Consider the following 71698-nt stretch of genomic DNA (forward strand, 5'->3'; position numbering starts at 1 on the left):
CCTTTAGGGCTGACAGAGAGGAAGCCTCATGTTTCTCACTTTCCTTTGTATTATTGAGTGGGGACCGGGCATCAGGATCAGCTGAGCACAGGTCACAAGAGCAGTGACAGCGAGGCTCACCACAGACCAGTTTGCCAGTTGCGAGCAGCAAAGGCAAAGGCTCACAGAACAACTGCACTTGGGAAGCACCTCTGGAGGTCATCTAGTCCAGCTTCTGGCTCAGGTGGGGTCAACTTCAAAGTTAAGACCGCTGCTAATTAACAACAAAATGAAACACAACAGGAACACTGGAGATGTGCACGTGCTGGATGAGCAGCATCAAATGGAGAATTCAGAAGAATTTCATGAGTTCCCGGTTAACCACTACCTCAACTTAAAAGGCATATTTTAATGTGACACTGATTCATGACCGGCTTTCTCAGATAAATATAGCATACCCAGAAAACAGAAATTATAAGCCACTCAGATTTAGCAACAGATTGACCAAAGGAAACTCAATGCTTTAATCTAAATGCAAACAAAAGCCCTGATATGGTTGTCAAACATAGTATAATCTTGGCTTTTACTTTATTTCAGTCTTTTTTTTTTCTTTCTTTTTTTTTTTTTTTAGGAACTGTAACTTAACCTTGTCAAGTAGAAGTTTCTGTTTTTACAGGGCTTTCTCCAGATCAAAGCGAAGGCATGTTAGGAGAGAATTGAAAGCAAGCGTGTACTCTCGCAGGCTGTGCCGGGCAGCTGAGAGTGATCAAACCTGCTCCTCGCTCACTTCTGTACAGCTGGGTATCTCTGACAGCATTCTGCTTGCTCCGCTCATATTTCCTTTTTACAGGGGAGAAGATTTCATCAGAAAGCTGGAACAAATTGCACCTTTGGTTAAACCATAATGTATGCTAACGGTTGTTTCCTCTTTCCCTGTATCTGACATCAGAGCCATTCTGTTTGAGGAAGTCACAATTACGGCGATTGTTTCTAACCACCGCTCCCTTCTATTTTAGGCTGGGTGAGAATTATCCCATCCCTTTATACTCTGTTTTTGGCTAAATACACTTATATCTGTAACCTGTACGTACAGGAACATTGTTTGAGAAGACTGGAGTACAACAAGATATTTCTGCACAGAACAAAGAGGCAGAAAAGGAAAGTGCGGGTCTTTTTTTATTTTGTATTGATTTTAAATGCTTTAACAACAACAGCGCTTTGATTGATGCGAAGTCACAATGAAGCCACAATAGACTTGGTGGTGGGATGAATGCTCCTTTGACCTTTAGAGATAGTTGGCCTCATTCCCCCACCGCTGTGCACCTAGGGCTGTAATTTATACCTGTGGCAAAGTGGTTACCAAATCAGCATGGTAGCGTTTTACAGTGGCTGGTGCGAATCACAACACAAGGAACCAGGCAGGGGGAAATCAGGCCCAGAGCCTTCTCCCACAAGGCATCAAAGAGAGGATCTTTTATAATTTACTACAATACTGCCTAAGTACCAACCTAAAACGAGGCCCTGCCAGGCACCCTACAAACACAGAATAGAGGACGGCCGCTTGCCACAGCCCGAGGACTTGTCCGCAGGGGGAAGCTACTGCTCATTAAATGAAGGTGTGGGCATGGAAAGCGGTTCTTTGTGCTGGGCCCTTTGCTCCACACGGCATGCCTCCAGGAGGAGCCGGGGCGTTTTGTGAGCTCCCAGCTAACCTGCTGTGCTGTGAGCTCCCGGGCGCTGTGTAAATCTGCATGGCTACACAGCAGCTGGTGGAAGGAAGGGATGGAGTCCCTCTAGCACCCCTCCTGAACCTACCTGGCCTCCCTGCCCAGATAAATCTCTTTAACCCTTTGCAAGTTGCAAAAGCATGGTAAATGGGCTGAAGGATTACCTGGGGAAGAGGTTTCCAGAGTTGTGCACCTAACCCTGATATAAAAGAAGAAAGAAAAGGCGTTGGCCATGTCTACAGTCCCTTGCTAGGTCATTCATAAGACCATCTGACTCAGGGTGCCCCAAAGTAGAGGAACCGATCTCTGTGCACACAGAAGGCCTTCAGGCATCACACAAGCCTCCTCACAACTCAGAGCTCAGTGCTCTCTGGCATGACATTGATCTCCAAACCCCTCCAGGAGGGAACAAGCACCAATGTCACCCCATAACCTCCTCATGAGGCCCTGCAAAGGGGTCCTGCCTTACTGACTGTTATCTAAGACCCCCTGAAAGCAGATCTAGCTGATCACATGCAGGCATATCAGGGTTGGGGCAGGGGGACCTCACTCCATCATCTCTTTGCCACCAAGGGATGAACTGCTCCTCCTCTGAAAGGAAGAGAAATAAGAGAGGTCTTATACAGCAGGTGTTTTGAACACACGAGCTCCTGCATTCTCACAGGGAGCTGGCTTTTCAGATGATTCAGGGCAGTTTTGCAAAGATATCCCATGAAACCTGCTTGCACGGTGATCACACAGGCCTTGGCCCTGGAACAAAACCAGTTCCAGGCCGAAGGCACACAATCCCCCCCAGTTTCTTCTAGAGGTCAAGGACACTTCCCAGGACTATCTTACTCCCTTTCCTCTAGGGGCAAGCATTTTAAGTCAGTGAAACACAGCAGTTTCTGACAGCAGCCCAAGCACATTTCCCAGGACAGAGCAATTTGGGCTGGGAATCACAGACTGCAGTCGCAGGAGATGGTTTATCTTCCCCATTATGAGAACAGTAAAGGAAGCTGGAAAACAAAATCTGACCAAGGCCTACAAAATGAACACACAACCATACAGTCCCTTTTCTGTCTTTTTAAAGTCTTGCAATTCCCCTGTCTATACCCAACATACTAATTCTGAAAGTGCCTGAGAACTGGGAGGTGCCTTATTACACAAGCATTGCTGTGAGAGGCAAGCTTGCAGGAAACTTTCTGTGCACAATGTCACCCCCAGACACCAGCGGCTTCAGGTCTAGAAAAGCTGTGTGGGAGTCCAGGAACGCCTGCAATTTATGCATGCTCTTGCAGAAGGCAGGGCTGGTTAAAGTGACCAACACACCATCGCTTTGTACACACACATCTGCAGAAGCACAGAAAACACAGCAGACAGTGGCTATGCTGGGGGAACCAGCATCAAAAGTTTACCTGGTGCTGATGTCTGTGATGAAAATGATCTTGATGGAGCAGGCAAAATGGCATTCTCAGTATAAGACCATATGTAATATGACCACCCTCCACTCTTCCATCTTGCCAGGCCTGACACCACCACAGAGCTCTCACAGAACTCCGCAGACGTACATCCACAATTTCCTCTATGTACCTCAAGGCTTGCCTGCTTGGTGGCCACCAACACCTCACCTGGGTCCCAGTGCTCCCCTGCCTCAAAGGACTGAAGGCAGGACACAGTAAGGAGATGGAGGTGCAGCAGGCAGGATGCTAACCCCGTGCCTGCCCAGCACCATTTGTCCTTTCTTCTCATTAAACTCCATTTCTAACCATTTGTTGTTTTACTAACTATTCCTCAGGCTCTCTCTGGCTTTGAGAGGCCTTCTTGCTTTTACAGGCACTCAAGGGAGAAGAACTGTTTACTTAGCAAAATCTCTGGAATTAGTTATCTTAAGCCAAGTAGTATTTTTGTGAGCCAGTTATTTGTTCATAGCCCCTATTGCACAGGCAGATATGATGAAGCCTATGAGGTGTCCTGAGCATAAATCAGTGCAGATTTTGTCCTGTGTGGTCCTTGCAAGTGATGGTGCATGAGTCAGCTGGCTAACCACTAGAAAGCAAAACCATATTCCCTGTAAGCTTTCAATTAGAAACAGTAAATTAACAAAGCCACGCTCACTTTTCAAAAGCTTCTTTTTCAAAGCAACTGTTTTCCGCTGTCCTCCCCAATTTCTCTCAGGATCTGAAGATGAGGATTTCAGCTCCACCTTCTGCTGAAAGAATGGAGCAAAGAGCATGGCAGGCTGCAAGGTCCAACTTCAAACAGGAGCAAAGAGCATCAGGAAGATTCCAGGTGGGAAGGGTCTCTGGAGGACTCCATTTCAACTCCAGGCAGGGCTAGTTTCACAGCAGATCAAGTTTTGAATATATCTGTAGACTGAGACACTACATTTTGGAGAAAACTGCTTCAGCATTTGACTAGCCTCCTGGTAAAGGATTTTCTTCCTATGACCCAGTGAGAGCCTCCCTGCTGCATCTTGTGACCGTTGCCTCTTGTCCTTTTGCTGAGCAATTTTGAGAGGAGCTTGGCTCTGCCTTCACTACTGTCCTCCCCTAGGCAGTTGAGAACGGCAATTAGATCTTCCTTGATCCTCTTCTCCTCTGGCCCAAATATACCCAGTTCCCTCAGCCCACTCTCCTATGTTATGCACTCCAGCCCTCTGCACGGGAACGTTTTATTCAAGATTAATAACGTTATTTCATTACTGCAGAGGTCAAAAATAGCAACCTTAGGATGTCGCCCTGTGCATTTTAATGATAAAATGATGGCATTTTAAAATCATTCAACGATTTTTTCCTCATTCTGTATAGGTTAAATGCTCCAATAAATTACACAATAAGTGAGAAATTATATTGAGTTATATCTTATTACTAGTTTCATAAAACACAGCAACAAATCACATCATAGCAGGTGACCAGCCCACTCTGCTAGGTATTAAGCCTGTCGCTTGGCCAGCTGAGCTGCAGATAAAACCTGCAGATTGATTAGACCCAACTGGCACCTGCAGAATTAACACCTGCAATTTTGGTCAGCTAGCTAAGCTAATTGAACCGAGCAGCACAAAGCGATCAGATTGCACTCCTTTTTCTTTTCACACATAACTCTTGACGTCCTTTGCAAGCGGTTGTGAGAAACTGCATGTTTGATTTAGTTTGAAATCTGATCATTTTTGCAGGTGACCACAGCTTTTTTAATGCATTCATGGAGGTATCTCTTTATTCTTGCTGCAAAACAGAGCAGTGTCTTGTTTTATTTTTGTTCAGCTTTAGGAAACTGCCATTGTATATTCAGTGACAAGCAGATTGAATAGATAGATTTAATTCTTCTTACGGCCCTGGTTACAATAACAATCCTTACATCTCCTGTAATTATCATCCAGCATTTCACCCACAAATACATAACAGCCTCTCTTTCTGTATATTTAATCACCCTCTCCTAACCTCCAACTCTCCTAATGGAGCTGCCGGTTGATTAGCAAACAACTAATCACCTGAGTGCCAGATACAGGCAGCTGCACGGTGTGCGTGTCACTCACGACCCATCTGCAGAGCACAGCAAATGCCAGATGCTTGTCTCGGAGTCAGCTCGGCAGCAAACCGCTGGACACGGAGAGCAATGCAGACAGCCGGCTGTGTACGTGTGTGTACGCAGAGAAATGAGAGTGAGGGAACCACAGAAAATGTTACGGAAAGGAAACGTTCTTGTCTGCTGCTCCCTCCGGGCTCATTTGTTTCTTTACACTTGCTCAGTGTCCTGCCTGCCATACCTTCTGCTAAGGAGAAAAGTTTGGTGCAACCCCAGGTAGTCGAAATAGGAGCTGGTTGCTCAGCCTATGCAGTAATAGTGGACTTTGTGAGCGGTCGTGACGAATGTTGTGTGTGTGTGTGTGTCTCATTAGTTTTACAGTTTCTGAATACTGTAAAATGGGATGCAGTTACAACTAATACAGTGTTTGGCAAAATCTACTGACTCAGCCCAAATGCTACATTTGATTCACAAAAGTGCCTGCACAGTTCAGCAAAAGGTGGGCTTGTAATAATTGTCAGCATTATTCATACAAGCATGTTAACATTTTGATATTGCACAAATCATCTTGAAAAGGAGCTAGAGATTCAATGCCAGCTTCATCATATATACACCAGAGTGCTTCTGAAGCATGTCCGAAAATTCCCATTTTAATGATGTGATATTTTATCTTAAAATATACATTCAGGTGTGTGGTGATCATTCAGGAAAGACATAAAACTCACTCCAATCCATTGGCTTCTTTAAGGTTGGATCGGGCTTCATTGTTTGATTTTTCTTGACAAAAATGGCATTAATGTCTTAGTGGAACCTGGGGATTATATCAGAACCTAAGTGAAAAAAATAAAACAAAAGAGAGGCCAAACTTCAGAGAGTAAAGATTTGCTGGGCATCCTGCCATTTGGAAAAGCTAGAGGTAACCTGGCTTTTTAAACTAACTTATACAAAACCCAAACTTGTGCCCAGTGTAGATGCACGCTACTTCTTTTTAGCTCTGAAAGCAGATCCTGACAAAGACACAGTCAACCTGAGGTGAAGAGGTATTAAACCTTTTTCCTTATAAAGTAACTCTGAATGTCAGACTGTATGTTGCAAAACAGGCAAATCAGAGAAAACAGGCAAACGGACGGGAGTAGCAATACAGGAGCAGAAATGTTTTCCCCATCTAATTAAACGATGCATGCCTGATTAGAAGGAGGGAAGGGGAAGGAGGAGGGGAAGAGGAAGGTCCTATCTTCATTACACCTACCTCCTCTGTCTTCACAAGGCTTTACATTCCATTTGTTTAGATTTTTATCCTCCTTCAGAGCAACACAGTGTTTTCTGTGTTTGCCAGAGAAGACACAAGCTCCTTTAAAAATCTCATATTTAGCTGAAATTGCATGCCAAACTATAGAAAGCCTCAGGTGTAAGTGTATGTGAGAAAATGCAAGGATTCTATGCAGATCTCACCCATCTATTTCCCTGGTAGGATAAAACCACTGTGCCGCCAGCTATTTCTGCTTGTGCAAACAAAACTTGACAGCAAATAGCAGTGAACCTGCTGAAACATTTTATCTTAGAAAATGCCCTAAAGTGCTTGATCCACATGATAAATAATTGCTCTGTGGTCTATATCTATACTACTGGATCAAAACTTTGCTTCCACATTTTTCCATCCACACATTAGCATTGAATATTAATTTACTTACCTAGAATGAGCCATAATCACATTTGCCATACGTGAGCTGTTACTAGAACTAGAGGGCATTATTAATTGCCAGGAAAAAATGAACTAAATGTGTTTAACAGGCAGGGGAGAGAAAAGAGTGCAAACGGCATCCTGCTTTTCTGCTCACCTGTGTATTGTTGCAGCACTGACTCCATGAGAATTTGTGTGTGTGTGTGTTGATAAATCACAAGCAATACTAGCCTTCCCAAAGTATGAAGGTGAGGGACGGTCCACACCCCACCTGTATTGGTGGCACACTGGTGCCCACAGGCACCTGCAGAGAGTCAGGCTTCTGTTATCTACAACCTGTTAGATCTCACAAAAGGAACCCAAACCTTTCCCTCACAAAACAGCATTATATGGAAGCAGAGTCATCTCCACTGGAACAAAAAAGCTCAGGGGAGAAATGCCAAGCTATGTATTTTACCATTTACATGTAAAGAAGTGGTATGAGAAGGCTTTGAACAATCCCTTTCTTTGGAGCAAACCAGAGTGAGCTCTGTGCCTGAAGGTCTTACACGTTGGCATTCAGCTACTCAATCACATGGTGATTTGCTGCCTGTCTAATTTATATCAACTTCATCTATGTGATTACACATTTCCTTCCAAATTGTTGATAAAGGTATTGAGCATACCAAGAACAGCTCCTTATGCAACCTCAGTTCAAAGTTTACAGTACTGCAGCTCTTCTAAGCCAGAGACTTCCAATCTGCACTGTGTAAAACCCATTGGCAGCACACCTTCAACCTCAAAGGAGCAGCCAAACACAATTAAAAATCTGTCCTGCTGCTTTCTTCTGGAGGCAGTGAGAGCCTGCTTGAGTAGCTAAGAACTTACCGTCATTTTTGGGCTCCATCTCAAACAGTGAAGGGAGCTTCTACTGCGTGGCTGCTGTCTAACAGCCTCTTCCCCTTCCAACTCTTAGACTACTACAAGGACATCAGAAACTACAAGAAACTCAGTGGCCAGCATTTTTTCCTCTGAATACAGCACAGTTGCTTTGGGTTTCAACGACAGCAATTTTTGTACTGTAGATGAATGATGGAGATGATTATAGGGTCATATTGTTCAGGGATGGTAATAGACTGTGGGGCAGCAGTATCAAAGCAAAACCAAAATGTGCAGCTGAGAGAGCTGAAGGTGGTGCTAAATTCTGAAGTCATTAACAGAAACACGTTCATGAGAGCAATAATCCAGCCAACATCTAGTCAAAAGGAGGTGAAACTGGAGAATAAAAAAGATCAGAAAGGACAGAATCAGCTGGCACCTCATAGAGGAGTAGTCATTGAAATATGAAATAGCACACAGCAAAAGAAAAACCAAGGAAGATAGTGCAGCAATGACACAAAGGAATGGAAACCACCAAATACAACAGTAAAATCTAGGTAATAAGATCCATGATACTAGCACAGTTCTAAGTCAGTCCCAGAAAACTGTACACAGCTTTTGGAAGCTCAGTTTAATGGAAAAGTGTTTATTAACAAAGATAACACTGCGGAGCGTGGGTCAGGTGGAAAGACAGACAACAGCCAAAAACTTCTTTTCCAATGTCACGTCCACTTCATCATGGCATCAGCATCTTCCTCTTCTCTCTCACGCCCCCACACCCCCTCCATTTCTTTCCTTGCTTCACCCTATTGAATCCTGTTGCTCATCAGCTGTCTGGGGGGGTTCTCTGTTTTTCTTTTTTCTTTTTGTGTACTAATAACAAGCACAATGGAACTGGTAGGATTCCTAGTTGTGTAGCTACATACAAAGACCAAGAGAAAGGCAAAATCCAGCTGAAATACATATAAGCAATCACTACACCTCAAGAAGTTACTGTGGGATTAACATCTGAAATGCACAGATCTTTGCATCTCTTGGAGGAGATGCTCTCCATTGCAGTTTCTTTGTTTTCTTCAAAGGTTGATGGACAATGATCTTCCATCATCCAAAGATTTTTGCTACTGTCAGACAATGCTAGTCAGTCAAAAACAACCTTTTGGGGTAAAATAAGGCAGTATCGACAAGGAGAGACACAAATTGTGTTCAAAAATAGACAGGAACCCCAGAAAGTCAGTGATATGCTTGTGAGGAAAATTCATGTGGCATGTGAGAGAACCAGATGCATGTCCCTGCTCTGCCTGATTCACAACAAGAATATGAAGGAAGCCTCGTCAGTCTTTCTGTGGTTCAGTGACTTAATACAAGGCAGAACAGACGCAACAGGAAAGCCTAAGAAAGTCCCACACACACTCCCTTGCAAAAGGCACTGTCTGGAGAGTAAGGAGGCCACAGCCTAGTTTCAGCAGAGCAGGTGCTTGCAATAGCATTGAGCTGCCTCAGGTTTTGGTTGAAATGTGGAGAGAATATTTATAAAGTCTCAGTGAGCTTGATAGGGCTACTCTGCACCTCTCTCCATGCTCCTCCGCTCCCACGGCCCTCAAAAAAAAATATAGACTTGTAGTGTCCTCACTACACCCTGCTCTTCACTGAGGGCTCAGAGGAGCAATATTGGCTGCAGCAAGTTGGTTTCTGCTTAAATATCCAGGGATTCTCAAAGAAGGCTGTGTCCATTACTTACTCTTCACCCTGTCACCTCATGAAAACCCCTGGGCCTCTGCAGGTGTTGTAGACACCTAATGCTTTTCTGCAGCAGGAGGAGTGTACTACGGCATTACTACTGACTTCTTTCATTACTCTAGCCTGCATCTGGCTTCCCCCCCCCCCCCCCCTTTTTTTTTTTCTTTGTGGAAAGGATGGGGACTGTAACTCCCAATATAGAGGAAACTGAACCAGAGTAAAGAAGACCACAAATTAAGCTTTCATACAAGCTCTGCTCATTGCAGTTGTATGATCTACGATAAAGCTTTTTAAAACCAGTAACAGCAACAACAAAACCTAACAAAACCCAGTAGAGACACCCAAGAGTGGAAATCAAGAGGAAGGTTCAGGAGTCATGACTCAAGCACCAAATGATTGTACAAGTGCATAACAAATAAAAGTTCAGCAGAAGTTACTTCAGACTCCCAAACAAGTACGAGAGGAACCTGCAGACAGAGGAACCTGCAGACAGAGGAATCTGCAGACAGATGAGACACATAGACTAATAATGGAAAACAGAATGGAAAAAGAAAAGAGTTCTCTGCTCAGTGGCTATTAGGAAGAATAGTGTTTCAGGAAACATTTACTGGAGGCAGAAAAACATGACCACTCTTTGGTCAGGACAGATGTAAAGGAAAAATGTAACATTATTTTTAAAACGTCTTAGAGATTTTTGCTCTTGTCCTGACCCAGAAGGCTGACTCACCTTGATCATATTGTTCTTGCATCTGTGTGACCATACAGATATCTGCTATTATTTAAAGGCAACATTTATCACAAAGTCATAAAACAATGCTCAAAAGGAACCCGTGGAGATCATAAAGCCCATCCTTCTGCTTGATATGAGTAAGGTGTGGGTTTGTCTAAGAAACTTTTGAAAATTTCCTGGGACGGAGATTGCCTCTGTTACACATGTTCCAGGGCTGCACTACCCCCCTTCATGGGTTTTTCCAACTGTCCAACCCAAACCTCCCAACTGCAGTTCTTGGCTGTTGCTTTGTCACACTGTCTGCTACTACACAGAAGAGTTTGTCTCCATTGTCTTTGCTATTTCTCTTCCAGTTGCTGTAGGCTGTTGCTAGGATCACCCCATAGCCTCCTCTTCACCAGATGAACCCCTCCAGCTTCCTCAACCTCTGCTTGTGCTGTTGGTCCTTCACTAGCTTGGCAGCTCTCTCCTGGATTCCTCCAGTTTCTTTACAGCCTCCTTTGAACTGGGGACAGGAAGGAAGGTCAGTATGGGATGCATTAGCCTACGTATGGCCTCTCCCTTGCCAAGTAAAGGTGTATAAGAGCACCAACTTTGACTGAGCTGCTGGCTATGATCCTTTTAGCCTTCTGCATGGTTTAATTTAACAATGACTTTTGGCTCAACCATACGTTGTTCAGACAGTCCACCAAAACCCTGAGGTCCTCTCCAGGTTATGCTGCTGCTCAGTCAGTTACCACTTTGTACCAATGCTGGGGTTAATCTGCCCCAGGTGCAGAACCTTGGATTTCTTCTTGTTTAATCTCATGAAATTTCTGTTGGTCCAATCTTCAACTTCCCGCAGATTCCTCTGGACTAACGCTCTGCTATTCTCTGTGTCAATCACTCCCCCCCATTTAACACTGTCTGCAAATTTGCTAACGGTGCCATCTGCCTCCTCATACAGGCCACTGCCTTCTTATCTTTGCTATGTTTGAAAATGAATTACAAGATGTTCTTTTTCAGCAACTGAGGTGACGTTAAATGGCATATTAGGATCTTCCTTTTTGCCCTTACGTAAGATAGGCCTTTTAGCCTCTAGCCTTTTTTCAGTCTTCATGAACATCCACAGATCACCCTGACTTTTCACTGATGATAGAAGTCTCAAAGACACATCAGGTATCATTTTCAGTGCCGTCAGATGAAGATCATAAAGCCCTGTGGATCTAAGTGCATCCAGTGGTAGTAATCACTAACCCACTGCTCCTTCACAGTAGGCCACAACAAATTGTGATGGTATGTATAGAGCTGTGAGTAGGTTTTATTTGTGAAAACCAATGCAAAAAAAGACACTGGGGATGTTGTTTTTTATTGTTCGAGCCACTGTGTTGTTTACCCCCATTCATCAGTTGGCCCACTCTCTCTGTTTTTTGTAATTAGTATACCTGTAGAATCCATTCCTGTTATAATGCACTCTCCTTGTCTTAGCTCCAGCTGGGCTTTGACCTTCCTCATTTTTGTTAATAAGTGCTCAGATATCTTTTTATACTCTTCCTTTGTTGTATATTCACCTTTTCAATTCTTGTATGCTGTTTGGTTGCATTACTGGTTCACCACACAGCTCCCTGCTTAGTCACATGAGCCTTCCGCTGAACATCCTTCCTGTACCATCAGATGGATTTCTTTTGCTTGTTTTCATTTATTTATTTATTTATTTTAAATCAGCCTGTCCTCCTGTGCCCCATGCCCCCTTAGCAGCTTCCCCAGGAATTCTGATTATAAATTCCCTAAGTCAAAATCTGTTCCCTGAGGTCCAGAGTCCTAATTCTGCTTTTCTCTTCCCACCCTCCCCCTGTATCTTGAACTCAATCATACCATGGTCACTGTAGCCCAGTTTACCATTTTTGCCATGCTCTTCATCAGTTCTATCCACTTTGTGAGCAGCAGGTTAAGTGCAGTCCCTTTACCATTTGCATTATAACATTGTCACCAGCATAGCCTAGGAACTTCTTGTATTGTTTACACAGTGCAGGCCCAGAACTAATTATTTGAATAGCTGAATCCTCCCATGAAGACAAACACTTGCAATCTGGAGACATCTGCATTGTCTGTAGAAAGCTTCATCCTCTACATCTTCTTGGCCAGGAGGTCTGTTACAGACCCCACCACAGCATCTTCTGTGTCACATCTTGAGCACTGGCAGACCCATCCTTTGTTTTCTACTAGAGCTCTGCAGTGTCAAGGAGCACCTTTACGGAGAGCACAGACCCTCTGCTCATCATCCCTTAACAGCCTGTGATCAGTGGTGACAGCACTCCAATCAGGATATAATACGTACTTTACATATGTTTTAGAAGACCTCCTACCAGAAGACTTCATGCCACGCAGTGTGTGTAAAACAGTGTTCCATGCTACTGCTTTGGTATCACTCTTCGCTCTTTTCCTACATAACCTCTTCCTATCATCCTCTTAACTACTATTTTAGCTTGTCAGGGCCAAGCTTTCCTCCTACATTTGTATTTTACGCACTTGAATCTGTACCCTAACTGGCATTACAGTAACAATTATCTTTTTAAAAGTGTAAAATAACAAAACAGGGGTGAGTGTTGGGGCTGAGGGAACAGGAAAAGAGGAATAACAGACTCCCAGTACTCATAATTTGCAATTCATCAAACTCGAAAAAGATGAATGCACATTAAACCACTCAAAATGATTTAGCATCATTTACTCATGTAAGCAGAACTCTGGGTTCTAGTTATGGTCAGTTACCATTATGAGGAAGAGGAAAAAGTTAATTCTGAATCTGTTCAGAGGAATGGGAGATAAACCTGTAGGTGATCAAGAAAAGTGAATAGACCGCAATTATACTACTTTTACTTGAAAATTCATTGCAAAATTATGCATGATAATTATGCCACTGTTGCACTGAAGTTAAAAATGAATTTTAAAAAAATCCTTTACTTATACTGATTACATTCCACAATCCTTTCTGTGAGACTTGAGAGTACAAAACCGGATGAAGACACTGAAGTTTCTGTGTTAATCTTCTAACAGAATAACATAGTAGTTATCGATGAATAGCAATTAATGCCCCCTAGAGAATATTCAAAGGAATTAACAGCACGGTAGTCTCTGAAGCGTAAAAGCAGATGCTGCACGCTGAATTCTCCCTAGCCCGTGCCTGAGAGCCACATGCCGGGTGTGCTTTTAAAGCTTTGAAAGGCTGCAGGCCGTCAGCATGCCCTCTGGAAGGCCTGCAGGGTTCATGAAGAGACAGGTCTTCTTTAGCCCATCCTCCCGTTCTCGTTTCCACCTTCACCACAAACATTTCTCCTCGGCGCTTCCGAGCCCTTTCACTGCTTTCCAAAACACAGCGGAGGCGTCTCTTTCATGCTGCATCACAGGCCTTGGGCGGCTGCCTTTACAAGACATCTCTGAATGGTTCAAAAACTGGGTGGATGGGATCACAACCTAAAGCCGCTGTGGGTGTCTTCACACGACGTGCAACCACACAGGGACATTTGGCGGGCCACACTCCCCAGTCTCTGGAGCGCCGTGCCAGCAGCCCCTTACCCAGCTCCTACTAAGCCAGGAACAACGCACCGTGGCCAGAAGGAGCCTCTAGTGACAAACTGCCTGAAGTACAGGCTGGTTGGTGTGTGTGTGACTCCTGGCTCGTATCTCCTATCTACCACGGCCTGCTCATGCCAGCAGCCACATCTACTTGTCCTCCTGGCTCTGCGCTGGGTTCAGGTGGTGAGGAAGAAATCACTCCCATGTAGCTCAACCACCACACCACAGGCCATCATATCTACAAAGGGCATTTTTTAGTCCCAACTGTCAATAAAACGATACTTAAGATTTTAATTCACTTTTGACAAGTTTCAACAGTAAGCGCAGCACAGTTCAGATTTGACGCCGCGTTGCAATTGGTATCCCCATGTAAAATGCCTGTTAAAACACAGTTCTTCAAGGAGCAACATTAAAGCAAACCTGGCGACTGAATTCACTGTCACCCACACGGCTGACTCCCATCTGTCTGTCTCAAGCTCTCATCCCTCCCTGTGCTGCCTAAAAGCAGTATCTCTTCACCCCTCTTTCTTCATCATGAGGAAGAATAACCAAGGACGTGGTTCTGGTGGTGTGTGGCTCCTGTGTAGAGCTCTTCTTCATTGCTTTTGCCAAGATGAACAGTGCTCTCCCAGGTGGGGAACCTGGGGCCCCCAAAGGCGATTTACTGAGCTGGCAAATGACATACAGATCCCACTGCCACCATCCAGCACTCGAGCTAGGAGGTGGTTTATTCGCTAGTCTAATCTCTACGATCACTACCAACGTGAGTCATGTTTCCCACGCTGTCACTGATTCCTCACCTATGTGATGCTGCTAAATTGGGGTCTGAAAGGGGATTTTAGACACCAGCTCCGGCCCCAATTACTCACACAGAACTGGTGCTGTTATGCAGAGATGGAGAGAGCAATTAGACTCATGACACACCTCAGTGCTTAAACGTTGCTCCAGCCTTCTCTCATGCAGGATTTAATGAAACTACCTTTGATCTTCTGAAAGTGCAGCACAACCGCGGCACTTAGTTTTGAGGCATTTCAGACACTGAGAGTGATTTTTATTTATTTGGTTGTTTGTTTGTTTGTTTTGTTGATGTTTTTTCAGTGTGTAAGGAGTAGAGCTTCTTTTTGGCAAGTGCATGCAAAAGCAGGAAAGCAGCAGACAGTGACAGCGTGACTCTCGGAGAGACGAGATCTTTACAACACTATTTCCGCCCCTTTTGAGGCTACAGCCTGAGGTTTCATCTGAGGTACCTGTGTGGCAAACTATTCAAATGAGCCCACAGAGACTCTTGTATGTTGAAAGATATGTGAAGGAAAGAGGAATTTCCAGCGGAAAATGTGATTGAATGGAGAAATGTTCACTTGGACAATCTTTTACCGAAGCACAGCAAACGACTAGATGTATCTGCCAGTCTTTTTTTCCATGCCATGAGGCACTGTCTCTTTACTGCTTACATCAATTAGAACTCATAATGTAATTACTGGGCACATCAAAGCATCATGCCTCCCTTCAGAAAGGCTCACAAGCCTGCCCACTCACATTGTGGTCTGCGAGTAACTATGAATCCCCCAGCACTTACTAATGCGTTTCACACCTCGTCTCTGGGCTCTGAGTGACGCTTTTAGGCTCTTCTAGCACTGACAATTACAGACACCATTCCTCAGGAACCTTCAGATTTAGTCAAACATTCTCTCTCTCTTTTTTTTTTTCATATTTCACATTAACAAGAACTCCTTTTAAAATGAAATGCTCGCAATTCAGTATATAATTAAGAAAAGCACCCATCTATTAACTGAATATTTGAAAACTGTGGTAATAGTGCAGACAGTGTATGTACATATTTACAGACTTTGATATCAAGTGTTCTCAAAATTTGGGTGCAGAGTTTTCATAGGCGCTGAGAACTAGTATGTGCATATGCATGTATCAGAATCACAAGGATTTTTGTATGCAGCAAGCTGTTTTCCAGGTACTAATTAAACCGATCAAAGAATTGCCAACATGCCTGCTTTTTTAAATTTATTTATTTTGAAAACTGGAATTATCTCTAATGGAAATGTAAGAGGAGGCAGGGTCAATTTGAAAAGGGCAAAGGGAATGGGATTGTTTTTTTTTTTTTTTTCCAGACAAGTGTTGTATCATTGCTCTTCATCACAGATAGCCCTCTTTGTTTCCGTGACTCTAACTACAAATGCATTTGTTCTATAATGACAATGGTCTCAAGCAGAACAAAGAAATTCTCTACCAGAAATAATACACATTGTGCCCAAAATCTCCAAAAGAAAGTTCGGTCCAGATCCCCAAAACAGCTGCCTAAACAGAAGTTACTAAACCAAATATTTGTGCTGACCTGAGCCTGCCGAGACAGTCCTGCCTCGTCTCACACCACGTGTACCTCACAGTCTCAGCCCTTGCCATATCTCTCGTGTTAATCTGCTTTACTGGTGAACCAAAAGTGTTTGTGTTATTACTTGGTTAGTCTTCCAATCTACTCACTGCAGGGGGGTGCCAGAGACACCACAAAAAAAAAAAAAAAAAAAAAAAAAAAAAGGAATGTATAGCTGGGGAGGGATATTCAGCAGTGGTCCCAACTTAATGTCATTTATCTGCAGCCTGAGACTTTACAGCTTGTGAAATTACCCAGGGAAGTAATAATGGGAACTACTAGAATAACTACTAGAAGTGGGAGGTCAGGGTTCAATGACTTTCACATATTTTCTGGGACTGGGGCACCTCTGCTTGCCTGCATGTGCACCTTCACGCAGAGCAGGGCCAATCCTAAGCACAATAAATGCACCTGCCTTGGGCAGCAGACTAATAAATGCCCACCAGATACCTGTTCTGAATATGCCAGAGCTGCAGAGAGCCTGGTCAGTGAAAATACTGACACCTACAATGGGATGGAGACAGTGGTTTCATCTGGGGTCTTCACTCTCATCCCCTTTAACAACAGTGACCAATTGCATTCCCCAGGCTCTCCCCTCCCTCTCTGAGGTAGCTCCTTTCTCTCCCTACTCCTCTCCTACAATATGAGTCCTACCTCAGCATCTCACTTTGTGGGGGTATCATCACTGAGTTTGGTTTATGGTGCTAAGAAGCCCTGAGCCACCCCCAGCATATGGCTGTGAACAGCCTACCTGCAGAGCTGTGACCACAACAGTTGCCTGCGCTTGTGATCGATACAACGCACAAATCTGTAAAGGCCAGGAGGTACAGATATTCTCACCCTAACTTAAATGTTCAGCTATTACAATCAGCAATTGCCTGAATACCCTTGGAGATGGAGTCATCAGCAGTCAGGTCCCTAGAAGTCCAGCTCCTTGCTGCGCACAGCCACAGACATACTGGCTATCGTGGCTCAGCAGCCACAAGTTTATCATGGTTGGCCATCAACCCAAACAACAGACAAAATGAAAATGTCAAAGTGCTACCAAGAATTATACTGGAACCCAGCCAAATGAATCTGATGTGGTCTACAGAACCCATATTTAGCAAGTGAAGGAAATTTTCTGGAGGTCACCATCTTCTTTGGGATGGTTTCTGCAAAGCTCTAAGCAGCCACGTGGCTTGGAGCTCATCATAGGACAGTGACAATGGGATTGCGTGCTTTATTTATTTAAAGTCAAAACAGCTGAAAGAACAGCAAAAATGAATTTATGTCAAAATGAAGTTTTGCAAAAATGAAGGCAAATGCAGTCCTTGCCCAGCTTAGTATAATAACTATCGTTTCCTCCCATGCCATAGCACAGACTCATCTGAACTGGAAACAGGGGTGATCTTTATAAATGGTATTAAACTGCCTATTTTTCATGGAACTGGAGGGGACGGAAGGAAGGAGCAGAAAGTTAAGACACCTGTTGCAACTCTCCTTCAAAAGAAACCATATAATACTAATTGTAGGCCATCATAAAAGGCTTTATAATGCCTCAAAGGCGTTGGGTCAATATGTTAACAATCTGGTTTGCATACTCAGTGGAAAATAGAGAGGAAAGAACTTCAAGGTATTCTTGTTCCCTGCAAACTAAAAACTTCAACCGTAAAGTTTGATTAGTGACTTTATGTTGCAAATTCCTTCATAGTTCCAGAAAGTGTTGTGTGTGCTGTTGTTGTTTTTTCCCCAATAGTGAAATAGTAACAGTGAAGGAACAAAAGGAAGATTTTGAGAAGCTTCCCAGGGATGGAACAATTATTGCTTTGTAATCAAAGGAGCTGTTTTTCTTCTCTGTGTTCTTGAGACAAAACTTTGGTTCTAGTCTCTCTAAAGAGAACATCTCTGTTTGTCAGGTGGTATGTGCTTCACTCACTGAGCGAAGAACTGTGAGGAAGGACAGCATCTGGGGAGAAAGAAAGCCAAGAGCATATATTGGAAGGTATTAGCTTTATCAGAAATAGTACTTCAGACTGTGTTTTAATTGAAATCAGGAATGTAGCTGGAGAAAAGAAACATTGCCAACATACCCCAGAGAGCAGTTCTGAAATCTGTGCTCCATTGACCACTGACAATCCATAGAGAGCTGGCAGGTCACACAGTGCTGGCTCTTCTCCTTGTTTCCAGCTGCTAAATTACATTAAGTCAGCTTAAAATTCATTAAATGCTTTCCTATTATTACTTTTCCATATAAGCAGTTGTTATAGCTGCTGCAGAGGCTTTGTGTGATGGTGACTGTGAAGAGAGAGGCCTGAGTAAAAATGAATGGGAAAGGAGAGGTGATTTTGACCAGAAAAACGCTTGGGATCCTTTCCTTCAGAATTTAACTGCTTTTCAAAAAATGAAAGCAGCTACATAGCAGATTTCGAATTCAGATGCTTAATTGCTCTGGATACCTTAATACTGAATGTGGAGGTCACATTTTGTTTTGCAGTTTTGTATAAATTTTGAACCACCAAGAGTCACCACTCTGTAAGACTGTCATTGCAATGATGCTGACCCAGTGTCAGTGATAATTACAGGTAATTTCAAGTGCTGCCATTAATTTGCCTTTTTCAATCACTCAGCAAAGCCTTACAGGCTTTGTCCTGCATATAATGATGTTGAAGGTAATAAGATTTCTTCCATCAGGGATTTAAGGAATTGAATTTAGCTTTGATTTTTGTAAAGGTTCTGTATTATTTCTTTCAGGTTTTGGAAAAAAATATTTTTTAACAGTTTTCACCAAATTCTTCCGGAACAGGATACAGAGGACTGAAATTCAGGTGTTGGCAGAAATAGACTCCTACTCAGTTCAGGGCTCACCTCAAGTACTATGTGCAGTTTGGGTGCTCCAATATAAGAAGGGCATAAAACCATTAGGGAGTGCCCAAAGGAGGGCTACGAAGATGGTGAAGGGCCTAGAGGGCAAGACACATGAGGAGCAGCTGAGGTCCCTTGGTTTGCTCAGCCCAGAGCAGAGCAGGCTGAGGGGAGGCCTCATGGCGGCCTGCAGCTCCCTCACAGGGGAGCGGAGGGGCAGGCGCTGAGCTCTGCTCTCTGGGGACAGCGACAGGACCTGAGGGAACGGCATGGGGCTGGGACAGGGGAGGGTCAGGGTGGGTGATAGGGAAAGGCTCTGCAGCCAGAGGGTGGTTGGGCTCCCCTGGGCAGTGGTCATGGCACCGAGCTGCTGGAGTTCAAGAAGCGTTTGGAGAGGTGGTCCTGTGTGCCCACCCAAGGAATTGGTCTCAATGATCCTTGTGGGTACTTTCCAACTTAGGCTATTCTACAATTCTATGGTTCTATGAAGGTTGTGGAGATGGCAGGGGTCCCCAGCCCTGCCCTCGAGTGAGCCTTTTTGCTCATATGTTCATTTTTTATAAAAGATCACAAATATAAAGATTCTTTGCTTGGATTCTGGCCTTTAGTGACATGTTCCATGCAACAAAAAGGAGTCTCCTGGCATGAAATGAATGTGGCTTTGCCAACAGGACAGAAACAACAGTCCAAGCTCAGTATTAAATTGTATTTTAAAGGCAAGCATCAGTCAAGGTGCTGTCCATTCATTACCTTCATCATCTGATATACCTAAGAAAACCAAGCTAAAAGCCTTTAACAACACCTTACAGCTTGACTGAAAGAACAACCCTGTCAGTTTTTCCGGGACAACAAAGTAAGAATCCACTGAAAGAAACTCTTTTTAAATCTAAAAAAGAAGACATAAACCACTTTTTAGTGACTCATACAACTTAGAGCTGTAGAGACTTTTTAAAATAGTATTTGCAATTTCTGCAGGGAAGACTTTCAGAATAGCATCACTAAAAATACCCCAGTGCCTTTAAAGACTTACTGTCCATGCCCAGAATTCTTGAAAAAAAAAACACCAAAATATTAAAATAATATAGATCCTACTAGAAAGCCATGCATCTATACCTCCCACAGCTGAACTGGGAGATGCAGAGGTCCATATACTGGAGACCCCTTCTACCTGCAACGCAGTTCCTCTGTGTATGGAATTCCCATTGGCTTCACAGCTGACCAAGCCTATACAATGACGCTTCCAGCACACAGTAGCCACATTTACTGTTGGCTTATTCTGATCTTCACTAAATATTCAGAGCTGAATTTGGCTTGTTTGATGATTCAGGTGCAGCAGAAGGTATGAAATTTCTCATGATTGCAAGCTTACTATGTCTTGGGTCTACAGTAAGAGCAGCCAAATCAGGTCTTGCAAATATGTAGGAAGACAACATGAACCTGATGAGACTCTTCCTGAACCCAAGGGACTTCTAGCAAACTCAGTTTATCCTGCAGGTTTCCTCAGCGGAGTATCTGCTCCTGTGGAGAGAGGAGCTGCAGAGCCACTGGCTCTCTCTAGGAGTAACTCGTTTCATCTTCCTAGGTGGAGCTGGTCTGCCCCCGCATGGCAGGTAACTAGAAGAGCATGGAGCTAGACCTTGGCTTCTCACAGGAAAAAAAAACATCTCGTGAAAAGCTGGTTGAAGGTTTTATGCCACAAGGAAGAGCCTTGTGTTGGTGCTCAGAGCACTGTATTCTATTATAATGCATGTGCCGGGAAACTGCAGGACCAAGGCAGCTGAAGGGAGTCTCCAACAAATGAATGTCTGACCTCCCAACAAAGAACAATCAGAAGCGAAGATGCAACAGAAGCATGTGAAAGTTGTGAATTATTACAGACTTTGTGATGTGTTCTCGTTTGGAGCATTGATTTATTATTATATAAAAAATAAAAATAAAAATAAGAATTAAAAAAAGGATGAACAAGTGAAGGCAGTTTCTGACAGGATGCAAACTTGGCCGCTGGAAGCAGAGGCCAAAACTGAATACAGGACGAAATTTGGGAAGGGGAGCCCTGATGATGTTAGCTGCCCTGCAGATGCAAAAATGGAGATACAGACACAGATGCTGGAGAGGAATGAAGTAGAAAGCTTCTGTGGAGGAAACCAATTATCTTTTGAGGAAAAGAATAAGACTAGGCAGTAGAGAGAATTAATGCACAATGCATGGGAAGTTCAAAGGAGCATTGGTGAAACATTCTCATGTCCTGTTCCCGACCATCCCCCCAAGAGCTTAGGCAACACCAGAAGTCTCTGGGAGCTAAACAGGGGCTCGGCTGCGTTCAGCTGACTCCTCTGAGAGTGGGAAGAAGATCGTGACTGTTTCCTGATTACATTCAAACAAATGTATAGAGCTTTTATGTGGGCAGGGGCATCTGGTTTTCACACCATATGCTACTCCTTTTGGAGTATAAGTATATAGCTGAGTAAATGCAGGGGGATGTTTATACAATGAGCATGAAACAGTCTGAAAAGAGACTTGAAGCCAGTAGTAATAAATATATTTTGCTTTCCATCATGGGGCTCTGAATTCTCTTGGTAAACTTTACATTTAATCTGCTTGATCTTGAATGAGATAGCAGTTGGACATAGATCGGGGAAAACAGAGTTATTTTTCAAGCTTTGCCTGAAGCACGTTTGTTACTTCACCAACATCCAAAAATGTCAAAATGTCAAACAGAGAAACCAAAGTAAAACACAACAAAACCTCACAAGATACCATCACGCCCCAGTCGATACTCTTTGTAGTGCTTGCCACCAAACACTGTATATACACTGATGTAAGTTCAACACCCAGTTTCAGTGAAATCACCCAGAAACAGAGCTCAGAAGAAATTTCTCCAGCTATACATCACTGCAGGACCTCTCCCAGAAAGGGACTTCGGAAACCTGGCAAGCCACATGAGAACCCCCCACCTCTGGCCATCTGATGTAGGGTAGCTGTGACCAGGTGACTAAATGTTCTTCTTTCAAGAAGCTGATACCATCATTATTGTAAGTGGGGAGTGAAGACGTTAAGGGGGCACCAAGGGCTTCATTATCCCCCAGTTCTGTGAGATGTTAGATGTAGATCTTTAGATGTAGAGCTTAGATGTAGATCTTTAGATGTAGAGCTTAGGGATATGGTTTAGTGGGGACTGTTAGGTCAGAGGTTGGACTTGATGATCTTGAGGTCTCTTCCAACCTAGAAATTCTGTGATTCTGTGATTCTGTGATCTTCTCTGTCTTGAAGAGTATTTCATTAAAAGCCTTCTTGCAGGTAACACCATAAGGAACAGTGCAGTCTAGTAGCACATGATCGGATAACGAATAAATAAGAAATAACTCTGCTGCCTCTGGTGACTGACTCGATTAATTGTAGACTGAGAGGAAAGATGGTCAAAAATAAACTACTCAAGAAAAAGGGAAAGCATCTGCCAGAAAGAGGCTGTATGTCTCAGACTGAAACCTCTGTGTCAGTATGTATATGCAGCATGTGCATGTATTACTTGCTACCAGTTTCTGGTGTTTTCAGTGAATTTCATACTAACTTCACCTCCTATGGAACGCAAGAATTGTTAAAAAACGAGTACTTTCCTGGAAGAATCCTGAGGGAAGAGCTTGAGGTGTATTGATGCACATCCAAACTAGTTCTTTTCTCTTGTTAGGCATATAAATGGTGCCAGGTGATAGTGCCAGCACAGGAAAAGGCACACATGCAACTAGCACAATGAATTTTCTTGATGTGAAATCTTTGAGAAAAGTTGTCCCAGCAGAAAAAGGCAGAAAAGGTGCCAAATATGATGCAAGCATAAAGGCAGGACACGGTGCAATTGTGTATAGAAAGTGATACGAGGGTCTGTTTCTAGACAGGGGAGATGTCTGTGATTAATTAGTAGTTGGCAGATGTTTGCCATTCCAAGCCATGCTAACAATTTTCAATCAGACCTGCATTTCAGAGTTTCCACAGAGAAGCATGTCAATATTGATGCCCAATGGATTTAGGAAGTACAGATAAATACCTTTGATGTATCACGCATGCACGTACACACATACACATTCTGTATCCACACCCATTTCACATATTCATACATTTAGGACTACAAATGTAGAGTCACTGACATATATTTATGCAATTATACATGGATGTAGTATGGTATTTTATACAAGTATTATACTTGCTTCTGTAACTGTAGCTAGAAATATCGGTATAGTGCAGAAATACTGATATATACTGGAGGTTTCTCTACTGGAGGTTTCTCTCTACATCCAGAAGATAAAGGAAATATGTGTATGAGTAAAGCTGTATGTAAAGATCTGGCAGCCTGACACGTTGAGTAGGCCTGTGCTCTAACTGAAGGCTGGGGCTGTATTAATGTTAGCTTCCTTTCAACCATGACAGGGAAGGAGGAGGGAGGTCTGGAAAGCACCATCTGCTTTTCCAGATTGCTGTTAATCTGCCAATAATTCATATTGGATATAAAGAATTAATGTTATGGGAGAATGTTAAAAATATAGAGCCTCCATCTTCAGTGTATGGAGCAAAAACTAAGCGCGGGCTCCAGGTTGTCCTCATGGGCCAGGAGGGTGAAGAAATGCAATGTGTGGGGATAAAAGAGGGAAAACACAGACACATACGAAAGGGGAAGGGGTTATTCCTCTGATAATCAAACCAGGAACAACCCTGGAAATCAACAAAGACGTAGTGCAATGAACACTGCAAGGTTGGACAATTAACACAGGAGAAACAGGGTCCAGGCCCAGGCATACATAGGAATGAATAAAATCCTGGCTTGGGGGAACATGCAAGCTATGCTTTGTGAGCCTGTGTTCGCTTCTCTGTGAAAACACATTGGAAACAGCCTTGAGCAAAATGTCACATGAAGAGTGCCTGAAGTCACTTGGAAAGGATGGCAGGGTGGCATCAGCGAGAACGCAAAGCATGGGGTGATACATCTGAGGTGAAACACTAATCCCGTAACTGTTGATTGTGGTTTTTACATTGACCAGAAAAGGTCGACATATGGTGTGCCGGGAAAACTGCCAACAGAAGTACTGCTATTTTTTTTTTTGAATGTTTTTAATATAAATTTCAACCTTTTTCTTGTCTTGCAGCTCTGTTAGAGAACGAGTGCCGGTTACTACAAGGAGTGATGTCTACTTATGGCTCCTCTGAGCATGTAGGTTGTCTAAATAGGCATGACCTACATACAGGTGACAATTCACTGAAATAGGGTGGTTTTGTCCTGTATCGACTATTCCAGTATTACATGGGCATGGGAACCTCTGGCTACACCTGTCCAAATAAACCACACGGAGCGTGGGGATAAGCCTGAGGACTGGCAAGCAATCAGCCCTACCATGAAAGTATTAGCACGGTTTCTAGCCCAGCTTTGGCCCAGGCCAAATTACGTCATTATCTAGGAACACATTAGGAGCTAACGCAGGCCACCAAGCGTGCCAGATACAGCTGGCTGCTCTGATGGGTGAGGAAGGGTTACGGGAATTTAGCGATGCGAACAAAACCTCAGCCATGACTGTTGAACCCTGTGTTAAAAAGCAGACCCTGGCCCGCTTTACTTAGCTATGTGCCTTCTAGAAGGATTTTGCATAGGTAAATACGGTATTTTGGATCCCACCCCAAGTGGCAGAAGGAGCTTTATAGAGGTGAATAAGTAAACTTTCAAAGCTATTACCTTTATATTGCTAAAAAGGTCTCCGGGCTCCCATGCCGTGCAAAATTCTCTTAAAATAACAACATTTAAGTTTCACACCAGAATCAAAGGACTTGTATGCTCTGACACTAGGAGAAGAAAATCAGCCGCCTCTCCATGGATAGAAAGCTGGTGCAGCAACATAAGTGATCTGGCAGTTCTTGCAAGAGTAGCATAAACAGGAAGGGAAGAATTCCACAAATTTGATGACATGTGGTCTTTATTTTCAGAGTTGCTTGATTGACGAGTGACTGTGAAGGGGTGCTGTGTACAGGGAGCTCTGCTGATGGGCCTCGTGATGCAAAGCTGGAAGGAGTTCGAGACTGATATCACCGCTACTCGATGACAATTTTCTGGCTCTAGGGGGTATTTCTTCTGTCAGACATACTGAATTCTGAGTGCCATCTCTCCTTCATTTCATGTCTTTTTTTTTTTTTTCTCTTTGGTTTATTTTTTTTTCTCTTCTGAGTTTTCTTACAGTATAAAACGTGTGAATGGGTATGGGTTGTAGTCTGAAATCATGAATGTGCTGCCTCTGTTTCACTGTAATTTTTAAAATCCCTGTTTCACACACAGTTAAAACTACCCATAAAACAATTTGACTCATTTTCCTCTCTGGAAGCTTAAGCTGCAGGTAGAGAGCTTTTTTAAAATTCAGCTGTTGTGAAAAGACTACAGGAGAAGTATGGCCAGAGAGGTGCTTCAAGGGGTTCTTTACAGTATCATATTCATGATTTAAAGGTTTAGTTTTTTGGATATTAGCTTTATTTCCACAAACACAAAATGAATTTTAGGGGGAAAAATCTCAGAACACTAAATAAGGTTCAGTTTACCTGCAACACGCAAAGCAGAAATTCCAGAAATTACTGAAATGAAATGCACTTATATTCCATGTGCCCAAAATATATGTTGTTTAACTCAGAGGTTTGTTTTATGAAAAGAAAATGAAAGACATCATTTGTATAGCTGCTTAATGTTTTATTCCTGGCTGGGTATTTGGACTAGGAAAACAACAGCTTTCCTTTTGGCTGTTAGTGTTTAATTATTCAATGTTAACAGCCAAGAAGTAAGCTGTTAGCCCTCCTCCTCTTCTTCACAGCTTTTCTTTCCCTAGTGGGTCTAAATCTGTCCTTCATGCATATGAACTGCAATCTGAGTTGCAGGAATTGCATTTTGGCCTCACAGGAAACAGCCTATGAATGGCTTAAAATATTTCTTTTTAATATCGGTGTGGTTTGTCCTCCATTCGTTCAAAAATACACAGTAGCAGCATAATTTCCTCTGTCTGTGATGCTCTCCTTTAAATTCAATCACGGACACTTCTCCTTCACAGAACTGATCCCAAGCAAAGTTCTCTCAGTACAACTCCTGAAACGTAACAATGATTCTAACCAATTCACCGTACCCACTGCTAGACAAAGCAAATAAGCTCTGAACTTGGTCATCTTCCTCCTCCTTCCTAAGAAGTCTCAACAGCACTCACGAGATCTAGCTTGACTGACTCTAAAAGCCTTTAAAAGTTTCCTTGCAAGATGAAAATTTCAAAGATGAAATTTAAAAGTTTCCTTGAAAGATGCAGATCCTGACACCAGAGGATGATGACTGCTTGTACCATCCCCAAGGAATACCTTATAAAGTAAGCCACATATTCACTGTATTTGGGTGAATTGCATAAAAGCCAAATCTAGTCGTATCATCTTGAGTAGTGTGCAAGTTGTCTTTTCCTAGAGACTCAAAGAAGCCATGTGTCTTGCCTCTCTAGCATAACAGAGCAACTCTCAGGATGTAACTGAACACTTTCATTGAACGGAGCTCTTCCTCACACTCTCTACTCCAAAAATCTCAAAAACCACCTGCTTCAGCTAAGCATGACAAAAGGTAGGTACGTACCCCTTCCTGACAAGTCATTCCTATATTACGTATCTTGCTGAGAAGTGCAATCACGCAGAGTTCAGAGAATACCTACTTGTTACTACCATCTTATAGTTACAAAAACTAAGTCGGAATAGGTGAGACGGACGCCACACATCTGTGCAAAGATAATAAAAAGTGAGTGAGGTAAATAGCAGTCACCTGGTTACTGAACAATTGCTATTACAGCTAGACAAGCAAAAAGAAAAGTGCAGTAAGGCCACAACTAGACCATACAATGCCCAACAAGTCTATAGGCCTCTGGTGTTAATTCACACAAAGCCCACAGTTTCTTACAAAAAAAAAAAAAAAATGGCAACACCAATATCTACTGGGCTGCAAGGTAGGAAAGTCTTTAGCCAAATTCTGGGTCTGAAAAAAACTTTTGTCTTCAAATCTGAAGTGGACCTCTGACAAGTGGTGGGGATTGTGATGCAAACTCTCTTTGAGATCAGATATTGAAATTCAGACTAGATTAGAAGGGACTAGATTTCATTACACATCTTTCAATCACAGAGACAAATGTCTGAATTACAAATTTGCTATTACACAGAAAACAAATATTTTATTCATAGAAAAAGAAGAGAAACTGGATTTCATGGCTGTGAAGACCATGGTTTGCCCTTGTTGGTCCAGTTGAAAGCTCACCTCTGACCAAAATAAAGTGCTTGCGCTCCTGAACCCCAGCGACAGATTACCAAAAGCTACTCTGGATATTTTAACCAATATGGGAGACACATGTTCTGAGTCCACAAACTGTAGAAAAGAGGAGGTCAAATTCTTCAGGATTGTCTCTTTTGTTTGCAACCCATCAATCACATTGATTTAGGCTACTCATCTTGGGAAAAAATGGAACAGGATAAAAATTAGTTATTGCAACTGCAGATTTTTTCCAAGAAAAAAAAAAAAATCCCCAAACAAGTTAAGATTTCCTGTCCGTTCTGTGTAGTGTAAGTATTGAAAAAGCAAGGACATTTGCTTACAGATACAAAATAGATTGAAAAATCCCTGCCTTCACAACTGAAGAATGTCTGCACCTTTAAACACTACAAGTTGTTATTGATTTCCCCACCAGATGGAGTAGCATGTACAGTTTTGATGATTCCCACAGACAAGTGATTTGTTTGGATTGCATACTGTATTCTTAGCTAATATTACAGAACTCTCTCTACTTAGTTCAAAATAAATCAAGAAAAAAAAAAGGTTCCAAAGACTGAATAACATCATAGATAAAACTGAGAACCTTCTTTCTTCCCACATCTCTTCCAGACCTTCCTTCGATAATCCCAAGTAGGCTTTTGGTAAGGTCCTGCTTACTGTCAGCTCTTTACCTCAACTGCTGTGCTGCAGAAATATCCCAAGATTCAAAGAATGCTGACATTCAGATGGGCTCCACAACAACCGTAGGATCATAGGATAATCCAGTTTGGAAGAGATCTTGAAAGGTCATCTAGTGCAACCTCCTGCTACCTGCATCTCAAGGATGGGTCACGTGTAAGATTAGACCAGGCTTCCCAGGGCTTTATCCACCAGGTTTTTAAAATATGCAAGGGAGGAGATTGCACAATCTCTTTGGGCAACCTGCTCCAATGCTTGACTGTGCTCATGGTGAAAAGGGTTTTTCCTTATATCCAAACTTCCTTGTTTCAATTTAAGTCCATTGTCTCTCATCCTCCTTCTATGTACTGCTGTGAAAAGTCCGTCTTCAACTTCTTCATGACCTCCATATAGGTATTGTAAGGCTCTTGTTACAGCCTCCCCTTCTCCACCCCACACAGGTCCAGTTCCCACAGCTTCTCCTCACAAAACAAGTGTTCCAGCCCCTGAGCTCTGCTGGATTTTATCATTTATCACTGTCTTTCTTGTATTGAGGGGCTTCTAAATTGCACGCAGGCAACCTCTGCTGTGAACTGGCACATTGTGCCACTGTCCTGTATTTCCTTGTACTGATGGCTCGTGCATGTGCTAACTCATATTAGGTCAACTTTATACTTTTATGTCAGGCATGCAGCTTTACATGGAAGAACTTAAGGAAATCCTGAATTCTAGCACAGCCTGTGTCATTGAACTGCTGTGACGAAGGAATTAAATTCTTCAGTCTTCAGGCTGCTTCCATGCAGGGACACCATAAATCTTACAAGAAGTGTACATACAAAGTTCATCCCTGTTTGGCAAGTCTGACTTGAGACAGATACTATTCTTTCGTCATTAATATGAAAAACAAATGTATTCCCTAGTGTCTTGGGCTTAGTTTCAGAAGCAGAAATGATAGGGTGGGGTCTATCCAACACCTTCTTCTTGAGCTATATTTTTCCTTGAAAAGGCAGGGACCTGCTAGGTCCTCTCAGCAGAATGCTAAGTAGATCTTTGCTGGCCACAAACAGGCAGAAACTGGGAGTGGCATTGATGCAGCGTGGACACGAAAGCTGATGCAAAACTCTGGCTTCGCTCAGATGTAAATGGCTTTACACCATACACAGCAACAAAGAACAGGGCCTAGACAGGGCTGTGACTACTGCCCTTCTCAGCACACGTAAGGCGACAGTGCCCGTGCAAGACCAAATGTAACCACATGCCAAGACCAAGTTAGCTTTTCAAGGTAATAGCTTTTCAAAGTAAGCTTTCTGGCTTAGCTCTTCTATACAGCTTTCGCGTTGGTATAAAGGCACAGAAATCCCCCCAAATCTCTCCTACTGCCTTTCCTGTCAGGTGATTTGTGACCAGATGGGGACAGGAGTCAAGACTGGATTCACCACTTTGTCCGACAGAAATGACTCAGGTAACTATCTGACCTCATCCACTGGAGTTAGGACCTTTAGCACTCAAATAAACACTAAGTCTACCTCCACGAACCTAAGCAACTACTAATTATCACTCTAGGAAGATACTTCAGTGAAGTTCATATGCTATCGAGGGACATTTTCTAAATGCGATGACCAAATGTTGCCAGCTGCCAGCACACCGATCCCACCAGCAAGAGGAACCTCCAGCTTCTCCATCAACCAGTTCATTCAGCTCACCCACAGAAGGGCACGATTCAAGTACCTCTCCGAAGAACAACACTACTCTGGATGCTGGCTTGGCAGGAGGAAGGAATGACTGGAGCTAAAAGACAAATGAAGGGCAGGGACGTCTGGCAATCAGCAAAGGGCTCCAGAGAGATTAACCCCAAACATGAGAATAACAATCAAAGGAATTGTTAGCAATCAGTATGGCTCAGCCCAATAACTGGCAGGACACTGCTAAAAAGCTCAGTAAAATTTCTGTCAGAGGCAATTTCTGCCAAAGGAGGAAATAGAAGCAGCATGGCAACAATACGACAAAGGTTTGTTGGTGAGCTTACTTCTACAGCTCACTTAATACTAAGTGAAAAAAAAAGTTAAAAATTTGAGATGTAAAAAAGTGTTTTGAAACCATGCCTTTACAATGCCTCTGTGTTAAACCAAACAAGACTTTCTAAATTTAAGCAGCTGAAGAGCTTCTGGTATCTAAGATCTTTAAGAGTAAGCTTTGATTGTTTCCCAACTTTTCAGTAACTATGTCATTTTATTGTTATTTGCTTTCGAAGTTCTTACAGGACTTTCCTTTAAATATACATATATTTGTATATAGTGGTATACTTTTCAAAGCATATCACTTTTATTCCAATGTCATTGTAGAGGTTCATCTTCAAATGTCAATATATTCCTACTTCAAGTGCATTTCAAATACACCTCTTTTACTCATGGCATACAGCAAGAGCAAAATGTAGCCTTGTTTATATTTGAAAAAAAAAAAAAAAGCCTATTTTGAACAGTAAAAAGCATGGATAGTCAGTAACACGAGAGGAAACAGAACTGGTTTACCATTGTGCTGCTGGCCAGAACCCCAGGAGGTAGCTAACCTGGAGAAAAAAAGCAATGATAGCAGTACTGCTTGTTACTAATAGCCAACTAATACTAGCATTCAGCAGGAATCAGTATCTCAGAGTATGATGCTTTCTTGACTGTCTTATTTCAAGACAAAATGTAGGTCTGCTTGCATTTTAAATATATTTCCAGTCCACAGTCAGATGCTGCTGTCTTCTGACGCGCCTCCATGGTCTTACAGGGAGGCTCTGTGCTACGACGGTTTTAGCTAGCAGCAGCAAGGGAGGGTGAGAAGTAAGAAGGGAAGTACTGCATGAAAGCTCTTCTGTCGTGGCAGGTGCTGGAAATATTTAGCGTGGGCATTAATTAGGCATTACTGTAACGCTTTCAAGTCTGGGAGCTGATGGTGTTAAGTACACAGTGAAAACACGAGACTTTGTATGAGAAGGTATTACTCTGACTCCACACACGTCGCGGTTCACAATCAAACAATCGAGTTACACCTGAAATGCCAGACCCCGCGCTGCCATCACTCGTTCTGCCTCTGCAGCTTTTTCAAAGACACGGTATGACAGGATGCTGTGATGGGAACATATGTCAGCTTTTATGACAGAGCTCCTCCGTCATCTGATCTGTGAATTATCAATATCAGAAGCAGTCTTTTTTTCCCAACTTGAACATTATCTGAGAGCCACTGTCTTACAGCAGATGGTGGGGGAGCAGGCTCTGGAGCATTAATACAATTGTCTCACAGCTCTTCTCTACTGAATATAGAGATTAGATGGTCTTTTAAGATATCAATTTATTTAATTTCCTGACACTCGTGCATTGTAGGGGCAAGGCAGTACACTTTGTCACAGCAGTACCATGTTCCCAAAGTACAGACATATTTACTTGGCCTGTGAATCAGCTACAGATTTACAAAGCCTGGCATGACTACGCCTACAACCTCACTGCTAAAAGGTGTCTTTTTACACACGGAAATAGCTAGCTGCTGCACTTACTCCGGTGTAACTTCTCAGACAAGACAGGGGAAGTTCACATAGCTCAGATTATGGTGTTTGATCCATTTAGGAAAGGCTTTTATGATGCATTTCTCCTGAGAGAAAGAAACAGGATTTTTACTCCAACAAACAACAGCCAAAGGCTGTCAAGTCAGAGAGCAAGAGGGAAGGGGCCGCTGGTAGAGTTATGTGAAAATCTGCACCTGCAGAGACAAAGAGGAGAGGAGCTGCGCACCGGACTGAGTACTTGGACACAGAGATATCAGCTCATAGTGGCTTTACAGCCCCTTTCCCTTTCAGAGAATTAGTTCAAGGGAAGGAAGAATGAAGGGCAAACGTATGTAAAAGTTTTCTTCCTTCTACCGGCATCACTGGGAATGCTGGACGGAAATTCAGAAAAGCAAACGTTTATTGCTGAAGTCATACCAGAAATGAACTTTTTGTGTGTTCCTCTGGCCACCAAGCACATGCTGTAGGCATCTTCTATGATAGCCTGGGCGAGACCTACAAATAAAAGAAATGGCATACGCTATCGGGAAGCAAGAACTTTATATAAATCACTTTACGAGCCAGCAGATAGATCTGAATGCACAGGTGGTGAGTGAGAAATGAACAAGCAGAAGGCCTGGGAACAGTGCCTAGTGAATTTTGGGAAGGCACTTGGAGGCCTCTCAAGCACATCTGAGTTTTCACTTGCATCTTCCATGTAAAATACAGCACGGGGCTACAGCATGCTCTTATGTGAAATCCAGCACCTAAACGCCAGCCTCACACACAAGACCAGGCAGAGAGCTTTCACTTTTTTATTTTTTTGAAGATGAAGATGGTCAAAAACAGGGACAAAAAGCTTAGAGAGAACCTGCAGGCTCGTCCTCACGCTCCTAGCAGGAAGGTAGCTGGTCTCATTATCTGCATCTTTAGCAAGTTTGTGAAGACACCAAATTACAAAAAACAGCAGCTAGGCTGGAGATAAGGACACTTAGGTTAAGGCCTTAGCAGTTTGGAGAAATGTTCAGCAAGGACAAACGCGAAGTGCTGCACCTTGGATGGAGCAGCACCATGCCATAAGGCATGGCCTGACCAGCCAGAGGGCAACTCCACAGAAAAGGACCCGGGTATCCCAGAGGACAAGTGAAACAAAACCCAGCAGTTTGCCCTTGCAGCAAAATGAGGACTAACCTTGTCACAAGATGCACAGCCAGCACATCAAGGAAAGTAACCCTGAAGATTGTCCTTTACTTGACGCTCATTTGGAATCCTGTGTCCAGTTTTATGCCCAGTAGAAAATAAACAAACTGAAGAGTTCAGGAGGGGGCAGGCATTTAGATGGCTAGGGGACCGGAGCATGAGGGGAGAATCTGCTTGGTTTGCTCACCTATCTAAGGTTATGGAAAAGATGGAGCCAGACTCCTCTCAGCAACAAAGAGCAAAAGAATGACGTGCAACCCCTGCCAGGTCAAAAAAGGAAACTTCAGATTAGACAGAAGAAAAAATTCCTCACCACAAGAATGGCTATGCACAGCAACAGGTACCCAGCGAAACTGAAATCTCTCTCCTCTGAGACTTTCAAAACGCAATTAGACAAGGACCTGACGCCTGCCCTGCTGTGAGCAAGGAGCTGGAACAGACTTCTACGGTCCTGCTCCAAAATACATTCCTTTATGACCTATACCCACATTGCCAATTTTACTTTATTTTTCATGGCTATCTCGTGTTAAATGCTGGCACCAATTTGAAACTCCAGTTCATGGAAAATGTTGGTATTTGGCAATTACTTTTCATTTTGACCAAAAGCAAAATATTTTTTACTTTTTTTTTAAGATTACGGAAAGTTAAACATTGAGTTTTAAACATACTTCTAATGTTCAATTTAATTATTTTTGTTCACAGATTACTTTTCAAAACGACCACGAATATAATAGCATCAGAGCCTCCCGAATGCTAACTTCATTATTTATGAGGAAGATTGCTTTATTTTTCTGTAGGTGTAAGGGGAAAATGTGGCTTATTTTATTTCCATCTATCATATACTGTAAGTCGTGGCAAACTGCCTTCTATCTTTTCCTGCCTGTTTATTGAGAATGTAGCAGAGACATGAAAAGCTAAGGCTGCTGAACATGAAAACATCTTTCATCAAGATGTTCATTAGCTATTGATTTAAATAGCTGTTTCTAAGGAAGAAAACATCTTCTAGGCATCCTTTTGGGCGTAACTGCTCAATTTTTCCTCAACAATGACTTCATGATTCCTCTACTTCCTCAGCAAACAGCCCTGGCTAAAGAAGCCTTAGTTTCTTACGTGGGGAAAAAAAAAAAAAAAAAAAAAGGTTATTGAGGTTGGGGAGGGGATGGGGATGAAGGTTAAAAATAAATATATACACCCACCTTTTGGTCTTTCTTTATACCATCTGAACCCAGAAAGGCACATCTACCCGTCTTTTCCTGTGTTTGGGCAGAAGTCCACCCAATAGGCAAGCTACAGATAAACCCAAACAATGGGGTCTGGTACTTGTTCTTACTTTTTTTCTTCACAGACCAGAAATCTGTAACATGACGTGTGAATAAAACCTGTGAGAAAAACGTTGTCAAGGTTTCATCTTCAGCTCCCAACAGAGTCAAACTTATGAAAACTTTCTGAAGTGATCAGGTAGCAGTAACACCTAACATCTGAAGCTAACTCTTCTATCAGTCACGTGCGGCACGTTTCAGAAGTGTAGAATCGTAATTTTGTCACAGAACAGTGTGGATTGTGTTATAACATGAACCCTGACACAGTCTGCCCAGTGTATGCAACTTCAACCAAATGTGTTCTTCTTCCTGATCTTTGTAATGCTCTAAATATCAATAAATAAATAAATAAGACATTTTAAAAGGCAACCTTTTGGAAAAAGCACATTGTTTTAATTTAATTTTAACATCAAGGCACACAAGTGTGATTTCACTTGGTTAACATTAAGACAAACATCTCTGTGCACGAGAGCTTTTGCTTAGTGCTGTTTATGAAACTATAGCATGATTTAAATAATTCTACTTCTACTTGGTCAATTACTTGAAGGCAGGTGTGTTAAAAATCCTTCAAAGTAAGAAACACAAACGACTTTTTGCAACCTGCAGCCCAAAACACGACTAAGGGCGTCAAATTTCTCAACATTCAAGTGTGATCCACATCTGAAGTTGGATATTGTTTTAAGGAAAATGAACTTTCTTTTCACAGTTATTTCCTGCCATGCATCACAGCATTCGCCTACTCTGTGGCATTATTTGGTGTAATTGGCAGTCTCCAGAGGAAAAAAGACAACTGGAATACAGCAGTGAGACACTGAGGTCACCGCATAGGTCAGGAAATTAAGTATATTCAGTAACTTCACACCTGTTCTTGCTTTGCCTATCTTTGTTTTAACCAACTTCTGAAATCACTGCAGAAGTTACAAATACTAGACAATTTGCCCCCAATTCCATTTCCCCCATTACAAAAAGCAAAAGGCAGACAGTCCCTTCTTATAACTCACATCCCAAGTTAAGTATTATTAATACTCTTAACGTATCACTAACAATGGTAAGTCTACAAAACGTAGCCTTCTATAAAACACGTTACATAAACTGCTAATATCAGGTTCTCAACGCAGCCCCACTATCAAAGCTGCAAGTATATAACAACTTAGTCCTTGAAGAATCAAGAGGCATGTCTTTTTCTAGACAAAAATAATGACAAAATTTTCTATGAAGACTCTCATGGAACCCATTAATATATTTATAAAATCATTTAGCCCTCACCACATGATCTCCATATAGCATCCACTCATCTCTAGCCAACACAGCTGAGGAAAAGAACACAAGCTGTTCTATTTGCCTCTTGCACTGCTGCCACAGTGCAGTCTAATAGGGATATACTGTTTTACATTTTCAGACTTCATCTTTTCGCATTTCTAAACAGATAAAGTGTCTGTAGACGTGTACATGCATGCATCTTTACAGTTATATGCCCATGGTAAAGGCATTATAACTTACTGTGAACAGTACCAAAGATAGCTTACACTCTGACAGCCTCAGAGATCCTAAGAAACAGCTGGAGACAGATGAAGCACTGAAAAGAGCCGACAGCTTCTTCTTGGAGGGTAAATTCAGTGACTGATGTGGCAAAATAAATTTTAAAAGTCCTTCTGCAGCAAAAGAGCAGTTCGTGTATGGAACAGTCTTTGTAAGATGTCACACATATTTGTGCAATTGCCCTTCCCCTTGGTCCCTTCAGGAACCAGAAGTGTTCTGAGCGATCAGAGGGAAAGCATACGTGGTTCAGACATACGCAGGTACAACAGGGTCACAGAAGCCCTATTTCATTATAAAACCCCATTACTTGAGCACTAACAAAGCTTGAGGTTGCAAATACTGTTGTTAAAAGAATAAAAGGTTCTAGTACTTTATCCTATCTCCCACAGAAATACAAGTCCTCTCAGATTTCCTAACCCACATCACTAAGGAGACAAAGTAAAGATCTTCGTTGACCTAGCTCTTTTTGCATCACCGAAGTAGACTATAAAGATATTTACAATTTCAAAGTCAGCTCAGACATGTTTGTATTTCCATCATATAGACATAAAAATCTGAAGTTTGCAAATGATTATCGTTTCTTCTTTTTCCACCTATTACTAAAGACGCCCTAGCTTTATGCATTACAGATTAGCTACTGTTTATCAGCACAGCCACAATTTATTCATCCAGGCCAAACGAAATTTTACAGAAGCCAAAATTCTGGTAGATCTTTGCAACCTGCATTTCTTCACCTGCACTTCCATGAAGCTGAATTCTTGATAATCGTTGATTGTAATAACCCACTACAGCTCACACATGTGATATGCTCAAAATATAAGCATGAAGAGCTAAAGCTTTCATGATAATCATTAAAGTGATCCTAAGTTGAAAACATACAAGAGAGAAAGTTGTCTTTATGATGTACAAGGAACATCAAGCAATGCTATGGACGCTTCAGCTAAATGCATCCAACTTATCAATTTTTCCATGAATTAAAGCAGCAATTTTTTAAAGCCATAATAAAACTCACACTTCCAAAATATAAAGTAAAGGGGAGGGAAGTAAGTTGTGCATAACTAGAGACACTGGACTCCTTGATGGCTTGCATAAAAATCTGTGACAGAGGCCACTCTAGGAAATAACACACTTAAGGACAGCACTGTTGAAGCACTCTATGTTTTTATACTCAGTTGAATAAAATGCAGGGTTGTACAGCAATGCCCTCCCACCACAACTCTGTTCTTTTCCAGAGTTCACGGCTGATTTTGGTCTTTTCAGCAAGATACCAGAAAGCAAAAATATTGACAGATTTAGATGGAATTACCTGTTGTGACAAAACAGCCTTTGAGGACCGAAAATGTTTAAAAGACAATTGTATTGTCAAGAGCAGAGCAAAGCAGAGGTTACCTACTTAGATACTACTGTTCTCCATTATTCCTTTTCTTCATGGTATCTTAGAGCCCATTATTACTTTCCTTTAAAATACCACAAATTAAGTCAGCCTGTCCACGTGCTCAGTTAACAACTGACCTGTGTTTTCTGTCTTGCCTTACAATAGTCACTGGCTGCACACACTTTACCTTCTTGCTGGGCAAAACATTTAAATGAGTTCCCTACCTCTGCCCTTCAAAGCAAGCTAATCCCCCTATTTTATTTATCTTATAAATGTCTGTTCCATATGCATAGCAGAAATGGTTTATAGATCCTTTTCCCTTTGACACACATTGTATTGGACTGAGTTTCCACCACATTATTGTATTCTGTTACCGCTACCTTTTAGTCACCAGAATTCCCTGCTCAACTCCCACTCCTTCCGAAACATAACCTCCCTGCCACTACATTTAATAAGAAAATTTGAGTTTCTGCTCCAAGTCTATCCTTACCTGTACATTTCCAGTCGGTATTATGGCATAAGCACAGTTCAAAATTATCCGTACAGACCTGAGATCACGTTCCTTTTTTTCAACCCAATTCTCTTCAGAATTGCTCTTTTAAGAATTGCTTTACAGGATAGTGGGTAGGGGTAAGAAAGACTGTTTCCCCAACTTGTCAGCAGTCAACATTTGTATCATAAGCAAGAATACTGTTTTTTCTAGTACAAGCTGATATCCAATGAATCATCATAACATGAAAAATAGGCTAAAGTAATTCCGTCCAACGGCATAGAAAGGCCTTGCTTGGTTATCTGAATCTCATGACCACATCAGCAGTGAGAAAAAAATGTACTCCAATGCACCAATATGTATGCATGTTTAAAAGGTGAAGGAAGAGCTGTCTTGACTATCCAAAAGGAAAATAAACGCACAAGGAAAACTGAATGCGTATGAAGAGCCACTTAACTGTACTTCAGAGTCTGTTTGTACATCCTCTTATTTAAAAAGCAGCCATTACTTTTCCAGTCCTCCCATTCCACTTTCTGACCTGAATCCCCTCGTAATAGATGAGACCTACTGAAAAAAAAGTCTTTGACAGTCATGCAGTTATTCTTTTTTAATCGTTTGGCTATCTGTTCATGTCTTTCCTCAAGTGCAGTTTGAAAACAAGCATACCTGTATACTTTTAGTATAATGAATGTTGAGCAGTTTAACTTGCATTTACGAAATAAACAAATCCAGCCCTTTTTCTGGAGTTAACACAGGAACACGACCAGCACAGCTAACACACCTGAGTTTTGTTTTTAACAACGCCCCTGTTACCAGCACATGTTTGTGCACCCTATTTGCTTCTCCCATTCACAAAAACATCTTCTGGCATAAAATTATATAGCAATGTGCAGTATAAAAGAAACTGGTTTAAACTGTCAAACGGCTTTTACTCAAAAATGTGGTTATATATGGAAAGCACGGGTATGATGCTTTAATTGTGCTGTGTTGGAATAGGAGGAGAAAGAAAAAGTTAAGACTGTTTCCATTTCCATATACAAATTTTATTTTAATACCTGTTTTCTAAGTGTACGGATACAATGACCCATGACAGACCTTAACATCTGACCACATAGAAAATTGAGTTCATTCTGTATTAGAGACAAAGTTGAAAGGACTTCAACAGATGACAGGAAGCTTCCCCATTTTCTCTCCAAAAACAACCAGGATCCACCATATTTTTGGTCCAAGATGTATGCTTTAAGTTGGCAGCTGAGTCTATGAACGAGTATATTTACCCCAGATGTGCAGCATAAATACAGAAGCAATAAAAAGAAGACTCATGACCAAAACTGGAACAGGCCCACTAAAAAATAAAGAAAAAAAATGAATTAACATAAAAAGAAAAAAAAATATAGTCTGCTTTGTCCAAAAGCCAGTCATTACCAGCCAAACAAATCATCAATTCATATGCAATTGTAAGAGAAAACTTATTCCATTCCCACAGAATACCATAGAATGCACAGAAATGAGACAGCCACCTTTATCAAAACATCGCTGCTGCCATTATGCTTTTAATGATAGTTATGTAACAGGGTATGTGAAACAATAAAGCACAACAACAACCCCCCACTTACTTAGAACTTAATAGTTCATTACTAGTTACCATTGCAGAAAATCATCATCTGTATCTACTGAGCAGAGATGTAGTAAGATACAAGAAACAACAGAGTCCTCTAGCGGCTAGTCAAATTTTGGCCTAAAATTCACATTAGCTTTTTTTTTCCCCACAGAGGTTTTACATCATTCAAAGACAATGGCAGCAGTAAAGGAGATTGGGACTGCTGTTGTTTTTTTTTTGTTTGTTGAAAGATGTAATACAGAATGTCTAAAGTCAGTCATAAAATCATTACCTAAAGTGTACAATTTAACAGATTTCTTAAACTTTCTTTCCTTCTCACTTTACCTATTGTTTAGAAACTGCATAGCGATGCTTTTCGAGAACAGTTTAATCTCAGGGTGCATGTTGAGAGACTAAATTAGCTGTTTCACACTGTTGTGACAAAACAATTAACACACGCTATGACAGGCACTCAGCACTGCTTCGTACCACTTACTTCATACAACCTTGCATCAGATTTATGTTATACTGGGAGAAACGCTGTGAATTCTCTCAACGAGCCTTCAAGCCACACTTCAGAAATTACCCTTCAGGTTACCATTCACAAGGAGGTAAATGTTACTTGAACACAAAGTGAAACTCAAAGTTGATTGAAACAATCTACTAACAATTTTCTACCAGATCAGAATTGTCATCTTCCTTTGCATTCTAGAACTTAGTAATAATTAATCATGCTTTGAGCATGGAGGACTGTAAATACAGACATAAACCACTTGTAAAAAAAAAAACAACAACACAACGTGCAAAATAAAAACTCTGCACGCACTACACAAGTAGCCCCTATTAAGGGGAATCTTTCACTAAGCAACAGAACTTACTTGGCAGTTTTATACATACTTGAAGTTTAGGTCCTACAGAAACAAACCAGTTGCACAAAAAAAAAAATCATCTGAGCCTGTAATGTTTAAGCTACTCTTTGCCTAAGGCACACAGAAATAGATAAATCTGTTTGCCTGAAAGGTGCACTACACCAGCTGGAACAGAGTAAATGGAAATAAGTTGGGGGGGGGGGGGGGGGGTTGCTCATGTGTTTGGTTGCTTGGTTGAAGTATGCAGGTTGCATTGCTCCCACTACAGAAAACTCAGGCTTCCAACACCGACGTGGAACTCACTTCCTACAGCCTGCTTAAACCCTGGAATCCTCCTTCACACGCTTGGATCTTCTCATCTCACCAAGTCCACACAGTTACATAATTAACAAACCTGACTTAGGCACCTCTAAAAATCTGGTGTTGTGCCCTTTGTAAGGCTGCATGCCTCACATCCAGTTTTATGTTACTATGTCTCCACAGCAAACACTACTGCCTACAGCTCTTCGAGCGGTGAAGTTTAAGATACAGGAACCACAGGTAACAAGCACCACATAACGTGAACTAAATTTGGTTTTAGTCTTCTTTTCAAAGCACAAAATACTAATGGTAAGTATTAAACAGAAAAATAATAATATCTCACTCTTAACCAGATTTCCCACGGCTCCTTTTGCTAGCATTGTTTCTGAAGATGCAAAATATGTGCAACATCTTGTTGTTAGACTTTCCTGAGACAAAACGCAGAATGTTTGATCTGCAGCAGAGTAGTCCTGATCATGACTAGCATGAAATAACCTATTCTCAGATGGGTTATGTACTTTTCCTAATAATTAAGAGCTCTTATTTTAAGCACAGGTAAAAGAGGAACTTCCTTTCCCTAGCAGAAGAAATCTCAGGCTAAGCTTCTATAGTGCTTTATGCAGCAGCAATCACAGCTTCTGCTGAATCACTTAACTGAGGCAACCGCAACCTATCTATAACCCAGTTTCATTTTTAAGCCTATTGAAATAGGACAGAGATCATAGCAATGGGATGGATGATACAGCAAACAAAAAGCTGTAAGCTAGCAAGAAAGATGCTCCCAATGGGAACAGGTTGCCCAGAGATGCCCCATCCCTGGAGGTGTTCAAGATCAGGTTAGATCAGGACCTAGGCAACCTGGTCTAGTGGGAGGTGTCCCTGCCCATGGCAAGGGGGTTGGAACTGGGTGGGCTTTAAGGTCCCTTCCAACCTGAGCCATTCTATGATGTGATTCTATGATGGTGGTCTAGAAAATGTTACAACTAGTGTGTAAGTGATGTGTAAAAGTCAGCTGGTTTTACAGATGCTTCAACCATTAAAACCCTGGCCATAGAGCCACCCATGGTAGCTTACAAAAAACACTGTTTCAAAACCTTAAAACTCGGAACCACTGGTTTGCAGCCTAAGTAAAAGGTGAAAAAATCTGCCTACTGACCTGCTCGTATCGATGATTAGCACAATGCACCATACAGGACTGACCACTCATCAGCAAGAAGAAACTTCACACGGAAACTTACTGAAGTTAGTAAAGCTACAATGACAGCTTGCATCACTGTTTTGTTGAAAGAGTTCTAATGAACAACAGAATGCAATTTTTTTCAGCTTCATTTTATTCATTTTTTTTAAATTGAGCTTTAGTAGACCAAACAATACTGAAAATCTGCCTTGATTACTACATAGGCATGACCTACAACACTACTCTCGCTCATTTTCTTTTTACTGTCTTTGCTTCGCCTCCTCTCTGGATTCGGAATGGACAAAGTGAGACTGCAGTAGCAGAACACCAATACTCTTTGGTTGTTTGCAGTTGTCTGATTGTTAAAACTGTTAAGCACATATGAAAATGGGAACAAAAGACAATTACAGAGGAAGGATGTTCTTGGAACAATCTCTACCTAGACTACCATAAGCCCTTCTCCAAACATTGTTCCTACAGACAGCTGCAGCCTTCTTAAGGAACCCCAAAATAAAATCCTAATCGATTCTAAAAAAAAATAAATAACTGGTGTACTTTAGGGTATCCCCAAGCATATTGGGCCTCTTCAGTCCGGTAACAAAAACCTACCGGCTGTGCAACAGAACCCTACAAGAAGCTATTAAGTATTAGGCTGCCAAGTTAGGTTGGGAAACTGACCTGAACAACTCAAACTGTCCTGAGACTAAGAATGTAGGCTCCTTTACAGCATAAGGGATTGGAAGGTTGTTTAGCAAGCTTAGCTAAACAAGTAGATTTTTTTCATTTTTCATTTTTTTTTAAGTGAAAATACATGAAACTCTACAACTGTGTTGCAAATCTTTTATATCGTGTTCTCAAGAAGGGGTGAAGCATCATGCTACGCATATTAGTAGAGGAAAAGAAAAACTAAGTTTAATTAATAAAAAACAGCTTATATTGTAATTGTACAACTATTTATGGTGCCTAAATTCACTGCAACAAGTAACTTTTCATGATTTCAAAGAGACTGCTTGGAGTCCCAAAAGATCAGCTGAGTCTAGGCACTGATAAATCAGAACTCAGATCTACTTTTAAAAAGGAATGAGGATTGTAACCACTCAGTCTCTAGATCTACAGGCTAAATACTAGATTTCCTGCCAAATCCATCTAGGCAGCCCCCAATTCTGCTTTCCTCCGCAGGCTGCGGCGGCGATCCCTCAGCCCAACCACTGCAGGCCCAAGAGCTGACGTGTCCCACACCCCACTCACACTTTGAGGCCGGGCGAGTCCTCGGTGTAGAAGCGCCACATCCCGCCGGTCCCCGTGGACGTGGCACGGCCTGCGCTCCTGGTCCCGCAGCTGGCATTCTTCCTGCGGGGCACACCGGGGCGAGACGGGCCCCCACACCCGTTAGAGACCCGCACCCGCTACCAGCCACCCCCACGCGCCCCAAAACCCCTCAGGGCCGGGGCAGCAGGGCCCTGCCCGGGGCCCGAGCCCTCATCCCCCGTCAGCCGCCCCCTACCTCTGCCTGACGGTGGAGCCGGCGGCGCGGGGGGCCACGGCTTTGCTGGGCGAGCGGCCGGAGGTGCCCACGTTGGTGGCGCTGGGACTGGGCCCGGGCTGCGGAGAGAAGACAGGGGAAGGGGTGAGAGGGGATGGAGGCGGCGGGGAGGGCGCCCGGGGCAGGGTCTGCCCGTGGCGGCGGCGGGGCGGCCGCGGCCCCTCACCATGATGGCGGCGGCGCTCCTCAGGCGCTGTGCGCGGCCCCGCCGCTGTGCGCGCCGCCGCCGCCCGCCGGCCCCGCCCGCCGACGGGCGCGAGAGGCTGACGTGGCGCCGGGGCGGCGGCCGCCGGCAACATGGCGGAGCGGGAGGGCGAGGAGGGAGGAGGGGGGGCCCCGTCCGTGCTCTTCCTGCACCCGGACCTGGGGCTGGGCGGCGCGGAGCGGCTGGTGGTGGACGCGGCGCTGGCGCTGCAGGCGCGGGGCTGCCGGGTGCAGGTGTGGACGGCTCGCTACGAGCCCGAGCGCTGCTTCGCCGAGACGCGGGGGCTGGCGGTGCGCCGCGCCGGGGGGTGGCTGCCGCGCAGCCTGTGGGGCCGCGGGCACGCCGTGTGCGCCGCGCTCCGCATGGCCTTCGTGGCGCTCTACGTGCTGCTGCTCAGCGGGGAGCCCGTCGATGTCTTCGTCTGCGACCAGGTGCGGACGGCTCCCGGGGTCCCCTTCGGGCCTGCTGGGGGCGGGGAGGCTCGCGGTGAAACCCCAGCGTTTGGGCTGGGGGGCGAGGGGGTGGGCGCTCTGGTGCCCTCCTCCTAAGAAGTGTTGGTTCTTGGGTGGCGGCTTTCAACTCACCTCTTCCCCCCGACACAAATAATGAGTTTTTCGTCTTGTTCTGTTTCTCGTGGTTGCACTAGGTGTCCGCCTGCATTCCTATCCTTAGGCTGGCCAGAACCAGAAAGAAGGTTTTGTTCTACTGCCACTTCCCCGATCAGCTGCTGACCAAGAGAGAGTCGTTCCTGAAGCGAATCTACAGGATACCGCTTGACTGGCTGGAGGAGTACACGACCGGCATGGCAGACTGCATCGTTGTGAACAGCAACTTCACTGCTAACGTGTTCAAGGAAACGTTCAAGTCTTTATCTCACATAAACCCAGATGTCCTCTACCCGTCGCTCAACATCAGTAGCTTTGAAACGATAGTTCCGGTAGACATAACTGAGCTGATTCCTAAAAAGAAAAAATTCTTGTTTCTTTCCATTAATAGGTACGAGAGAAAAAAGAATTTAGCACTGGCTCTCGAAGCTTTGCATGAGCTTCAAGGAAGACTTGACTCTCATGACTGGAATGAAGTTCATTTGGTTATGGCAGGTGGCTATGATAAAGCAGTTCTGGAAAATGTGGAACACTATGAAGAGCTAAGGAGCATTGCAACTAAGCTTAACGTTAATGACCATGTCACTTTTCTGAGATCGTTCTCAGATGAACAGAAAATCTCTCTTCTTCGTAACTCTGTGTGCGTGCTCTATACACCAAGTAATGAACACTTTGGCATTGTTCCTCTGGAGGCAATGTACATGAGGTGTCCAGTTATAGCAGTTAATTCAGGTGGTCCTTTAGAATCCATCTTACATAACGTTACTGGATTTTTGTGTGATCCTCTGCCGACACAATTTGCTGAGGCCATGGAAAAGATTGTGAGAGATCCTCTCTTAAAGGATGCAATGGGAGCAGCTGGGAGAGTTAGAGTTACGGAAAAATTTTCCTCAGGAGCATTCTCAGAACAGCTATACCAATACATATGCAGATTAACACAATAAAATTATATTCCCATATTGCATTTTATACTTTTGTATCTGTGACTTGTATAGGGGGCCAGTATTCAATGTGATTATGATGACAGACCTGGTACTTGTGAATTTTCTGGTTATATTTTGTGTGCTGCCTTATATCACTTGATTTAAAAAAAAAAAAAAAATGGAGAAGAAAATGTCTCTTACTAAAAGGTTGAGATTTTCATGTTTTTGCCAATGTATGAACTCTTGCGTGCAGTACCTTGGATAAATGCATAGTCCAAATAGCAGTGAGTTACTAGGACATGATTGCACATATTACTTCAAGACTGGGTGGTTAACTCAGTTTACAAAATACGTATTTGTGTAGATAAGCACAGCTTTATTTTTCTGTAAGAAAATAAATTTGTATAATAAATTTCAAATTTGTATCATCAATACTTTGTAAGTGAAAGACCTCTCAGCTATGGTATGGAGGGGATTGCACAGTCCAATTGTGTGTTTAAGAAAATAAACACCATCCCTAGGGATGTGAATGGTATGTGGTTTTTTTTGTTTGTTTGTTTTCAATAGCATTTTACTGTGCCTTTCTTCTAAAATTACATCATCTAGTCGCACTGGGAATCATAAATGAGCAAATGGGTGTGTGAGCAAGAGATGAGAAAACCAAGGCCATTAAACTACTTGAAGCAAAAATGTTAGTCCTGAAAATTTTACATCAATGCAGATGCTTAGTATGCTTAAGCATGTAATTTGAAGAGTTTCTGGTTTGTAGAAGCTTAAATGATATTTATTGAATGTTACATTATATTCTAAATTATAGAAAACGCATTTATAAAAGTTGATTATCTGAAATGTGCAATAAAGATGGATTTTGTTTTGCCTGTTTCACTGGTAAGTTTTTGTTAAAATAGTTCTGAATAGTTTAGCTGGGGGACAGTAACCACACACTTTTCTCCCAAAGCACGGATCTGATATGACAATTTGACTTTCTTGTTGGTTGGTTGTGTTTGATTGCTTCCAAGTGTAATACTGTGTTTTAAGCAAGGAATATCTTTATCTACCTCTGATTTAGCACATCTGTATTGGTTGGTTGTTGGATTTCCAATAATACACTTATTCATACATTTGAATTGTAAATCTGAAAATGGACGACTGAGTGACAATAGTATCCCTGTTTTGTTTGTTTGTTTGTTTGTTTTTGAGTCCAGTTTTATCTATAAAATAGCATTTTGTGGTCTGCATTCCGTGATTTGCTTTTGAGAAAAAGTTCTGTGAATTTTTGCATTTTGTACTCCACTACAGAGAAGGGAACTCTTTCCATTACTAAGGAATGTAACCAAGGTCTCAATATAAGGCTTTTATTTAAAGTGAAACAAAAAATCCATGAAGAAATTATTTCTTTGTCTTCAGAAAGTTGTGATGCTACTTTCATCATGGCTTGGGAGCAGGTAATCTGATAGGACTGATTTCCAACCTTTCTCATCTAATGAGAAGCACTGGCAAGCCCTGATCTAGTATGTTTGCTGGCTATTCCTGTATTTGTGTGCCTTCCCCACCCCTTAATCCTTGTAAAGCAGAAGTTTTCTTAAACCTTTACGTTAACTTTTTCAGGATGCAGTGACTGAAGGGCCTGGAAAGAAGCATGAAAATTATCTATGGTTATTGATGTTAACACCTTCGTGACATACTTGGCCTGGGTTTCAAGCTGCAGTGAGAAGGGTTGAGATGGTTGGAACTGATTTGCATGGCTAGCTTAATTTATGTTACATTCTCCTTTCCAAGTTGCACAGGTGTTAATTTAGAACCTAAGGTACATCAAGGTACATCAATGCACACCTGCCTGTCTACCTGCAGGGGTAGCTCTGGTCACAGATCCTGTCCTGGTCCCAGCATTCAGAAATGAGGACCTTTCTTTCAGAAGGGAGAGTCACAATTCAGTCCTGAAATAATAATAATAAAAATAAATAATAATAATAATAAAAAAAAAAAAAACAGGAAGGAAAGTGGTGTTAGTATTCTGAGTGCATACTGTAGGTCAGGGAAGAAGCAGCCCATCCAACGTCTAGCAGGAAAGTGTGGTTACCAATACAGAAGATTTGCTCTGCCTTTTCAGGCACAGAAACAGGAATTTTCTGTGAAGTGCCAGTGGTGTAAACTCTGTTTAGGGCTCTGGCTTCACCAGTAGGTACCTCTACCTCTACCACTGATGCAAGAGCTCCATTTAATCATAGAATATCCCAAGTTGGAAGGGACACACAAGGATAAGAGAGTCCAACTCCTGGCTCTACGTAGGACCACCCAAAAATCAGACCCTATGTCTAGGAGTGTTGACCAAACACTTCTTGAACTCAGCCTGCTCTGCTCTGGGCTGAACAAACCATGGGACCTCAGCCGCTCCTCATACATCTTGCCCTCTAGACTCTTCACCATCTTTGTAGCCCTCCTTTGGACACTCCCTAATGCTTTTATGCCCTTCTTATACTGTGGCACCCCAAACTGCACATGGTACTTGAGGCCGCACCAGCACAGAGCAGAGCAGGACAGTCCCTTCCCTCAACCAGCTAGCAATGCCGTGCCTGATGCACCCCAGGGCACAGTTGGCTGCCAGGGGACACTGCTGACTCATACTCAACTTGCCGTTGACCAGAACCCCAGATCTTTTTCCCTTTAAGCTCAAACCTTGGCCTTAAGACCTTTCCCAGCCATTTCCTTCAGGTCTAGCCCTGTGCCCTGCAGCTCCTGTTGACTGGAAGTTATGGATTGCATTTGGATTTGACCTGTCATCTCACATTTACCTGATGGCCACTGGCTGGCCTGTGAACAGAACCTCTTACCATCACCAGGCTGATAGGTTACAGGCTGTGAGATCACTTTCCCTGCGTGATGTGGCATCCCTCAGCTCTCAACTCTTGTCCCTTGTGGAGCAGCCCCAGTCCTGCTGCTTCTTGACAGGTAGCTTGGGTCTTCTCAAGCCTTGATCCATCATGGAGCCTGGCCCTCAGGTTATAAGCATCTGGCCTTTAAGTCTTCCCCTCAGCTGCACGTTAACCTCAAAATCCTGAAGGAAGCTATAATGCATGTAGAGATGTGGCGCAGCCATTCAGGTTTCTTGAAAGTCTCTTGCTCCCCAACTTCCAGAATAATTCACTGAGGACTGTGCATGGAGTGCGAGTGCTCGGCCAGTGCCTTTCTTTATGCCAGTGTAGCTTTGTTTCCTCTCCACTCCCTCTCCTCATTTTTGGAAATCCCACCAGTTTGGTAGAAGGGATGTTGCAACATGTAGAAAATGGTTTTAAGGAGGAATTCATCTCCTGTCCTCTCTTTCCCATATTTGCACATCATTCCACCTTTGTTTAGAACCCAAATACATAGAAAGAAGGCAAATAAAGAAAGAGCATAGTCAGAAAAATATGGACAAAGTACGTTTAGGGATACTATGTGTGAACAAAGGAAGGCAAGAGAGATGGTTAGGATTTAGAGTTTCTTCACTTACAAATGCTGTGGGTTGTAAAGTGGCAACATAGTTTTCCTGGTTTGGTTTATTTTTAATACCTATTGTAAACAAAATAAGCCACAAGCAAATCATTTCATATGCGATTTTTTTACACACTCTTTTTCAGATTATAAAAAGAAATAGGAATGACAAGGGTTTCAGGATTAAAGCAGCCTGCTAATGTTGCTTTTTTTCCCCTCTCCACACTCTTTTCCTCTTTTTTTTTTTACTATTTTACACAACATAAAAAATTTATAGATTTTAACATTTACATGGAGTCTATAAAAACCTCATGCTACATTATCATATTGCTAAACTTTATTCCTTTTTATTATGGCTTGATTATTCTCTCTCATGGATGAAATGACTGATATTTTATTTTGAATTGTAATTTATTATTCAGTTAATATCACAGGGGTATTTTTAAGGAAACAATAACTGTAGAATACTGACAAAATATAGTATTATGAAGGGAGTATATTCAACAGCATGAATGTTAATACAAATAGCAGAGAAGGAAATAGACATTTTAATTATAGTTACCTTTATCTGCATTTATGGAGAATGTAGAACATGTGACCCAAAAAGATATAAATGGGAGGTTAGTCTCTATTGATTTATGGATGTGCGTTTCTTCAGTGCCAGTTATTTTATGCACAAGATTAACTGAGTTGATTCCAGATTTTTTTCACTGTTAGTCATATGGGAAGCCCAACAAGTTTCACCTTATGAACTCTTGAGACAACTCTATTAATACTGCGGTATCTTTATGACTCCAATTTCTATGCACTGAAAGAGAAGAAAGATATAATGACTGAGAAAAGGAAAGTAGAAATCATTTGAGTAAATGAAAGCAGAAATCATTTGGAGTTGTTTTCCATGGAGAAAGGGAGCACAAGTTGCTAAATTTTAAAACTCTTTCATAAGATAATCAGTCACTGGGAAATTAGCCTTCAAACAACCTACTGTACAGCTCTATAGGCACATACCATTTTTTAAATTTGTGAACTTTTCCCCCTCACAGTTATACACAGAATCTCTCCACCATATAGCAAGACTTACAAAACGCACACAAAAAATGAGAAGCTATCTTCAATTAGTCCTAGGCAAAAGACAAAAAGTCTTGGTTGTGTTTCTAAGTATTTACAGGTGTGTAAAAATCACAGGTGCATCACACCTTCTCTGAATTACTGTGGTCTCTTGGCATTTTACCCTCAACCAAGGTGAATGGAGCCCAAGCAGAACTCCTGTGATAGTGGTGCAGGTAACGTGGCAGTAGAATGAAGATGCCTGATGTTCTAATGGGATCTCATCAGTGGTGAGGGAGAATGAAGACGCCTTTGGTCCTGACACAGGAAACAGCACTCAGGCTAGGAGGAAATCCAGGACCACCTCAAACTCATGCTGTCTCAGTGTCCCTCCAGTTAATCCTTTCTCTTACATCACATCACCTGTCCAGATCCAGCTGGGATAGAGTTAGACTGTCAGGGAGCAGCAAGAGCTGGTTGATCACCAAGGGGCCAGGGAGCCAGGAGCAGTGCACAATAATGAGGTGGGCATCGCACAGAGCAGGCCTTGGGATGGCAGGATGTGGGAATTACTGAGCAAAGCTGATCCACAGCTGTGAACTTACCTCAACAGAAAGGGAACCAAAAATTCTGAACATCAGGAGGCACTTTTTTTTTTTTTTTTTTTTTTTTTTTTTTACTGTACAGGTGACTGAGTAACAGAACATGTCTCCCAGAAATGCTCTGGAGTCTACCTTGGAGGTCTTCAAAAGCTGCCTGGACATGTTCCTGAGCAAGCTGCTCTGGGTGGTCCTCTCTGAGTCAGGGAGTTGGACCAGATGACCTGCAGAGGTCCCTGCCAGCCTCAACGATTCTGTATAAGTAGCCTGTGCTCGAGATAAATGGCTTTAACAGTCCAGTAGATCAATGGGGTGTGTAGCTCTACTTCTCTGAGTTAATCAAACGACTGTAAATACACCAGCAAACATGGTACAACTCAGTGGAGTGTATAAAATACAGATAACAAATGGGAAGAACTCTGAAGGGAGCTATGGGCTTGAACTGGTTTCAATTCTCCTTTCCAGAGGCTTGGAACACCCAGCATTGTTGTGGTGATGTGTTATAGAGATCAGTAATAAGAATCACATTTATGTTGTGACTCAACTGTATATTACAGGTGCAACATTCTGCTGAGGATGACCTGTGCTGTCATTTAAGTACATTGCTGTATCACTCTGATAGATCAAAATCCCACATAACTTCAAAAAAGCAGGTTTGGCATTCAACATTAAACCCTCTATAGATGGAATATCTAAAAGAACCTTGCCACTTCCTCCTCTGCATGATAACTCTGTGTTAATATTAGCATTAGACTGCAGGACCTATAGGTGTACTACAGTCAAAAAACAAAAGCATAATGTCTTTTTCCTCACAGCACGTTTACATGGTGGGAACTCTTTGCCATAGTGCTAAAATAACACTAACAGCCAAAAGCAGATTCAAAAAAAGGTTAATCAAACGTGGATTAAAAAAAGTATGGTGCAAATACAATAATTACCCAGAAATCCCATCAATAACTGGCATTAGGAGCTGGAAACTATATTAGACAACACAAAAGTAATACTAGACATAACCATTTTCTTTTGCACACTCCTGAAAACAGAATATAAAATGAAGCAAACCTTTGATAAGTACCCATACCTCCTCTCTTCTAAGGCAGAACCACTTTATCCATAAGTATCCCAAACTATGGAAAAAGGGACAAAGAAAACAACCAAAGAACATATACAGTGTTTAAAGGAAATGAAAGTAGACACCTCCCTTACAGAAGCAGGTCCTCTCCCAGGATAATCTGTGCTAGTACCTGTTCTAATAATACAGGAGAGGATACTTTGTCACCTACTGCAGCAACATCTAATTTTCTGGACAGATGTATTCTTTCAACAATTTAGTGTGACTTCAAGACAAGAAACTTACATTTTTAAGTTAATGAAGCAATCTCTGACTTTCTGTGAACAAAGTGAATTGTATTGCAAAACATCATAAATGAATTTTTGACCACTAAAGCTGTATGAAATTTCATAACAGATGACAAGGTAACGTTCCCCAGCTGAAATTCTCAGGTTCCTGGTATATTTCATATTTCGTGTTCCTGGTATATTTCATATTTAAAATGCGGTGCTCCAGTCTCAAAATATTTTGTATATATGCAAACACACAGAGTGGAAATATGACTGTAAGTCATAGCGAGTGAAAGATGCCCGGTCCAGGCTGTCCCCCAGAGTAATAAAAATGCTCACGTAAGTTTATTTTCTGCTCATATATTCTTATAGGGAATTAATTTCCTACAACTTTGAGATTATCCAGTTCTCTATAAGACTACATTTCTAGAGGCTGAAATTAATTAATATTACAGTTAATTTATTATTTTATTTCATTATTTAGATTAATTCAAATTAAATTTAAAATGTTCCCTGCAGTGAGTAATGCCATCTGCCATTAATCTAACATGGAAATTTAACCTGTCTGCTTAAAAAAATATTCCATACTTCACAGAGGAAAGAGCTTTTGATTATGTACCTGCTTAAATAAAATCAGGAAAAACAAATTCTGACTCTTGCAGGTGAAAGAGCTCCTTAAAGTATAATTTGAAAAACATCAGTTGTGGTCATCTCAAACAAAGAACCTCAGCAAGGGCTGAAGATTTTTAAAAGATGAATGAACAGCAATCCAGAAGGACTGGATATCATGCATCAATCTGATAGGAATAAGCATTAACAGTCCTTCCTTTAGAGTACACAAGAAGCCAGTAATTACAGTTGTAGAAGATTCCTTGATCCAGTATTTGGTTCCTAGAATAAATATTGTTCCCAAAAGCAACTTAAAGCAAAATTATGTAGTTGGGCAAAGTAGACTGTTTCATATACTTATGACTTCTTTCAATTACCACAAAGTCATTCACTGTCTTGCTAACCCTTATAACAGGACAAGAGAAAGTGAATCCTCAGAGTGCTGTACACAGAAGAGCTGCAAATTTCACAGAAAGATCCATTTTGAAGATGCAGATCCACTGCACACAAAGCAAGCACAAAAAAGTATTGAAATAAATTGCTAACAAAAAGGATTGGGAAGATATGGAATGGCCTGAAATAAAACACTGTGTGAGGATCTTCAAACTGAGACTCAGGAGAAACCAAAACTTCCACAGGAGATCAAAGCAAAGGCAGTTTTTTCTTCAGCAAGAAATTTGCTTTTCTCCAAACTAGATAACTTCTTCATTGTATGAGTTTTCTAAGGGGAATTTTCTCATTCAGATGTAAAATACACCCCAATTACACTCATTTCTTAAGGAACAAACTTGAAGTAACAGCAGTGAATAGAATGATTTACATGAATTTTTCTTCATAGCAATAAAAATCAGAATTTATATAATGTTTGCACATACATTCAATTTGTTTTAATGAACTGAAGGAAGGCAAAGCCTCTTCACCTGAATTCCAAGTGGATAAATATATTCTGATTTAAGAAAGTAATTGCTATAAGATCTTATGAACTCAGCTGGATACATTGATATGCTTCATATTTTAATATAGGACCTGATACAACTTCACTTTGGGCTGAGAACCATTAAATACTTCTTATATGCAGGCAACGTGATAAGAAATGCTTTATACCTGTTGAGGAGTGGTCCAGAAGAGAGGAAAAAGCACTTTAAAAACAAGCTGTATCGTGTTGCCTGATACCAGTACAAAGTCACTGCAATATTGCAGTTGCTTGAATGGAAACTCCCCTGGATAGAAAACAGATGAAAAGCAGGCAGGAAGATCAACTTCTTTTACAACTTAATTCAAATCTCCTTTCTTTTGCCTGCAGGACCTCTTCTAGTTTTCAGCTTCCTTGTTCAGAATCCTCGTATATCAGATTCTCTCACTCAGGCAAAGAGCAAGGTCATTTACAATGGCAGTAGAAAGTTGATTAGAACAAATAACAAAGGCTGTAGTTGCAGTGAGTTAAAAAAAAAAAAAAAAAAAAAAAAAAAAAAAAAAAACTTTAAGACCATTAAATAGACGAGCAAAACTCAGACAGAATCTACTTTTGTCAATAGACTCCCACAGTGTATTTCAGGACAAGCATTTCCTTTTGATAAGTGACTCTACGTGTTTCCTCCACCATAGTGTGTCTAGGCTCAAAGTTTACCATAGAACTGTGCTGTTAATGAGTAATGTACAAAAGGCCAAGCAATTAATTCCTGAGGTGCTAGCAAAATGACAGGCTATGCCACACGTACTCCAGGGCTTTACAAGCTGAGTAAAGTAACTAAGTTCAGATACGAAACTCTCACCTCCCCCAACAATTCAAATTACCATTACACTGTGGGCATGAACAGGAAGGATAAAAATAGTGTTCTGTCATTGTTGTTGTTGTTGTTTTTCCCTTTGCAATGCTGTTTGCATTCTCCCAGTACCAGACTCCCCCTGCTAATTTCAGAGAATATTCCAACCATTACAGAGGGAAAGAGAGGGAGAAATGGAGGAGGGTGGGCTCACAGCCAAACGTTATCCATAGACTTTCAGATGATATCTCATTTAAGCTCATGAAACTCACTTTCACATGAGTTGTGACATAACCATGGCAGGAGCTGACAAGTGTCAAAATCTTGTGGAGGAAATAAGATTTAAAGTCCTATTCTGCTGTACCCAAGAGCAGCCAGCAAATATTGCACATCTATCCTGCTTTTTCCCACAGCACTAACTCTCCTCAGTAGCATCTTCAGCACTCTAAAGGCACGTCCAATTCACACTTTCACTTCAAATAGCTGCTGATATATAAACCAAATTGTTCATGGCTTTCCTGTAGAGGTGGAACACTTCTAAATATCACCCTGCTGTGGAGAATAAAGAGTTACTGGATCTTCTGGTGTCAGGACTGGGGTCCACATCGTGACTTTTCCTCCGTCTGTGCCACAAATAGAATGAGATGTGTTGAGACTGTCCATTTGCTCTGTTAGAGCAGGCTCAGGAGATGTGCACAAATGTCAAAGAGGATGGGATTTTTTTCTTCTAATGAACCTCTTTTTGTTCCTGCCTGGGTTTCCTCATGAAAGGTGTCCCACTCACTTCTGTCCAATATGAGTACTTGGAAATGTGCTCGTGGGCAAGCCGCACCCATAGCACCACCATCAGCCTCTGCTGCTAGTTCCAGGTTTGGGGACAGAGGGGATAATCCACACTCATCTGCTCCACAGAGTGGCCACTTCACCGCTAGTCTCAAAATCCACACTCATCTCCAGAGGGGCTGCCGGTGCTTCTCAGGTTTCTTGCTGTTGCTCAAAGTAGGCTTTAAAGGAAGACCAAGGGGCCGGTAGCAGCACATCCCTTACACAGGAAAAGAAAGGTGTTCGTGCCCTTTTACACAGTTTGTGCTGCAGTCCACTTTGCTGGTAATTCCTCTTCACCCTTTGACTGTGTGACATAGTAAACACTTTCCTAAGGAGTCAAGCCAAGGTCCACAGCACAGAAAGACAGGCAATGTGCACTGAGTAGGGGCAGCACAAAGCAGGCCTTCTTGGCAAGGAGGGCTCTGTAACACACAACAAATACCTTCCTGAGGAGAAAAATTTGCTTGTAGGATTGATGAGGGGTTCTGCAGAGCAGGCCTGACAAAGGAAATAAAAAAGTTCTGCAGCCTGTGCCTGCCTCACAGGGGACTTTCAGAGAGGAAGAGAAATGGTGTAGGAGAGAGGGAAGAACATAAGGCAGGAGTAGATGAGTTCTGGATCAGTAACAGGTGGTAGTAAAGGAGGGAAAGCTGTTGAGAGTCCTGATAAAGGAATTCACAGCTTTATAAACACTAGATTAATGCTTTTCCACACACTGGTGCCATCTGCACAGGAAGACATGGGCACTGTGAATGGGTCACATTGCTGTCTTGAAGTCATCTCACATCCCCTCTCTGCCTGCTAATGCCCTGCTGAATCAGTGAAAAGCATCCCTTCCTACAGCTATAGGCATCCTGCAGATGGCACATCCAGCTGCAGGGCATGCTGCTACCACCATTTGCACACAATCCAAGACAAGTAGGGCAGGCAAGTACATTAGGAGGGTCTATGTTGCAGCATTTGAAGAAAGGAAGAGGGTGGCTCTTGAAGGTTTGGTTAATTCCCAGCTACTTTGCACTACAGACAGCACCTGGGACCACAAATACCCTGGGATGTGGGCAGCACAGGCTCCCACCAGGCTGCTCTCTCATCCAAGTGAGAAAACACATAGATGTGCTCAGAATAATCCATCCAGGACCGTACAACCTGCCCACAGTAAATAGTTTGTCCAGTGGCTTATCTACAGCCACCAAAGGCAGCAGAAATCTCTCATTATTTACTGTTAGTACCTCATGATTTGACATTTAATTTAAGTCTTCCACTGTGTCTTGCCCAGCAGCTTTAGCATTATAAATAGTGAAGCACTTTCTTTCCAATTTAAGTACTAGCCACAAGGATTCAGATCTAGTTTGATGAACTTTTTTGTTTGGCTTGCATTCTGTTGTCATAAGTGGGTGATACTCAGAAGTTTACACGCACTTCTGTATGAGGAAAGTTATCTAACTGCCAAAGCCACTACTGCTTCAAGGCAACTATTGTGTCCAGCCTTGATGGAAGATATATTTCCCTAAATACTGTAGAGGTGAAGAAGTAGTTTGTTTTGTGTACATTTTCAAACTTCTTTACAGTTTTTTGTTGTTGTTGTTGGCTTGTTTTTGTTTTTGTTTTTGTTTTTTTTTTGAAAAATTTTATTTCTTTTCTGTTATGAAAACTTCTTCAGTGCTTGGCGTTGTGTCATAGAGAGCAATGTGTGCCCTCAGCAAATCCATGTCAAGTATTGCTGTTTGCTTTCTTGTTCTTCACATGCTCAGATGCAAATTCCAGGACACACTCTATGATCTTCCCAGGGACGCTTTCACTCTGGGCTTTTCTCATTTATCTCGTAGGCACAACCATACCGCACCCTAACTCATGCTGCTCTAATTGTCTACTCTTTACAGTATCCCAGATGCAATATTACAGTTATAAGCTGACTCGTCAGGTTCAATCAGACCGTACTCAATCTCCAGCATAAATGTAAGTCATATAAACCTGTAGCCTGGCCTCTCAAATCAGAAGAAGCTAATGTCAAACCTCATCATCTTTCAGATGCAGAAACTTACTTAGAAACAGAAAAGGTTTCTCCTCATTGAAAAAGGCTTTCATGTCCTAGAAGTGTCTAAACGACCCAGCCACTCTTATTGTTCCAAGAAAATCTCTCAGTCTTTTATAAGCATGGTCTGAAACCTACCCATACATTGTACAGCTGGAGCTGAGAAGTAAATCAGGTCATCTGGTCTTCAAATCTCTTACCCATGTAACAGATTGGCCACTTTGTCATTAACAGCTTTTCAAAATGACCATAAAAGCACTTACAGCACTTTCGCTTTCATATATACTTACTTGTATTAGCATTTGAAACCTCTTTATATAAATATATATAAACATTTAATGTTAATTCTGTGCTTGTTATCAAAAATCCACAGTCACATAACAGATGTGGCCTCAGAAGCTTGCTGGGAGATAGGAAAATAATACTGCTTTCAACTTACAGACAAGAAGAGGCCCACATATTTCAAGCTGTCTGTGCTTAGCTTTCATCTTCAGACAAGACTTCCCTTTTCGTTGCTGAAAACTGGACTCTGTCTTGTACCCCTGGACCTTGCAGCACTGACCAGAGATGTGCGTGACTAGAGTGCACTCCTGGGACACACAAGCTGCGGTATCGGGCATGAGGAAGAGAGCTGACAAGCCACATAGCAAAGACCACCAATGTAAGTCCTTTATCTTAGGCTATAGATGGAAGGCATCATAGCCTCCTTCCCTGAGCCCTGTGGAGCTGGAACCACCACGGCTGCTCTAGGAGCTGGACTAGGTCTGCTGACTGAGGGAGCAGCTACCTTGAGGGTGCTAAGCCATTCTCAACTGCTCGGCACTTACCCTGCAGCACACACTGTACCATGGGCTTATCTGTGTGGCTCTTGGGAACCAAGAGAGTTTCTTCAGCTTATATGCGCTTACTTTGTGTGTGCTTACTTATATTTGCTTAGAATCACAGAATCATTAAGGTCTTGTGGCCAAGAACGCCAACGGTATCCTGGGGTGCATTTGGAAGAGTGTTGCCAGCAGGACAAGGGAGGTGATCCTCGGTCTCTACTAAGCCCTGGTGAGGCCACGCCTGGAGTACTGTGTTCAGTTCTGGGCTCCCCAGTACAAGAGGGATGTGGAGGTACTGGAGCGAGTCCAGAGGAGGGCTACAAAGATGATTAGGGGACTGGAACACCTGTCATACAAGGACAGGCAGAAAGAGCTGGGCCTGTTTATATTGGAAAAGAGAAGACGGAAAGGAGATCACATCAATGTGTATAAATATCTGAAGGGAGGTGGTCAAGAGGATGGCACTATCCCTCTGCCCATGCTACTTCCCCTTCCCATCAGGTGCCTTCCTTCTCACTGTTTCCTGGGGCTGCATCTCTGTCTTCCCACACCGAGGAGGGCTGCTGCTCACCTTCCTGCTCCTGGGCTTCTTCCTGCAACACAAGCTGGCTGTCAGAGGTTCTAGAAGCTCAGCGAGTGGTGGGCCAGCCACAGGGGGTCCTGTTTTCTAGGGCCCCAAGCAAAGGTGGGGCAGTGGTGGCCACCTTGACCTCAGCAAATATCTGTGATGCCCAATGTGAGTGGCCCTTGCATGGCCAAAGGGGAGTTGGGAGTGGCCTGGAAGATGTCCTCAGGTGGGAGAAGGTGGAGCACTTCCCCAGACTTGGTGTCATCTGCAAACTTAGAGTGTGTACACTCAATTCCCTCATCCAAGTCATCAATAAAGATTTTAAAGAAGATGGGCCCCAACACCAACCTTTGGGGAACTCCACCGGTGACCCGTCGCCAGCTGGATTTCACTCCATTCACCACCACTCTCTGGGCCTGGCTGTCCAGCCAGTTTTTAACCCAGCAAAGAGTGTACCTGTCTGAGCCGTGGGCTGCCTGCTTCTCCAGGAGAATACTGTGGGAGACCATGTCAAAGGCTTTGCTGAAGTCTTGGTACACTACCTCAACAGGCTTTCCCTCATCCACCAGGTGAGCCACCCAGTCATAGAAGGAGATGAAGTTGGTCAGGCAGTACTTGCCTATCATGAACCCATGCTGACATGCAAATTCTCTTTTTCTCCCAAATACACAGCAGAAGTTTACTGTTCAACCATGCTGGTCTTCTTCCCCACCAGCTCATCTTATGGCATGTGGGGACAGCCTGCTCCTGAGCCTTTAAGACTTCCTTCTTGAGGAGCATCCAGCCTTCCTGGACCCCTCTGCCCTTCTGCACCAACTCCGAAGGGACCCTGCCTACCAGTGTCCTGAGCAATTCAAAGTCTGCCCTCCAGAAGTCCCAGGTAGCAGTTTTACTGACAACCCTCCTGACTTCACCAAGAATAGAGAACTCTACCATGTCATGGTCACTCTGCTCAAGACAGCTCCCTACCACCTCATCTCCCACCAGTCCTTCTCTGTTCGTGAACAGCAGGTCTAGCAGGGCACCCCCTCTGGTAGGCTCACTGACTAGCTGAGTCAGGAAGCGGTCTTCCACACACTCCAGGAACCTTCTAGACTGCCTCCTCAGGGCTGTACTGCATTTCCAGCATATGTCTGGGAAGTTGAAGTCCTCCATGAGAACAAGTGCTGGCAATTGCACCACTTCTGCCAACTGCTTCTGCCAGCTTCTTGCCAGCTACTTGTATGTGTCTACTTGCTTGTAGATGGCATGTTTTGGAATGGCATTGTTAAACCAGCAATTGTGATAACATTTGAATAGCAGCGGGAAATCAGTGTTATTAAAAGTAGCACTTTGACCATTAATTCAGTTTCTTAAAATTTTATTTCTGTTTTTAACACATTTCTTCTAGACAATACATAAATACATAAGTACATAAGCCTCATGATATCTCAAAATAGGTACAACCAATTATTGGATTATACAACTGGTCTATCACCTTCATGACTTTGCCCCCTAGATTTCAGAAATACTTATAATTTTCCCTCATGTCTATACAACTGTTCTTGAAGACTGCATAAACTCATTAATTCTTTTCCTTCCTACCTTCTAGAACAGTATATATCCCCATATTTTCAAGTTTTGTTAATATAACTGTTCATGAGGAGAATTCAACCTCAAGATCAAATGGAACATTTACTCAGCAGATGATGTAGTTTTACCACTTATCTATGTTTTTCTTTACCAGAATAATATACAAAAGAACTTTCTATTCAGATTCTTACCAGTTTGTGAGAATTCTTTATCCTTACCTCTGTTTTCAGTAAAAAACAAACAAACAAACAAACAAACAAACCACTCTGCTGTGACATTTATTTGTCATCTGAAGTAACTTCCCATGCCTTGGAAAACAAGACTTTGACCTTAAGGAAAGGATCCTTCAGTGCAGGAGTAATAGCTTGTGTTAAATGTCTTTGGGATAAAAAATCACTTCACTAAGAACAGTAAGTACTGGCTATTCCATGCCAACTTTCAAGCACTGCTCTTCTTGCAGCAGAAACTAACAGCCTTGAGAATGATGCTCAGCCTTTCATTTCAGTGCCTCAGAAGCATATGATAGCTCAACAGGGAAAGTGAAAGGATTGGCAGAAGTAATGGAATAATGAGGACTTCCTTGGAGTCAGAGAGCAAACGAGAGAATGACTCCATGGCTGAGTGTTGTCTCTCGTCCCATTTCTTATGGTGACTGAGAGTTTGTGCCACTCTCAAAGGGCTGAATCCTGATCTGGCTGAATCCTCCGAGCTTGGGCTACTGCATTTAAGGCAGGACTGCCTACTCTTTTGTAGACTGTGTCTTGAGCAGAGCTTCTTATGATATGTATGGATTATGTATGAAACAAAGTCCTGGCTGTTCCCTACAACATCAAGACTGACTATGTTCCCAAACATAATACCAAGGTCAAGACTGGAAGTGCCAGTGTGGGGTAGGATCTGGTTGGAAAAGCTCTGAGGAGTACAGCTTAGAATTCAGATGTGTGAAGTGGACATCCAGTAAGATCCAACTCCACTTGAGGTCTAAATTTAAAGTCTTCTCAGTCCATTTACTCAAAGGCTTTGTTTCTGAAATTCCAGCTGGATAATCTGTTGGATTTCAGATGATATCAAGAGTATGCAATGCATGCAGGTGTGTGGCTATAGGTGTGTTTTTCATAGGTCACAAAATCAAAACATCCAAAAGTGGAATTTGCTTCCCCCCAAAATTCACCCGTGCACCTTTATGGTTTGTTTCATCTGTAACACAGCTATAATTATGTTTTGTTTCTGATAGATGAAAATGATAATAAAAATCCCAATGAGAACCACTTAACCTAACCCTGAACAAGACTGGCATATGGAAAAATCAGCCTTACCTATAAAGCTCCTTTCTGGCCTTGACTGTAATGCTTCTGGTTCAATCACTTCCCGGTCTCTTCCTCGCTATATTGACTTTCACTAGTATGAAGACCACTGAGATAAAGGAAGTGATTGTTCCCTCTATCATGCACTGATGAGTACTCATCTTTACCTCAGAAAGGCAGAGAGAAATTTTTCATTAGAGTGCTCTAGAAGTTGCTGAGAAGCATTTTTATTTTATTATATTTTATTTTTTGAGGAAAAGTGTGTCACTATATGTTGGAGATGAACTAGCCAAATACCCAAGTAAAGTTGGAAGGTAACCTGTTAAAGGTAGCAGAAATATCCCCAGGAATCCCTGATTTTCTAAACTATCAGGAGCTCTTTAGCTACTTATGTCCTAATGGCAGGTTTTTAACTGTGCTCTTTAGATATGACGTAAAGAAGATGGAACCAGAATCTCCTCAGACTTGCACAAAGATAAGGCAACATATAACAAACCTAAGTTGCAACATGGAAAATTCTGATGTGATACATAGAAAAAAATTTTAAAAAATCAACCTGAAGGTGGTCAAATGCTGGAGCATGTGGAGGATGTGGAATCTCCATCCTTGGAGATAGTCAGAACTCTGCTAAATCAGTCTCTGAGCAAGTAACAAAGTAAGTCCCTGGCTAGACCAAATGACCTCCAGAGGTTCCTTCCAACCTAAATTATTGTATGGTTCTGTGATTGTGATTATACAAAAAACTCCTTCACATTCACATGAATCATGTGATGCCAATGTGTGAGCTCACGTCAGTCATAATATCAGCCTTGGGGGATTTATTTCTGTTCCTAATTTATACTAAGTCAATCCTGACAGAGACTGAAAAAATTAAAATCAAAACATGGTGTTGGGCAGCCTTCTCTCAGCATGACCATAGTCATATGTTAAATGTTTATTACCTCAATTATTTTTTTTTTTGAGAGCTAGTCTATTAGAGCTTGATAACACTGTTCCTAATTTTTCACTGCAAGCTTGGTTTATAAGTAATAAAACTACTGCCACCTGTATTATGGAGAGTTTCAATGTGTTTTACCTATCTAGATGGCCTCTTATTCATACGGAGTTTCTTTGGAAGTGTCTTGGAATATGTATATCAGTTATATATGGCTTGTATGTATTTCTTCTTGGGTGAAATGAAAAATTTAATTATATGAAAAAAATGCAAATTGCTGCCAACTGTGTTAACTGTGAGAGAGTTGCATTATCTTCTAACATAAATTGTCAGTGAATTGAAGAAAAGACGTTTTGGAAGCCGATCTGATTACTGTCAGGGAAAGTGCTCAAACTCAATTGTTGGCAAATGTCCAGTACCCATCACTGAATGATCATCACCTCATCATTCAGCCTTCTCAACTGACATGCAAAACAACATCCAAATATTCATTGCACATCTGTGCTGGACAGATTATGCATTAGCAATTCAAATCAATTCAATGTACAGGCAGTTTCTGTAAAGGCGTCTGTTTGGGTGAGATGCCTTGTTGTCTAGGATGGATAATAAGGCAACTCTGTCTAATCTTGGAGAACAATCAACCCATCTTGAGAAGGTGACTGACTACGTATGCTCTTGCCCTGACAGCACTAGAACAATGGCCCCATAATGCACTTGACTCAGCTGGTAATAAAATCTACTTTTGATTAGCAGCCATGGCTTGTGTCAATCACTGTATGATGTACCATTGTCCTCTGGTCCTGAACACAGTTTATTTACAGGGAAACAAAAGCTTTTTGGATATGGCTGCTGCCCAGAGATTGCAAAATAGATTGAGCTGTCAGCCTCACACACTAGATGAAGATTAATGAGTTGTGCAGACAATAAATATGAAGCAATGACCATAAATATGCTAATAGGTATTATCCATATACACTATAATTGCTACAAAAATTAAAAAGTAGTGTGAAGGAAATAGGTCACAGGGTGACAGATAGATAATCTTGGATGCTGAAGATCTTTGGTTCAGTCAGATTCTCTACAGGTTTATTTCCTTCAATTAGACCCTTCAAAAGAGTAATTGTTTAAAAGCTGTTTGAATAATCTCTTTTGAAACAGAGGTTTATGGGAAAATGTTTATGAAAAAGTGACTTCAATGAACATGTTATTAGAATGAAAAATGTGACTACCGAAAGAAGGCTAAGCAGAGAATAATGTCTGTGATCAGCTGCCCAGCTTCACTATGAGGAAAATATATCTACGTGACACACAAGTGAGAACTTCAAGGAAAACAGACTACTGAGGCACAGCAGTTTACACTTACAGACACGAATGAGTAAGTTCTTTCCTGAGTGAAATATAGAAGAACTGCATGTACATCTGTTTGTCTGTTTGTGTTGGTTTGTTTGGTATTTTCATCTTAGCACACTTTTTTTTTTTTTTTTTTTTTTTCATTCCGAAGAAGATAATGATGCTCATGGCTCAAATTTTCAGAGTACTTCCAAACAGGCCTCTGGTTTTCCAGTTCCTTTCAAAGAGCACACAGTCTAGACAGTACATGATTTTTGACAGTTAAAGATTTCATTCGAACATGAAACTCAGAGAGTTAAACATCAAACTTTGTTAGCTGCACGTATAAATGTTTAGCACCTAAGGCTACTGAAATTGTAGTGAGATTGAAAACGAGGCAATCCTACTCTTGGTATTCATGGCTTTGACTCTCTGGTTTCTGAGTCTCAGAAGTGCTGCTGAATGCTTTTCAGATCAGTTCACACCACCTATCTCCTCAGATTTGGGGATGGGAAATTATTCAGATACTCTCCCAAACTCAACTATGTGCTATAAATTTGCCAGTTTCAGTGACGTAAATAAGTTTTTTGTTTTGTTTTGTTTTGTTTTCTCTTTCATGCTTTACCTAGAAGTTGCATCATTTTGGCTTTTAAATTATCACTGCTTGGATTTTGGGCTGACAGTCCACTGTATGCACTTCTACGCCAGTCTCCCTGCAAACTCAGCTGGACATCAACTACATTGGCTTAATATCTTGAAAGTTACACTTTCTAACCAGAAATACTGGTAAAACAACTCAAAACAGGTAGGGGACCACTAAAGAAAATGACTCACACAAAGTTAGCAGGTGAGAGAAGCACGTCTTTCTGGATGGATTGGTGGAGGGAGAGGACCTCTGGAAGCTGGGGGCTCAGGAACTGAGTTCTTGTTCCCAGTCCCACCTCAGCAGTGACACTGGATCTCTTCAGACTGGAGGCTGTGATGTTAGCCATGTTGTCAGGGCACAACAAGGGCTGGCTGCTCCCTATGGGATGGGGAACCAAACATGACAAAAAGGCCAGCAGGGAGAGAGCATCACCAGCCATGGCCTTGTCCCACTGCCCCCAAGCAAGGTGAATCGAGCAGACCAAGAGACGACAGTCAAGTTGAAGTGAGAGTCCAAATCATCAGACAAGATGGTGGTGATGAGGCAGATCTAAGGTCAAGCCAGAAACATGAGTCAACAGATCAGGTTCAGGTCTGGAGACGGTAACCAGGGTCAGTCCAGTGACCACTGGGCAAGTCTATCCATTATAACCAGGCAGGTCCGAGGTCAAGCCAGGAAGACAGTCTGCAGGTCAGCATATCGGTCAGGTAGGTATGGCCATGATGGAGCTGCAGGCAGGAGCACCTACAGCATCCCTCAGGCAGGGACTGAGACTGTGGGCAGAGGGTGTTGGTGGAGGCCCCAGGGGAGGCTGCTCAAGGCCTTTAAGGCCTAATGGTGGACTCAGCCCTGGCATATGTCCAAGAGATTGACCACATTATGCTAAGCTGAACTATTTACAAAGTGAGGTGTTAGTGAGGTCAGCTTACTAGGACTCAGGAAAGATTTTATTTATTTATTTATTATCATAATTTTTTCTATATGTATAAGCAGAATATCCCAACTTTTCATAATAAAATGAAAACAAGTAAAATCGAGTCCCTTCCAGGTCAGAGCTTTATAAATTAATTTGCCTCACCAGTATTAGTAACTAGCACCATGTCATCTATACCTACTGCCATATTAATCACCCAACTCACTGCAACCACATACCAGATTTTATAGCCATTTCCCTGTGGATTAGCTCTGTGGCATACTTGTAAGCAGAGGCTTCTCTTTTCAGTGGCTTCCCTCTCATTATTGCTTTGAATTTCTTCACGTTGTCTTTAGGAGACTACTAGTAACTCCTTCTTTCCTTGCTTATTCACTGATATCTCTGTCAGTCATGAATTGCGTTGGGGCACTTAACTTGCTATGGAACTTTTGTCTAATTTTTATTGGCTTTATTTAAACAACTTTGTGTGTATTCATTAGGAATCGTTGTATTTTAGGATTGGGTAAAAGCTCATCACATATGGAGTTTCCACAACTTCATGAAGCTTTATTTCCCCCTTGCTTTGCCAGGCCTCATCATCATTTCTTGATGGGGTGTCTGGAATATTAAATAAATGATATCAATAATGCACCAAAAGATTTTAGCAGTTCTAAAGGAAGGATAGCAATACTTACAAAGAAAGTGACATTTTTGTTTTACTGACACTTCAAAGAGGGCTTATAGCATTAATTGCCCTATTCTTACATGGAATCTTACTTGTATTTAAGTTGTAACTTTAGATACTTCATAACATTAAATAATTCAAAATGACAAGCAAGTCTTGAGATAAAGGGAGATTTTGTGGATAAAAATACAACAAAAGCCCTAATGCAAGCAGACTAGAAAATAAAAAACAACCATATTTGAATTAAATAAAACAAACATACCTGAATTGAAGAAAAAATAGAATAAAAGTGTTCAAATTAAAAAGAGCAGTGCTGCTCAAGGGTGCGTGGGCCCGATAACACACTGCTCAGATAAATACAGCATACGGGAGCAAAGGAATGGACCTTATGTCCTTTGTTCTATAACCCACCATGTACAAGATACGGGCATTATATAACAGCGAAAAAGCTCTATCTTCTTTCTGTATATTTCCACTCTGAGAGCCCTCCCTCTAGTACTGTGACCTAACCAGATAGTCCTCTTTACTGAAAGAAGGAGGCCCGTGGATTTTTAAACAGTCTTATCTAAAGTACTGGCTAAGAAAAACTGCAATTAAAGGAGCATATGCCATTTGCAAAGGCCTGTTTGTTGAAGGTGGAAGCTTTAACAGGATTACACAAGGAAGAATTAAACAGCTGTGTCAATCTGCTCTTATGACATGAAGTCCCCTAACGCTTCCTTCCATAACAAAATTAATTTCAACCATCCAATGTTAATTGAGTTCTGATTTACAAGTCTTTTTAAACAATTTTTTTTGGGGGGGTAGCTCTATCTCAGCTGAGCTCTGGGTACTGTAATAAACAGCTTGTGATTTCTGTATGACCACCACTTTGTTGTCTCTTACCATCTTTAATCAGAGTTGTGTTAATACTTAAAGTGAAGAAATACCCCATTTTCAGGTTTTTGGTAAGAACATTTATTTGTAAAAAACCTTCTTTCAGAATGCTAACTGGTACCGAAAGTACATTTTTTGTCCAACTGGAACAGGAAGACTCCCTCAAAGCCATACTTTTACGCTGTCAGATAAAACAGGTAGGAGACAAATAAAAAACAGTTTGGGAAGCTTTCAAAAATGGTGAAGAAAGGTGTTAAACTGCTCTTAATGACCTTTTCTGCTCTCTTGATGCCCTTCAGAAGGCCATGTACAACTACCTACTTTTTGTAAAGGAACTTCCTATTAAAAATGTTTGTGGCAGTGCAATAGCAGATCATGTACAGTATTTTTTTAGGTTTATTTTCTCTATCACTGTTGCCTTCCACCACACATACCTTCAGAGAAGGAGGACAAGAGATTACCTTTTAACCTAGATCAGTAATGTAGACTAGTGTAAGGTAACTGGTCTTGTTTTGGGCTTAGACCACCATAAAGCCTGATGGAGACAGGTTGTCTGAACATCTCAGATCCCTTTCCATTCCTTCCCCTGCTAATGCAAAAGACAGCTTTGCATGTGCTTTATGTCCTCGAAGTCTGAGGAAATGACCAACAGAACAGAAGAGAGATCCTCCACAGATGGAATTTGTTACAACAGAGTGCAGTGCAAATTGATGAAGAAGCAAATTTCTCAGCCACATCACCTGCGGATCAATGACACACTACTAATCTGTTTTGTTATCAGGAGAATAAATCAGTTGATTTGTCTAATAAGCTTTGCCCTCACAGCAATGAAAAAGCATGTTCACAAGGTTCAGTTTCGTTTCCCCAGTGATCCCAGGTTTTGTGTACTTTCCTTCGTGTTCGTTAGTTTCGGTTCTGTTTCTTTGCTGTTAGGTAGACAGAGTATAAAAAGACTGGCTGTGCAGTGCTTCATACACCACCCAAAGGAAAAATGGCTGACCAAAACGTCCGCAATGCTGGTTTCGGCTCCTACGGTATCAAGGGAGGTTCGCTTGCTTCACACTTGATGTCCGAGGAAGCAAAATCTAGCGGGGGAGGCGTGCGTTCTGGAGGGCCTACTGCCACTCTCCAAGAGATGGGTATGAGCAACTTCTTTTTTTCTTTTGTGGTTTTGCGGTTTAGTGAGGGGTGCCAAACAGAATTTTGTTCTTGAATATGTCAAGCGATCACTTCCTTCCTACATTCCTGTATCGCACTGCAAGACAAAAGATGTGGATATTTAACTGCATGCTATGTCTGGGATGCTCCTCAGGATGTTTTCTGTGTATGTACATATGCATGGGTGTATATATACATTGGTGGCATTCATGAGATTTGGGACAGTGTTTATTTGAAGTTTGTGCTCTCTCTAGGAACCATCAATAATGCAGAAAGGCATGCTAGCAGTAAGCAACCATACAGTTATGCAAGAACATGATCTCTGTACCTACATTTAATATAAATTATCAGATTTTCTTTGCTCTTTACTTGTACACACCCATACATATCACACATACAGAGAGAATGCATAGGAACTTATGCAGACACTAAAACAGAGGAAATTAGCTGCAGTTCAAGAGCTAAATTCACAAAGGGAATATATGCACGTCCTTGCAGCATGTTTCTAAGTACTAAAAATAGGCATAGCTGGCTTTCACATGAGCTAACCCCACAGGTGCTTGCTTTTCTGTTGCATACGCAGAGCAGTCCCTGATCTGACAACTCGAAGCAGCTTGGCACTTGTTTAACCCCAGATCCAGTGGGATTCATGCACAAGGTATTCTGCCTACTAGTTCCCCCCCGTGGGACCCGATTCATCAGGCACTCTAAGTATGCACAACCCCACAGAAAAGAGAGCCCTGTGTAATCCTGATTTACCCAGCAGCATGGTAGTTAGCAGGGTGACCTTGGGTAAAAGTTTCAAACCCCTTAGTGCCTTAGGGGTCTTGGACCCACATCTCCCACACTTCAGGAGCGTGCTCACCAGCAGGCTGTGTGCTGTCGTGTTGGTCAGCTGCTGGCCAGCTGCTTTCATGGTAAGCAGCTACAAGTTTACGGAATGACGGAGATGAGCCTGACTCTTCCAGGCATAAAATGAGAGGTTGGCCAGGTAAGCTGGCAAGGGCCCAGATCTGTGCCATCTTTTAATTAGTAAAAAAAAGAAAGAAAGAAAGGAAAAGAATATGAGAGACCTGACTGAAAGGAGGTAAGTTATTTTTTTTAGATATGGCTTATGTTGCCGCCAATGTTATCCATAGTATGAAGTTCTCTATACACTGAGGGAGTAAGTGACATAAGGGTCATTTGGAGAGATGCTGCATGGGACTCCTGCAAGGCACAGCTTGAATCTTACTCTCTATGATTTGATTAGTGAGCTTAGCTTACTGATACAGTGCTTTTTGAATGCTCTGTAGCAAAGAAGTTAAGGGATGGTAGCAGCAGAGGGGCAGAATATGAAAGAAGGTCAGGAGAGGAGGAGAACCATGGGAGTAAATAGCAGGAGGAGCTACTTTCAGGCACCCCACTGCATTAGCAGCACAGACCCCAGTCCACAGGCACCACCAGACAGTCTAATATTATAGCAGAGCAGAGACAACTGCACAACCCTGCCTTCTGCTACAGATTATGGTGGTACAGCAATACTCAGCATGGCCATAGCCAGTGGTGACCTTTGGTGGTGATGCCCTACAGAGAGCGTGAAGTTGCAATTCCCAAAATAAAAGACTGAACATTTGTATCCTCTCATGTGCTGGGAATATTTAGAAAAGAGAGAGGCAAAGTAAACATTTGACAGTACCTGATTTTATTCTTGCAATGAAACAGTATCAACTACACCCTTTTATGAAATGCATTGTTTTTGGTGAAGATAAATCTGCATGACTTTAGGAAACCTGAGCCGTGCCTACAACAGGTACTCCAAAAGAGCTTTTATCCATGTGAAAAATACTCTGTCTGTAACATTGCCAAGACAGGTGTGAGCTTTGGCTCCCTGCAGCAGGAGAGCTTGCCACACGTTCTTTGCCTGATTGAGAGCTAAAAGGGTCTGATTTAATTTCCGCAGGTGCTCACTGAAATCTCTCGCTCTTCAAACACATCTTCTTAACCTTTTTATTAAGACTGTAAACCCTCCCCCACAAACAAACGTGCATGGAGGAGCGGCTGATTCTGCAGCAGGGCATGAGTATTGTTCAGCATCATTTTACAGGAGATGTTATAACAAGCTCATCACCAAAATATTTGAGCATCCTCCAGGAATGTTTTAAGGGCTGTCACTAACATTTGTCATTGTTAATGTCTTAGTCCTCTCCCCAAAAAAGAAGGGTTTGCAATGTAATACTTTGTTTGGGGCTTATTTATAATCAGATTGAGATATACATATATATTGGTCACTACCTACCACAGCTTGCTGTGTTCAAAACCTGAAGGTATGTGTTATGCATAGGTTTATGCTATGGAAAGTGAAGTGGAAGGTATCCACCACCTGTAACAGTAAGTGGTGAAGTCTGCAACAACCCCAAATTCCTGTAAGAGTCTGTTCCACAGCCCTCAGGCAGCTTCTCAGAAAACTGCTATTTCAGCAGAGGCAAACTGCACCCAAAGTGGTTTGGAGAAGCAAATTAGTCAAATGTAGTCTTCGTGCAAGAATTGTAGGTTTTCTTTAAGTTCTGTGAATGTTCACCAAAGACTATAAATGCCCTTTCCCCAAGGTGGCACCTAAAAAAGCAGCATAGTGATGGAACAAGTCAAGTAATCAGCAGTCTCTTGGTCTTCTAATACATTTTCTAGCCTTGTGTTTTGTTTTTTTTTTTTTATTATTATTTTTTTTTCCCCATTAATTTATTTATAAAGAACAGTAGATTATAATTATCCTGTGAGGTTCCTTCCAGTCAGGAAAGCGCAGTAACACTTCCTTTGGAACTGTTGTAGGTGCCAGAGGCTCAACACATTCCTCAGGTTTTACCAGCAGCGGGATCTCCGGTGGATCCAGGGCCTCTGACATGATGTCCCAGGAGGCCAGATCTCATGGAGGTGGAGTCCCCAGGGGCGGCACAACTTCCACTGTCCAGTCCATCTGTAAGTGAGAGTCTTCCCAAGAAGGATGAAATAACAAAGGATTTCTCAGCTCAGTTGTACATTTACTAGAGGAAGGGGTGTGAAGAGAAGTTGCTGCATTGCATTTTAAGCAACATTTCTTCTGTTTGTTGCTTTATACTGGGTGGGAAGCAGAAGCTAAGGAATTAGGGGAAATAACTATGCAATAAAGTTGCAAGGATGGAGGTGGATAGCAGAGAAAGAAAGCCGAACCACCTAGTCACAGAAAAAAAGGTCATTGGAAGTTTAGGTTATTCATTGAGTGTAACACAAACCTTTGGTCTGTGTCCTGGGAGTGCTTGTAACTCATGCTTAGATATTCTGTATGTTTCCCTGTGCAGCAGCTTTGCTTTACATTCACGTGTTTCTTTGTGTTTGTCCTTAGCGATGGGTGGCAAAGGAGGAAGGCACTGAACAGAAAGAAGCATCAGTCTAGAACTAAGCTCTGCAAGCAGTTCGTCATCCTGTACTGCTGGAATCATTTGACATCTTCTTCCCTTCTTTGGTCTCCCTGACACTGACATGAAAGGCAAAGATGTTTTCACATGTGCAAATAAAAGTTCTGTTAAAATCATGTACGCTTGTGCAAAATTAATAGGGGTGGGGAAGGGGGTCAGGTTCTTCCCTGGTTAAACGTTCTCTGAAGCACAGGCATATACAAACACAAGCCAATGAAAGGAAGTACTCTGGATTGGAATAGGTCTCACTATCTGAGCCTCTTGCTGTTCCCCACTTGCCTTTCATTCAGATGTGCTCCTGCTTTCCCCAGATACACATTGTCCACTTCCTAGACACTTTCCCACATACATTCCCCTTTCCTTCCATCTTCCTTCTGTCTTTCTGTCTTCTCATGCTCCCTCCCCTATCTCCTCTTTCGCTCCATATTTCTAATAAAACCACACGACACAGCCTCTCCTTTGACTTTCTATAAAATTACAGATTTAGGGATTTCTTCACACAATACTAATAATTTACATGTTAGCTCTCATATTTAAGAATCCTGAACAGTTTTGTTTGCTGCAGATGAAATGCAGAAACATAATCACATACAGGTTGTGGTGTTGTATTTCTGTTTGTGTCTTTTTTTAAGGTCAGATGCCTTTATTTGAGTGGTATTTAACATGTTCACCCTCACATGAAATCTTCCCTGCTTATTGCCTGCAGGCTGGTTATTTACTGCTAATTTCTTACCCCTGTCATAGATAGCTAATTGCAGTATTGGTGTTGTGTTATGTAGTAAATAAAGAGAAGAAACAATGAACATGAAGTCCAGGTGAAATGAAAATAAATTTAAGGTATTATGGAGTAAAAAAAAAATAGGTATTCAGGAGTCACAGGCAGCAATTAGGCTCAGGTCTTCCTGTGCAAAGGTGGAACCGTGAGTTCGCTGGGATGTGTCATGTTCAAGTCTGGGCTGATATGTGGCTCTGCCTGAGCCATCCTACACTTGCCTCCTAAGGTCTAATGCAGCAGCTTGTAACTACTGAAATACATCTCTGCTCTACCAGCAGATCTTTATTCCCTTCTGCACGAGGGGGAGCAAGGTCTACGATTCCCACCCAGACACTCCCCCGTGTGCAAATGCTGTCAGAGAGCAGCAAGGATCC

General features: G+C 42.1%; 3 protein-coding genes and 1 long non-coding RNA gene across 4 annotated transcripts; 3 read left to right on the forward strand and 1 right to left on the reverse strand.

The window, feature by feature from the left end:
• The first annotated feature begins 20843 nt into the window (after nt 1-20843).
• LOC118162390 lies at nt 20844-40703 on the forward strand. Its single transcript, XR_004748433.1, has 5 exons — nt 20844-20855; nt 22312-22315; nt 25408-25423; nt 34028-34033; nt 40592-40703. It is a non-coding gene; the product is annotated as an uncharacterized LOC118162390 (long non-coding RNA).
• On the reverse strand, nt 38422-43141 carry SEC61B (SEC61 translocon subunit beta). The gene is made up of 4 exons (XM_035318511.1): nt 43056-43141; nt 42851-42948; nt 42595-42696; nt 38422-38745 (listed from the first exon to the last, which is right to left on the reverse strand). The coding sequence occupies exons 1-4, from the start codon at nt 43056-43058 to the stop codon at nt 38658-38660; spliced, it is 291 nt and encodes a 96-aa protein (XP_035174402.1). The 5' UTR covers nt 43059-43141; the 3' UTR covers nt 38422-38657.
• Nucleotides 43142-43151: 10 nt separating this feature from the next.
• On the forward strand, nt 43152-45494 carry ALG2 (ALG2 alpha-1,3/1,6-mannosyltransferase). Its single transcript, XM_035318510.1, has 2 exons — nt 43152-43525; nt 43741-45494. The coding sequence occupies exons 1-2, from the start codon at nt 43187-43189 to the stop codon at nt 44641-44643; spliced, it is 1242 nt and encodes a 413-aa protein (XP_035174401.1). The 5' UTR covers nt 43152-43186; the 3' UTR covers nt 44644-45494.
• Nucleotides 45495-66879: 21385 nt separating this feature from the next.
• Nucleotides 66880-70667, forward strand: LOC118162415 (interferon alpha-inducible protein 27-like protein 2B). Its single transcript, XM_035318542.1, has 3 exons — nt 66880-67099; nt 69927-70073; nt 70477-70667. Exons 1-3 carry the CDS (start codon nt 66952-66954, stop codon nt 70503-70505), a joined length of 324 nt encoding a protein of 107 aa, XP_035174433.1. The 5' UTR covers nt 66880-66951; the 3' UTR covers nt 70506-70667.
• The last annotated feature ends 1031 nt before the right edge of the window (nt 70668-71698 follow it).

The sequence above is a fragment of the Oxyura jamaicensis genome, chromosome 2 (assembly GCF_011077185.1).
Source record: "Oxyura jamaicensis isolate SHBP4307 breed ruddy duck chromosome 2, BPBGC_Ojam_1.0, whole genome shotgun sequence".
NCBI lineage: Eukaryota > Metazoa > Chordata > Aves > Anseriformes > Anatidae > Oxyura > Oxyura jamaicensis.

Excerpts from the sequence above, each read along its gene's own strand:
- ALG2 (XM_035318510.1), top strand. The coding sequence starts at position 43,187 with ATGGCGGAGCGGGAGGGCGAGGAGGGAGGAGGGGGGGCCCCGTCCGTG. Across the intron at positions 43,526-43,740 it reads ATGTCTTCGTCTGCGACCAG|GTGTCCGCCTGCATTCCTAT; the intron begins GTGCGGACGGCT and ends TGGTTGCACTAG.
- SEC61B (XM_035318511.1), bottom strand. Across the intron at positions 42,697-42,850 it reads GGCTCCACCGTCAGGCAGAG|GAAGAATGCCAGCTGCGGGA; the intron begins GTAGGGGGCGGC and ends TGTGCCCCGCAG. Across the intron at positions 38,746-42,594 it reads GACTCGCCCGGCCTCAAAGT|TGGGCCTGTTCCAGTTTTGG; the intron begins GTGAGTGGGGTG and ends TTTATTTTTTAG.
- LOC118162415 (XM_035318542.1), top strand. The coding sequence starts at position 66,952 with ATGGCTGACCAAAACGTCCGCAATGCTGGTTTCGGCTCCTACGGTATC. Across the intron at positions 67,100-69,926 it reads TGCCACTCTCCAAGAGATGG|GTGCCAGAGGCTCAACACAT; the intron begins GTATGAGCAACT and ends GAACTGTTGTAG. Across the intron at positions 70,074-70,476 it reads TTCCACTGTCCAGTCCATCT|CGATGGGTGGCAAAGGAGGA; the intron begins GTAAGTGAGAGT and ends GTTTGTCCTTAG.